The sequence below is a fragment of the Eumetopias jubatus genome, unplaced genomic scaffold, assembly GCF_037043125.1.
Source record: "Eumetopias jubatus isolate StellerSeaLion01/CBP00866 unplaced genomic scaffold, mEumJub1_p1.0 scaffold_1, whole genome shotgun sequence".
NCBI lineage: Eukaryota > Metazoa > Chordata > Mammalia > Carnivora > Otariidae > Eumetopias > Eumetopias jubatus.
In genome coordinates, this window is record NW_028274807.1 from 130,356,335 (window position 1) to 130,423,996 (window position 67,662).

The 67,662-nt window shown below is 47.0% G+C and overlaps 1 protein-coding gene across 1 annotated transcript; it reads left to right on the forward strand.

The window, feature by feature from the left end:
- Positions 1 to 12,899: 12,899 nt before the first annotated feature.
- On the forward strand, positions 12,900 to 57,605 carry GALNT15 (polypeptide N-acetylgalactosaminyltransferase 15). The gene is made up of 10 exons (XM_028099253.1): positions 12,900 to 13,426; positions 32,237 to 32,403; positions 35,962 to 36,166; positions 42,934 to 43,101; positions 45,429 to 45,546; positions 47,285 to 47,479; positions 50,015 to 50,146; positions 50,524 to 50,628; positions 55,232 to 55,375; positions 57,462 to 57,605. Exons 1-10 carry the CDS (start codon positions 12,900 to 12,902, stop codon positions 57,603 to 57,605), a joined length of 1,905 nt encoding a protein of 634 aa, XP_027955054.1.
- Positions 57,606 to 67,662: the final 10,057 nt, after the last annotated feature.

The following is a 67,662-nucleotide window of genomic DNA, read 5'->3' on the forward strand; positions in this document are numbered from 1 at the left end:
AGGCAAAGACTAAAAGGGCTACTAATACTCTATACTGGTAATATTAAGGGGAAACAGGCATTTTTATATTTTATTATTGCAAGTGTAAGTTAATTCAGCCTCTTTGGAGTACAATTTGTGATTGCTTTAAAGTTTTTAATGCATATTTTATTTGACCCAGAAATGCCACTTCTAAGAATTCACGAATATATGCACATACGCATGAGATTTTGTGTGTCTAAGGATATTTAAGGCAGGATGATCATAAGAGCAAAAAATTGATTAACAGCCTCTATGTGTATTGTTACAAGATTGGTTAAATTAACCACTGAATAGTTCATCCAGTCAATGAAATACTATATGGCCATTAGATAAAATGAGGCAGCTTTATAAATACTTACACGAGAAAATGCCCAAGTTTTTTATTTTTTTTCTTCTTCCTGCTTGCCTTAGGATTAGTTCACTCTTTGTTTTGCAGTACCTTAAAGTAGGATAGGTTTGATTTGAAATTTTTCTCCTCTTTCAATAAAGGCATATACAGCTATAAATTCCTCTCTAAGTCTGCTTTAACTACATGCCATAAGTTTGGGTATGTTGTATCTTCATTTTCATCTATTTCAAAGTATTTTCTAAGTTCTCCTATGATTTTCTCCCTGACCCATTGGTTATTAAGGAGTGTATTGTTCAATTTCCACAAATTTGTAAGTTTCTCAAATTTCCTTCTGGTACTGATTGTACTTGGTTGGAGAACATACTTTTTATGACTTTAATCCTTAAATTTACCGAGGCTTGTTTTAGGGTTTACCATATGGTCTATCATGGAGAATGTTCCATGGTTCTGAATACACTTCAGAAGAATGTGTATTCTGCTATTGATAAGTGAAGAACAGAGCTACCTCTTAAAATTCCTTTCCTCCCTTCTCCTCCTCTGTTCCCTGCAGTTAGTTCAGTGAATCTCTTCCTCTAAACTTGACATCTATCACTCTCTATGCCCATTCCATAGGGTTTTCTTCATTTTTTTTCCTTTCTCCTGTCTTACCTCTTTATTATATGGATCAACTTAACCTCTTTCATGGTTTTTCATTAATACTCTCTCTTAAACCTCTCTCACTCTCATTTTTTTTTTAGAATGATTCAGATTCTTTATTAGTCAATAAGAAAGTTCTGATTAAGAACAGGTTACTATTTAAACAACATTCCTTTGTTTTCATTGACTGGTTATTTTTTTTCCCCCAAGAGATTTACAGTGGTTTCTGGTATTCTATAACAACACATTGTACCAGGAACTTACTACTCAGGTTTGAAAAAGCAGAGTTTTTTATCTTGCACATCCATCCTTTTATCTACAATCCATCAGGAGTGACTGTTTGCAGCTCTGCAATGAGAAGGAGCCTGAGCGCATATCCAGGAAGGCTCAGTGGAGAAAGAAGGTTACAAATGATTAGCCATGTCTGCCACAGGAGCAGGAAAGTATATATGGTAGGGTGACCCAGGACTAGTTTAAAATAAGCCTAAAGTGAATCACTACTGTTTTCTGCTCTGAATCATATTTGAGTAAAATCAAAGGGTAACAAAATGGGAAATATTAGTCTTTAAAATGTTCTTTCAAACTATGTCAGGCTAAAAACATTAAACAAGAGCATTTTTATAATTAAATCAATGACTTTTTCACTCATAGGTTATATGCACACACATTAAAAATAAAAGACTAATGATTTAATTTACGTTACCATTATATAAATCCTATTTAAGTATGAGATAATTACAGTAATAATGACCCATATGTTATTGGTGCAGGAGCTTTAGAATTCCAGATGTAATAGTCAGAAGAAATGAGTTTCCGGTGTGTACTTATTTTTGGTTTTCCTGATGCAAAAACTTGAACTGAATGCTGATCCGCATAACAACCAGTGAGTGTATAATCTAAGACCTTAAAATGAAGCTTTAAATATGCTGTACCTCCAGTGCAAATCTCATCAAATGGCTGCCTCTCATGACTCTTGGCTCCAAAAGTGACAGTTCCAGAAAGACTAATTTCCATTGATTTGGGGAACTTCTGTCCAATAATCCAGATCAATAAGCTTTTCTCTTGAAATACTTCAAGCCGGCCAAAACTAACTTTGTATTCCACATGTGTGATTGGACCTCTATTATAAAAAGGTATACGAACTTCACAGAATTCAAATGGTGGCTCTCCCTCTTCTGCCTCTTTCTTCTCTTCCTTCTCCACTTTTCGCATCGTTTAGTTTCTCCCAGACCAAAACAGAACCTGAGAACTGACCGACACAAGAATTCATTCCGTTTACCAAGGCCTCTCTAGTTCAGTGTCTCTCTATCCATTTTCCTAAAGCTGTAGAAAAAGTCCAGGAACAGGGTTGATAAGGAAAAAGTTCTCCATAGGATCAGAATTCTCCATATGGTTAAAATGAGCTGGTGAAGACAAAAATGTTCCCTCTAGACCTACCTTCCATGGATCAAGACCCAATGGGAAATTATGTAAACAAAGCCTAAATCATCCATGGTAGGATTATCCTCCTCCCGCAAGGTCATCTGCTGTAAACTCCTTCTTAGCTCTATGTCTCAAAGAACCAAAGGCCAGGCTTTGAGAGGGGCAGCCTCGAAACTGGAATCAATCTGGCTTTAATTCATTATTAACACACTACTAAAAAGGCCTTTTGAAATCACAGCACCAGCAGGAGCCAAGCACCCGAGATCCCACGAGCTTTCTAAGATCTTACAGCCTATGGGCAAGTGGAGAGGTAATTGCACTTTTTTATTCATCAGCAGCCTTGGAGAAATGTCAGGCCTTTACATTTTATTTTGTTTGCTTCACATGTACCCAAATATTACTTTGTACGTATCTCTAGGAGTACTCCCAGCACAGTGTGGTTATAATAACTTGTGGACCTGTCTTACTGGCCACGTCTTATTCATCTTTTTATTCACCATGCCATGCACCTTGCCTGGCACCTGGTGGATATTCAGTAATGTCTTTAGAATGAATGGAAACAACTCAATAATAAATATACCTGGTAGGGCTTCACAGTGCTTTTCCAAAAGAATCATTATAGGTACTTCAAACCTCATGTATCGGTCACATAACTCATCTCTATCTCCAAAATCCACACCACGCCCTGTGCAATTAGTCTTCCAGGTCCTCCCAAAAGTTTGGCAGCATCTTTAATCCCTTCAACCCCTGTTCAAGTCAGCGTAATTATCTGCAAGGTCTATTTCAAATGTATAGTATAACTGCATGTGCACGCACGCGCAGGCGCACGCACCCACAAGCTACACGTTTTCAAGTATAGAGCATGGTGCATTCTCCCTGCTTTTTGCACCAGGACAGAAAGTAAACCTTTGTTCTCAGAACTAGAAGAATAATGAAAGACAGAGGCACGTGGTTCTCCCAGACCCCTTCGACCTTCAAAGACACCTGGAACTCAGGTGGCAGGATGACTAAGAAGTTTGCTCTCCGTAATTTCCTCTGTGCCCCAGCCCCTCCCCATTCTGACAACTGGCACCCATCCTCATTGCCTTGGGTAAAGGAAGGCACTGAAGAATGCTGCTTACAAAGAATTCAAATGCTTAGCTTTTCAGGTTCAATAGACTAAAAAGGGACATAAACCAAAAATAAATAAATGAATAAATAAATAATTTTTTAAAAAAGAACACCTGAAGACTATCAGCAGAGCCTCCCTGTTGTGTACAGGAGCCAAAGGTCCCCTGAGCAGAGTCTGTTGAGAGTAGATCATAGCATCCACAGTGACTGATGTCACCCAGGGAGGGCTCACGTGGCTAGTCTGAGGGTGGTTATGAGAATCTTGGTCCTAGTTCAGAGAGACAAGAGAGTCAGTGGTAGCTGAAAAGAAAGAAGAAATAAGTAGAGACTCTCCTGGAGTGTTCTCACAACATGAGGCTGAAATGCACACCGTCTGAATTTGTATGGAGTCATTTTTCTGGTACATCTGCCGCTGGGAGCTGGCAGGAGCTGTCTGAAGTCTTGTTTCTGGGCTCAGCAAGACGTTGATTTGGGTCATGGCCATTGCCCGAGTCTAGGCCTCCCCAGGCAGGTGGAATCAGGAGAGCTGTCGCCTCCCCACCACCCTACCTGGATGGGTCCATAGGGGATAAGCTTAGTGTCCATGATCCTCCTCCCCATCTGACATCCACCTGGTATTACCGAGCAGCCTACTGAGCAACAGGGGTAATTTTCTGAGTACTTGTTTTTAGGAGAAAAGTCATTGCCCTTAAAAAAAATACATAATCCTGGGGCTCCTGGGTGGCTCAGTCCATTAAACGTCTGTCTTCGGCTCAGGTCATGGTCTCTGGGTCCTGAGATCGAGCCCTACATCGGGCTCCCTGCTCAGAGTGGAGTCTGCTTCTCCCTCCCCCTCTGCTCCTCCCCCCGCTTGTGCTCTCTGTCTCTCTCAAATAAATAAATAAAATCTTAAAAAAAAAACATAACCGTGACTTGAAAACAAAATAACAGGATCTTTAAAAAAAAATTTTTTAGTGGAATTGGGTGATTAGAATGAATTCTAAAATAACTGTTAGGGTTGCTGGGATTAACTGTGTTTTTTAAGACAAGCCGTCTTTACAGTGTCAGTATGGCCTTTACCCAGCAACATATTATTCTAGGCATCATATAGAATATGCTCAAGAATGTTTCACTCTTTTGAGGACTTTAGATCTAAAAGAGTACTGATTACATAGTTATCCGTTCCATTGCACAGACCACAGATCAGAAATCATGTCACAGTCAGACTTACACAAAAAGAACAGAAATAATCTTGCAGAAGACTAGAGGAAGGTATTTCTTTCAGCAATTACTTTCCTCCACAACCAGAAAATAAAAGGGATAGATCAAGTATTTATGCTGGTTGGCATCTCTGTCTTACTTTGGATTCCCTTGAAAGCAAACCCTGAGGTAAGAAGTTGGATGTAAGTGGTTTATTTGGGAAGAGAACCAAGAAGTACAAGGGAGGGGGTGGCGAAAACGAGACAAAGAAGGGAGAACGGGGATAAAGGATATATTGATGAGCAGACTGCTACTGTGGACTCCTGGGACCTCAACCCTGCTAGGAATTCCCTAATGAATTATGTAGATCATAGCTCAGAATAGTTGGACTGAGCTTATTCAGTATTTTTCACTGAGGCATTTATCCACCAAGTTCCTTTCCTTAATGCCTAAAGTTGCTGCTGTAGGTAAGTCCCTAGCTCTCCTGGCTTGCGCTGCACGAAGGGGGAGCGAGTTCCCGGATGGCGGAGAGACCCGCAGGCGGGCAGGGAGAGGCGCGCGCTGTGGTGCGCTGTCTGCGGTCACAGCCTCTGTCTGTCCATCCGCAGCTGCAGGTGAACTCAGAGGGAGGCCAAGGGAGCCAGGGCAGTGGGTCAACCATGGCTGCTACAGTGTCTTCGGGAACTAAAAAAGAAATATTAAATGTATCTATCTTTAAACCCACTAGTCCAGAAGAGGAAAGGATGAAGGGAGAGCAAAGAGACCTTGGATCCCAGGGGATCCCTGGAAAGTGCCCTATGTCCCTCCTCCAAGCCAATCCCCTAACCGAAAGGGGATGTGGAGGTACCGACAGAAGCCCCAGAGAGAGACAGGACCAGTGTCCCCATGCTCGGGTACGGTCCAGGGCAGTGACAAGCCCCCAGAGGCTTCTACAACCAGCACACCGTGCGAGCAGGAGAAAAGTCTTCCGCGGGTTTGGGCTGGTGGGTGTGAGGCGGTCTCACAGAGCTCCCCGTACCCCCCGAGAGGTGTGGCGCCGCTGGGCCTCAGGGAGCCTGTGGCCCAACGAAGCCTTGTGTTTGGAGAGCAGGTAGTTCCAGCAGAACCTCTGTAAGGGTTTTCAGAGGCCAGATGCGACCAGGGCCCTTTGAGGGGACCCCGATATGGGTAAATCACCAGAATGAAGACAGGCGTGCTCCCTCTCGATGCCTGGGTCCTGGGTAGCACCCACAACCTAGATCCTCCCTCGGGGAAAGGGAGGGCATGGCAAAACCTTGAACGGCCTAACACCAGAGTGTTTTTATTTTTGCCCCAAATGAACTCATGAACCCACACTGAGGAGAATGTGAGGAGAATGTGGCCTTGCACATCTGAGGTTTATACACACAAAACTGAGCTCCCTTGCTTTCCTCTCATGCCCAGGAAGACTATGTCCCAGATTAGAGAGAAAGACAGAAAGAAGCAAATTGAGTTTGGATTTCTTCTTTGTCATGTTAGGGGAGATATATTTTTTATATATATATTTTTTAAATTTTTTATTTGAATTGAAATAGAGCTGACATTTGATATTATATTAGCTTTAGGTGTACAGCATAGTGATTAGACAATTATATACATTGAGGGAGATGCATTCCTTTTAAAAAATTTTTATTTTATTTTATTGTGTTGTGTTAGATACCATACAGTACATCATTAGTTTTTGATGTGGTGATCCACGATCCATTGTTTGCGTATAACACCCAGTGCTCCATGCAGTACGTGCCCTCCTTAATACCCATCACCGGGCTAATCCATCCCCCCACCCCCCTCCCCTCTAGAACCCTGTTTGTCTCTCAGAGTCCACAGTCTCTCATGGTTCATCTCCCCCTCTGATTTCCCCCCCCTTCATTTTCCCCTTCCTTCTAATGTCCTCCTTGCTCTTCCTTATGTTCCACAGATAAGTGAAACCCTATGATAATTGACTTTCTCTGCTTGATCCTTATGAGGGGGCTCTCCATCCTTAGCAGACATCAGAAGGATCTGGAGGGCTTGTTAAAACACAGATGGCTGGGCCCACCCCCCCATCAACTCTAGCTCAGGAAGTCCGAGAAGGGCTAAGAAGGGCTTCTATTCTTGGTCACTCTTGCATTCGGAGATGACCCTACAAGGATCATAGATGCCACTCCTCCCTTGAGGTAGCCCTGTGTAAAAACTGCTCTCTGTCAATGCTTATCATTGTGGTATCGACACACATGGTTACGCCCTAATCAGTGGTAATGTTCCTTCCCCGTACAATCCAGGCACAAGGAAAGCCGGGCAGAATGGGTTACATCAGAGAAGCAGGAGTGGGGTTGGCCACCTCAGTCCTGGTCCTGTCAGGTGGTCTGAGGGAAGGGAGGAGGTGGGGCTGGCATGCAGGACCTCTCATTGCCTTCTCCCCTTTCTAAGGCCGAACATTGGTACCCAACCCAGGCTGTTACCTTATTGTCAACAATTCATTCAGTGCACAATGTGTAGTGTACAACAGGTCTCATCTTCAAGAGCCAAGCATTTGACATGTGTTGCTGAGCCAGGCACTGTGCTATGTGTGAGAGAGACAAAGATGGAGCCACCATTAATAGGGGAAGCCAGAAAGCTCACGGCCATCACCATATAGCATAACAAAATCACACAGAGGACACGCCTGTGGTCAAGCACTTGGGGGAACTGTTTTCTCTTCTCATCTTGCTTCTGGCTCTTCTTTCCACCTCAAGTTCAGACGGGAACTGAATGATTCACCGGTTGATGATGTCTTGAACCGCCTGGGCTAGGTCTCCTGTTGCATGGCAGAGATTTTATTTACTAGCTGATGTCCACTGTTCCTTCAGTGAAGGCTCTTGGTCTCTGACTTGTTCAGGCACTTTGACCTGCTACCAGACTGAATCAAAGACTTAACTTTTTTTCTAGGCAAACAGCAGACTCTTCCACAGTAAAGGTGCTGTGGCCTACTAGAAAACAGGCGGATAAAAAGCTAAAGGAAGTAACATGCAGACATCCCAATGGGCACCTAGCTGGAGTGTCCATTGTCCCAGCTCCCAATATTGCTCTTGTTTTTCTGCAGTTGTGTGATTTAAAATACCCCTGTTCTATTGAGGTATAAGCTGCAAATTTTGGTAAAGTTAGAAAAATTAACAAATCATTCCAAAAAAACCCACAAAAACAAGAAAAAAACTCCACAATCTAACCCTAAGTTATAGCTTTCTTGATACACATATGTACCATTACAAAACTACAAAAAAATTCATTTAGAGAAATTCATTTAGAGCTTGTGATTCTCAACTGCAGCATTGAAAATTCAGTTTAAGGATCAACAAAATTCAAACCATCCCCCAACACTTACCCAGTATCGGGAAGAACTGGTTGACCATAGTTTTAGAATATGGTTGGCATTTTCAACAATTCAGCGATCAGAAAAAACCCCATGGTCGGGGATGGGGGTGCGGGGGAGAGAGAGAGAGGAAGGAGGGAAGGAAGGAAGGGAGGGAGGGAGGAAAGAAGGAAGGAAGGAAGGAAGGAAGGAAGGAAGGAAGGAAGGGAGGGAGGGAGGGAGGGAGGGAGGGAGGGAGGGAGGGAGGGAAGGAGGGAGGGAGGGAGGGGTGGGGAGAGGGAGGGAAGGAGGAAGGATCTCAGGCACTGGAGCTTTGAGGTGAGGAGAACCAGGCCATAGCCTCAGGAGGGACCCACACCTGGCTTGTCTTAAACCAGAACCAAGAGCCCCAGGCCGGAGCCAAGCCAGGTCCAGTCCTTAGAGGAGGCTTTCTTCAGGCTGCCTGCACCACAGGAAGACCAGCACACTGACTGCAGAGGTGGTGTGATATAAGAAGAGAGGTGGAAAGAGAGAAAAGAAAGGAAAGACAGGGAGAGGGAGAGTTGAGGGAAGGCAAAGGTGGGTGGGCAAAAGGAATTGTAATAATTTCCGGAGCTGCTGTAACAAAGCACCACAGACTGGGGGGCTTAAACAACAGACATTCATTTTCTCACAGTTCTGGGGGCTGAAGTCTGAACTCAAGGTGTCAGCAGGGTTGGTTCATTCTGAGGCTGTGAGGCGAAATCTGTTCCGTGCTGTCCCCTAGCCTCTGGTGGTTTGCTGGCAACCTTTGGCATCCCTTGGCTTGTTGGTGCATCGCCCTGATATCTGGCTTCATCTTCACATGCATTCCCCTGTGTGTGTCTGTGGCCAAGTCTCTCCTTGCATAAGGACAGCAGTAATGCTGAAGTAAGGTTCACCTTAATGATCTCATCTTACTTGGTCATCTGCAAAGACCCTATTTCCAAATAAGGTCGCATTCCCAGGTACCATAGGACTTCAACATCTTTTGAGGTTCAACCCTCAGTTCAATCCATAACAGTTCAACCCACAACAGGAACACAGGTGAGAAAGAGAGGAGAGAGATGACAGGGGCCAGGGGCCATGGGACTGTGTCCAGCCCTTCCTTCCCTAAAGAGCCCTGGGCAGGGACAGGGTAGCCCCCAAGGCTTTGGGCAGTGACAGAAGGGATGTCTCTAGGGGAAGCCCCATTTCTTTCTTTTTTTTTAAAGTTTATTTATTTTTTAGTAATCACTATACCCAACGGGGGCTTGAACCCACAACCCCGAGATCAAGAGTCTCACGCTTTTTTGACTGAGCCAGCCAGGCTGAGAGGAATACGTGGAGACTAAAAAGACTTTGTGTTGTGTTTGGGGACCCATGGCTTGCTTGGTTCTGTTTCTGAGCAGAAGACATCATGAGGAAAATTCCAGCTGCACAAAGACAGAAGCTAAGAGCCAGGGTTGTAGACTGAGGATTCACTGCTGACATCCGGGTGCTGAAGGGAGGCTCCAGCTGAGAGAAGATGTACAAGCAGCGAAGTAACACCCCCATGAGCCAGGAGCTGGGACGGGGCAGAGCAGCATGTGTAGATGGTCCCAGTGGCCTGGGGCCAGGAGGGCCCACCGCTCCCTCCGCTCGGGGTGACTCTGTCCCTGGGTGAAGTACGTGGGAATTTTATTTCATTCTTAGCAGACTTCAAGTATCATCCCATGATTATGGGCTATGGGGAATCCTTTTAGGGCTGATCTAAATCCCGGAGTCTCAGAGGACATGCTGACCTCCCTTGACTTGAATCAGAATAGCTATATTGTTGTCTCTATGTTCACTCGAGAAATATTTATTGAGCGCCCACTCTGTGTCAGACACAGTTCTCTGGGGAAACAGCAGCGAACTGATGGACCAGTTCTCCTTGTAGGGCTTACCTTTTATGGGGGTGGGATGGGGGCAGAGACAGCAAAGAACTGAGTTATCTTGTTTATCAAGTGTTGGACAAATCTACAGAGATTCTCAAAGAAAGCAAGGCAAGAGGACGGAAAGCCATGCATAGATGGAGGGGCTTCTGGTGTGAAAGGGTGGGTCAGGTGAGGCCTCGCTGAATAGGCAATATTGGAAGAAGCATGAAAGCAAGTAAATGAGCCTTATGGCTGGCTTTTTGGGGAAGGAGAGGTCAAGCAAAGGATCAGCCAGGTAAAGGCCCTGGCAGTGGTGGTGGTGGGGTGGGGGAGGCAGGGAGTTGGCTGATGAGTTTGAAACCAGTGTTGCTGGAGAGGGTCGGGGAGGGCGTGCTGCCCTGGGGCTGGAGACTGCACATTCCTTTTTCTCTGAAAGTCTTCTGGAATCATTCTTATTAACCTCAAAATGTCCCAGAAATTCAAAATGACATCTCCCAGAGTGCCTGCCTCTTGAACCTGAAAGCCATATAACTCCCACCCCACTACACCCTGATGTGGGATTTGGAAAATATAGTCCAATCCAGCAATCCTAACTGCTGTCCAACAGGACACTATGCTAGGCTATTAAGAACAATCACATATAACCCACTATGTCACCTCTGACTCTGAATGTCTTCAGGGAAAACACACACACACACACACACACACACACACACACACACACACACGCTGAGCTGGAGCTCTGGAAGAAGCAACTGAATCAAAAGGAAAAACATTTTTTTCCATGAGATGTTTAAGCTCACATTCTAAGATCAAAATCAAAATAGAAAAATGAGCAATTCATTTCAGGAATTCCCCAATGGCAGCACCCCCCCCCCCCCGGCTCCTGGTTACTGGGCAGACTGGCAGTTCTGCAGTCAGCAGAAGAAATGCACCTCACAGTCATGGTTAGTCACCCTTAATCAGCTATTCCAGCCAGGAGCCCAGGAACTCTGAGCATGCCACATTCCCTCCTCGCTCCCATCTACATCACTCCCTTGGATCTCGTGGCTTCAGGCACCATCCCTGCACTGCTTTACCATCTGCAGGCCAGACCTCTCCCCCGACCTCCAGCTATTACGTATCCCGCTGCCCACCCTTCATCTCCCCTTGACATCGCCAACTTCACATGGCCCAACCAGCCGCTGTCATATATCTCCTTCTACCAACTCCTGCCCTTCTCCATCTTGGCTGACGGCTACTCTGTTCTTCCAATTACCAGACCAAAAACTTGAAATCATCCTGGACTCTTTTCTTTCTCTTTACACTGGATATCAATTCACCAGCCAGTTCTATAGGCTCTTCCTTAAAATATGCCCAGAAGCTGACTGCTCCTTGGCACCTCCACTTTGGTCCACACCTTCATCATTTCTCGCTGCAACAGCACCTGAGCTGGTCTCCCTGCTTCTGCCCTTTGCTCCCCCAGTCTGATCCCGACATAGCAGCCAGAGTGATCCCGTTCAAATCCAAGTCAGTGGTGTCTGTCCTCTGCTCACAACCCTCCGAGGGTGCCCATCTCACTCAGAACAAAGAGGAAAAGCCCTACAATGCCCTCCGAGGTCCTCCGTGACCCCCCCCCTCACCTCTTACCCGCTTTGTCCCTTTCGTCCTGTTTTTCATCATACTCTGCCCTCCTCACTCTGTCCCTACCACGCTGGATTCTCTGCTGCTCCTGGAAAGGCCTGGCACATGCTCGCCGTAGAACCTTTGCATTTGCTATCTCCTCTGCCCCAGATGCTCATCCCCGCATCGTTTTATTCGTTGCTGGACTCCCAGTCCCGGAATAGTTTTGGCACATAGTAGGTGCTCATTAATATTTGTTGGTTGAATGAAGGAGGTTTTACAACTGAAGAACATGCCACTCTTCTCCTGATTTCCCCCCTTAGTGGCCGTGTATACGAGGCATTCAGATGCTCTTGTGGGCAGGAGGGACTTCGGGGTGCATCTTTGGAGCGCATCTTCGGAGCCCCAGCTTTCCTCATTCTCAGCAGGATGAGGACAGTGGTCCTGAAGAAGGAGGGAGAGTCCAGCCTAACTTTCCAGATCACTCGTGGGAGGCTCAGGGTGCAATAGATAGCTAGCTGTTTACATCTATGCCACAGGTACAGCCTTTCTGAAATCAGGAGGGAATACTCTTTCCTGCCCCCGTGGGTGGGGAAAGAAGTCTTCTATGAATGAGATTCAAATCTGAACTTCTGGGATGTTCCTGTTTGGGTTTGGTCCTGGCAATGCCGGTGTTTATTTTGCCCTGGAGTTGTGTTCTGTGGGATTGTGCAAAGCCTTGGAACAGTGAGGGCATTAGGACCAGGAGCGAGGCTCATGCTTGGCTCCCGATGTGTCTGGCAGAGGGCTCTCAGCTGAGCACGGAGCTATGTGTGAAAGGAAATCAGGCGCTGCCTGCCAGCTTCACATCTGTTGATCTGACCTGACTTGAAGCATCCAAAGGAGGACGACTGTCAGCTCCGCTGGACTGAGGACCCATCAGCTCCCTCCAAGACATCGCATAGCAACCTGACCATTCATGCAAGGGGCGGGGGAGGGGGGAGACGAAACACGTGAGACCAAACACCTGAGCAGAATGGAATAATTTTTTTCCCCAAGGAGATAAAGGGGGTAACGGGGGCAAAACGATTCCATTTGAAGACCCCGCGAAGGGGCTTTCAGAAGGCAATTACAGAAATCCACTCAGAGAGGAGCCAGGGTGGGACCTGGGTCCCGTGGCTTTCTGATTGTAAGTGCAAGTCAGTCTCACACATGCTGTTGGCTAATGTCAGAAGGGAAAAAAGGAGCAGGTTAAGTGACCAGCAAAAAACTTCCAGGTGGAACTAGGAAGCCAGGTTCTCCTGCACGCCCGAAGGAACCTGGAGCTGGAGGAGGGAGCGGACTTGAATATGACCTGTTGCGTTTGGCAAGTTCCGGCAACATGCTGCTAAGGAAGCGATGCCGGCATGGACCGTGCGGACTGCAACTCCTGCTGCTCTTGCTGATGCTGGCATGCGCGCTGCTGATGGTGGCCATGCTGCGCCCTCCCCCGCGCGCCCCACGCCCTGCCCGCACAGCCCAGGCCGCCCCGCGCAGCCCTGATGCTGGGTACCGCCTGCACTTCGGGGAATCCCAGGAATGGGTGCTGGAGGCCGAGGATGAGGGCCAAGAGTACGGCCCCCTGGAGGGCCTGCCCCCCTTTATCTCGCTGCGGGAGGATCAGCTCCTGGTGGCCGTGGCCTCACCCAGGGCCAGAAGGAACAAGACCCAGGGCAGGAGAGGTGGCAGCTACCGGCTCATCAAACAGCCAAGCAGAAGGCAGGATGAAGAGGCCCCAGAGAGGGACTGGGCGGCCGAGGAGGAAGATGGGGCGGTATCCGAAGATGAGCCTACCGCACTCAACCTGGAGGAGGCGTTCAGTGCCCGCATCCCCCTGCAGAGGGCGCTGCCCGAGGTACGGCATCCACTGTAAGTAAGGCCCTGGCTTCCCCTGTTTCTGAGACGTTGGCTGCAGCCTCAGGGATGATAACTTTCTCCACTCTGCCTTCACTGTCCTAAGGGCAGCAATTCCACTGAGTGAGAAACTCTGGGTGGGTCGGGTGATTTAACCAGCGCTCCAGGTGCGAAAAGGAGGAGCTCTTGCTCTTCTCTTCCCCACCCCGGTTCTAGTCCTTCTGTCTCGGGATTATCAGGTCAAACAGCTTTTTCCATTCAACACATAGTGAGCTTGGGGCAGATGTTCTCCAACCCACGCTCCAGCTCTAACACTCGGCCTTGATACATTTTGATATTATGATTGTTCCTATTGTTTGATTTCCTTTTGGGTCAAAATAACAATTGAAACTAACATTCATATGACTCCTGCCATCATGCCTGATTTTAATCTAAAAGCTGTTCATATATTATTGGTTCATATATTATTCTTATTGGCAAAATGAAGACACTCCTTCTTGTTCTAGGCCAAAGAAAAACTGTATCCAGAGAATTTGAAAACAATATATTCATTCATTCAGCCCTCATTTCTTGAAGGCTTACAAGAAATCTTACAACTCTGTCAGATGAGTGAGAGGATTTACCATCAGGCTGATTTTAGAGGTATGGAAACAGGGCACAGAGAAGTCAAGTAACTTGTCCACGGTCACACAGCTGGCAGGTATCAAAGCAGGGATTGGAATCCAAGAAGTTCCAGTCTCCCTGGATAGCCACCCCATGCTGCCCTCCTTAGTCTACTAGACTCAGGGCACAGTCCCAGTGCCCGGGGGCCAGAATGCTGTGCTGATGCAGCCGAGCCTGGCAGGGTGGCCCCACCGCCAGGAGGCAAGCTGGGAAGTGTAATGATATGCAGGCTGCACTCGCACCCAGGGAGAGGCTGAGCTCGCCTTGTACATCCCCTGTCCTCTCCCACCATGACCATGGCCGGCTGCAGAGGAGGGCTCTGGTCCAGCAGCCAGGGCCAAAGTGGCTGGTTAGTTCGGGGAAGTCCCTTCCTGTAAGCCACTGTTGTTCCTAGAGCCCAGAGAGTTTCCCAACAAGCAAACACATGTTCTGACCCTGTGGGTGAGCGGGTCCATGTAGAGCTGCAATCAGGAGCGAGACAATGTACTTCTCTGAGCCCTGGGTGGGGGACGGGGAGGGGGAGGGATGTTCCTGTCAGCCTGACTGCCTGGCGCTCACCCTCGGGGCCGTGCGAATGCAGGTCAGCGTGGGAGAGTGACTCCTTACATTGCGCGTGTGGGTGCCTCACTCATCTCACCCATCCCAAACCTGCCCTTCCAGCTTCAGGTCTTGGCTTAAGAAGCTCTTTTCAGGAAACTTCCAGGCCCAGCCAGGCCCACCCCGATGCAATTTTGTGCTCTCAGAAGTTTGAATTCATAACACTCACTACAACCAAAGCTAAATGGTCACTGATGTTTGTTCAATGCTCAGGTCACTGCCATGCAGACAGTAAAGAAATGAGGGCTGAATGAATGAATATATTGTTTTCAAATTCTCTGGATACAGTTTTTCTTTGGCCTAGAACAAGAGGGAGTGTCTTCATTTTGCCAATAAGAAACATTGCCTCAAACAAGAGGGTCTCTGGCTACCCATAGGTGTGCTTTTGTGCGTGGGTTTCATGTGTTGCACACGTGTGGTACACACCTATTATCTGAGTTGTACATGTGTATGTGGGCTGTGTGTACTATTCATGCGGTGTGAAGTGCATGAGTGTTTTGGGTGCGTGTGGTGCAAGTATGGGTGAATTTTGAGGCACGTGTGTTGTGCACCTGTAGGTGGTATATATGCGTATTGTATATGCGGTGCATGTGGTGTGGTGTACATGTGTGTATTGTGAGGTACCGCTTATTTTGCATGTTTGTGGGTACATGTATGCACGTGTATTTGGTGTGTATTGTCTGTGTGCATTGAGTGTGTTGCATGTATGTTGTAAGTGTGTGGGGCGAGTTGTACGTGTGTGTGCGAGTGTGTGGCATGTTATGCTTGGGGTGTGAAGTGCATGGGTGTGTGTTGTGCATGTGTGGTGTGAGTGCAGGTACCGTTTGTGTCACGTGTGCGATGTTCACTGACGCATGTGTGTGTGTGCGCCGCTTCAGTGGGTGCCTCTTCAAGCCAGCATAACCAACTCATCTTAGTTTGTCTGGGACTTTCCGGACTGGGAAACTCCGCAGTCCCAGGCAAACCTGCCCCCAGCCTGCCCCAGTTCTCCCAGGCCCGCCATCAGCTCCGTGTGGCGGTGTGTGGCGCCCTCTGCTGGCCCAGCCCCCCCTTGCAGCCTGTGCGGCCGGGGCCTCGGCCCCCAGTGTCTGCTTTCCCCTCTGCAGCTCAGGTGCTGCCCTTCCGGCCCCTCTCAGGACACACAAGGGATTCTCTGCAAAGTGAGGCAACAAGCCCCCGCACTCCCTCCAGGGTGACGGGCCTCTCCTCCTCTCTCCACTACAAAACCAGGCCCAAATACAGCTCATAAAAGAACAGCCGTGTAATAAGCGCCTACTCACACTAAGCAGTGCGAGTCCTGCACTGCTTTCCCACCGGGGCTAGGAGAACTCTGGAAATTCCAGTGCCTCTGCCTTTGGCTATGGTGTGCCGAGCACCACCCATCCTAGGGCTTCTTGCAAGCCTGTCCTAACCCAGACAAGTCCTGCGGGCCCCAATTCATGCACCAAAATCTCCAAACCAGTCCTGGCCTTTGCTCATTCCCCCCAGAAAGCCTCAGGCTTTTTCTGAGGACCTCTAGGGTCACTGCTGAAGGTCATGTTGAAAAGGGGCATGCAAGGAAGTCAGTAATAATGCAAGACTGAGACAGGAAAAAAAATCAGTGTAAAAAGTCAAAAGGCAGGCTCTGGAAAGAAAGGCAAAATTGCAGTGAACACTTCCTATGTGCTAGGAACCCTACTAAGTGGTTTTCATTCACTTAATCTTCATAACGAACCCATAAGCTGGATACTAGTATCATTCCATTTTACGGATGTGAAAACTGAGGCACAGAAAAGCGAAGGGACTGAAGCCAGGTTATCTGACCAGGTGTGTCTGGCACCAAAGTCATGTTTGTAACCGCCATGTTGTACTTTCTGGGCAAATCACTTGGGTTGGAAGCCTTTCAAGTTTCTCCACCTATAAATTAGGGAGAACTTACACGGGTCCACAGGGAGACACGGAGGAGGGAGGAGGACATCTCACAGCGTCCTTGGTGGCACTGAGGAGTTGGAAGCCACCTGAGCACGTGATCAGGGGGCGCTGGGGGAGCTGGGTGCAGCCCAGAGGCACTCTGAGGGAGGTAGAAGTCACAGACTCAGGGCACAATACTGATGGGGGGAGGCCTTCAAGCACCATGCGGAGCGAAACAAGTAAGATGCAAAAAAGAGGTCCGTAGCATGACATCACTGGGGAAATGTGAGCCCCGTGCACACTGACCAGTGTGTTCTTTATAAGAACAGATGAAGCTCCATGGACTGGCTGTGCTGTGGGGAGGGCAGGGTCCTGGGGCCAGGGGCAGGACTAGAACTGAATGATTACATAGATGAAATAAAGAGAAATAAAGAGCCCCAGACTGAAGATGAAGGTTGACTCAGTCCTTCAAAGCTGCTATCAAAGAGGGGTTTGGGAGGAAAAGGCCTTGCCCATTTGGCCTCGTGCGGCATGACAGCTTTCGAGGCTCTGCCAGGCCCAGCTCTCCTTTGATCATCCTGGCATCCAGCGTGGGGCAACCGATTGCCAGGATCAAAGAGGCTCCCAACTGAGAAAGTGCTTTGTAAACTCCTGGTCCAGGCAGTGGCCCTCAAACTTGAGTTCACATGGAATCACCCAGAGGCCTTGCTAAAATGCGGATTCCTGGCCTCCCCTCCTACATTGTCTGATTCACTAGGTCAAGGGTAGGGCCCAAGAATTTGTTTTCTACAAGTTTCCTGGGTGATGCTCAAGCTGCTGATCCTAGGACACTCTTTATACCCAACAGGTTAGACAGAGCTGCACTTCTCCAACTTTAAAGTGTACGTAAGCCCTCCCCCCAGGCATCTTGTTAAAATGCATAGTCTAATGTAGTAGGCCAGGGGTTCGGCCCCAGATTCGACACTTCCATCAAGCTCCTAGCTGGTACTGGCTCTTCTGGTCCACAGACCACATTTTTGAGCAGCAAGGGGCTACATCACTGGTTCACCAAAGTATATACTTGTCAGATTCCCCCATCTTGCTTGTTAAAACTGTAGATTTTCAGACCCCTTTGCTGGAGACTCTCCATATAGTTCTGAGTTGGAGTGCAGCGATCTGAATTTTTAAAAGCTGATCTTAGTTCGGGGAATCACTGATTTGGACAGTGAGTGGAGAGGAAGTAGAGCTCTGGAAGCTTCCATGGAGGAGGTAATACTGGGATTGGAAAATAGAAAAGAGAGGCAGAGAAGAACACAGTCCCCTTCATGACCCAGAGTTTTGTACTTAAATGCAAATGTCAGCTCAGCCGTACCTGGCTGTGTGCTACCTACTTGCATCAATTTAGAACTTGCGTTCTCCCTGGTTTATATCCAGGGCATCAGTTTAGAACTTGCGTTCCTATTTTGGCCTGTGTCTCCCTGGTTTATATCCCCACAACTGTGACCAACTCATATGCCCAAAGAACAGTGGACCTGGGGCTGAATCCTGGTCCCGGCTTTTCCTGTGGGACCCCGTGTGATCACTCAACCTCTCCACGCCTCTGTTTCCTCTAAAATGTAGCTAAAATAACACCCTCGCGTGGGGTTGTAGGTTAAATGAGATAAAATGTGTGATGACCTCCCCCCTCAGTAGTCAAGTCCAAACAGAAGGTGTCCTTGTCATATTCTTAAGTGTAGGGCCTAGGAGTGAAATGAGAGGTGGAGAAAAGTCCGAGCAGGCAGCTGGGGACATCACGTCACTGTCTTATCTCTGATCAAAGAGTTATTTTCTACCCCATGGGCTGCTGAATCATCACCGATTTGGTGGCACAGTGGAATTACCTGGTAAGTGGTAAAAACTACTCATGCCAGATCCCGCTCCCAGGGATTCTTACTTAGTTGGTCTGGGGAGAGGCCTGGGCCTCCCCAGGTGGTTCCGATGCGCAGCCAGGGCCGAGGGCCAGGGCTGTGAGGCATCAGGTCCACCGCCAGCGGGGAGGTGCAGGAAGGGGTATCCACTTCTTTGCTCCCTCTGTCCTGCCCAGAGGCTGCTTTGGCGGCAGCTTTGTTGTCCAGGAGAGGGTCGCGGTGCACAGGGCAGGGGCAGTGAGGGGAGAGCAGAAGGAGCAGGCTGGGGCCGTCACCCGGGGCTAGAGCTCAGCTTACCCACCCTCCCGACCTGCAAGGGAGGGAAGACAACCCCGTGTGGGCAGTAGGAGTGCTGGGTACGGGCCCTGGCCAGCCAAGCCACAGACGGAATACACACGCACCAGGCCTTCTGCCCTCAAGCCCGGGGCAGCCATGGCTGGGAATGGGCGCCCCCCCCACCCCCCCGGATCTCCACTCTGGATCCATCACCCTTCAGTGTGCTTGTGGTATAGACAGGCTGAGTCTAACTGTCTGAGATCTAATGTGCTCATGGGAGTCAATGCAGCAGAGTCTTGCTTCGGGTTAGGCTGGGGGATTAGATCAGAGGTGGTTAACTCCCGTCTTACCTTTTTTAATTCTTAGGAAAACTGCTATTTCCCCTGAAAGTGTGGTCCTCAGGATCAAAAATGCAGAATCAAAAATGTAGAATTTCAGGCCCCACTGAGACCTACTAGATGAAAATCTCTCTTGTTAACAAGATCCCTAGCTGATTGATATTCATGTCAGAGTTTCAGAAACTCTGATGAGGCCAGGGGTTCACAGCCTTGCCTGCACATTAGAATCAACTGGAGAGTTTTACAGATCATCACACTCAGGCTCCACCCCAGACCAACCAATTAAATACAGTTTGCTGGGACTCTCCTAAGTGGTTCCAATGGCAGCCACCCTTTGAGGTGAGAAGGAGCAGAGACACTGGTGGGCTTCCTGTAGTCTGCACAGGGAGTGAGGAGTTGCGACTGCCCAAGGAGGAGGCCTGGGGGTGCAGGAGGAGGGCAGGAAAGAGATTCACAAGCCATAGCCCCTCTAGGGCCTTCCTGATGTCCTCCAGCAGCTAGTGTCCCCAGAGCCTGCTCATGTTGCCCTGCTGGCCACTTACCAGCTAATATCTTGCCACTAACAACACTGTCCTCTGCTCAAGCTCTGGTCCAGAGGACAGCAGCATCAGGATCACCTGAAGTGCAGCCTCTGGGATCCAAATCTGCATTTATGGAAAGAGATGGGGGCGGGGATGACAGGTGGGCATTAACATCTGAGAGGCCCTGGGCAACCGCTTGGCTTTTGCTGCCTCGTTTTTGGCTTACTGCCTGTTCTATGACCTGCTACCAACTGCTGATCCTCTCTGTAGGTCCGAATATCAAACTCCTTGAGGTAGAGGAGCTGGAAGGTTTACCTGGCCACGATTTGGGGGAGGCTATGCCTGTTAGGGGGACTCTTGCCCCAGGATGCCTCATAGGCCCTGGTCAGTGTGCAGACCAGTGACTCCTTGTCAGTGCCCATCTTTAGTCCAGGGCCAGGGAGCCAGAATCAGAGCAAAGCCAATGATGCCTGGAGCCCCTGAGAAGGAGCTTCTGAGGACCCCATGAAGAGGCTTCTGAGGACCCCATGAAGAGGAAGGGGACTATGTGACCCTTGTGTGACTACTCTCCACCTCTGGGGAATGATAGGCAGGCAGCAGTAGCCTCAACTCTAGGCTCTAGCCTGTCCCATACTCCTCTCGCATTTGTAGGAAGTTGTCCATCCCTCAAAGGATCATCCCCAGGCTGTGTCCCAGCCCTTCTGGAAATTGGTATTCCCAGGATGAGCTCCACCAATTACAAAACGGACTGAACACTGGGATTTTCACAGAATGTGGGATGCTGACTCTATGGCATTACCCCCCCATTTGCATAGACCACCAGTCTATATGCTTTTTGTGAGCAAGAACAGTGCCTACCTTCATTCATTGAACAAATATTTATTTAGCAACTATGAAAGGTGAAAAGGTAAGCAAGATGCAGCCCTAAACCCAAGGAGCTTGGGGAGCCCTGAGGGATGCAGATAAGCACCCAGTTTGTTGCATCGGTGGGCTCTAGGCAGCGATATGGAAACTCATCTGAGTGGGGGACCTCTGCTGATTTGGTGGAAGCTGGAGGTCAATAACCCCAAAACAGAAAACCCAGCAGACACCTTTCTACTCTGGCCAGGCACAGAAAGGGTGGGGGCAGTGTTTGTGGCCCAGCCAGGCCATCTGGCGCAAAGCGGTGACTCATCCTTCTCAGGATCATCGCCCAAATGCATTTTCTGAGTTCATAGGGGATCCTGGAGCTGCATGCAGAGAGGGCGTGCATCTGTGTGTAAACACAGACCCCGGACTCCTCTGATCTCGGAGTGTGAAGATCTGAAGCTAACATTCATTCAGCAGCCCTCTTGGGCCAGGAGGAGCCCTTTAATCCAAGCAGCACCCCTGGGCTATAGAAATGTATCAGCCTCCCCGTGTTGGCTAATTAGGGGTTGTAAATGGAGCCAAGAGCCAGAGCCAAACTGATTTGATTCCAAAGCCCTTGGTCTTTTCCTTCCCTGCTGCAGCCACTCAGAAAGATGGACAAATGAGGTCAGGGTGAGCTTGTGGACGTATACTAACGCGAGAGAGAAAAATATCCACCAGCTATGTGGTTGAAGGACAAAGAAAGTAACCCCATTAGGAAATAGGAAGAACATGCATTTCTTCATGGATCCTCTTCACAACTGCCTGTCCCAATTGGGGACCACTTTGCAATGTCCGAAAGCGGTTTCTAGGCACCGCCTCACCGATTCCCCCAGCGAAGCCGTGGCACGAATAGAGCAGGAAGAACGTGCACCCCCACTTGACAGAAAGAATCGGAAACGTGGAGAGGGGGAGTGACTTGCCCAGGGCCCTTTTGCTCACTTGTTTGTTTACCTACCTACCTTATTCCCTCAGACGATTGAAAAATAAGTCATAAAATAGAAAATTGCTATTAATATAATGTTAATCAAGATAAGGGGACATAAATTTGGAATACCTTCCCTTTAGTTCCTGGTATGCCCAAGCTCCTTTTTACCTGCAGGCCTTAGCAGAGGCTGTGACATCTGCCGGGAACACTGTTCCCCACCCACACCCCTTTCTTCAACTGCATGCTGCCCACCCTTCAGGTCCTGGCTTTCATATCCCTGCCCCGCTCCCTGTGTGTCTCCTTGGAGCACTTGCTGCAGCTGTTAAATAATTACTTGGTTATCAGCTTCATAGGACATAAACTCCGTGACATCAGAGACTGTCTTAGTTTGGGTTCCTCCAAAGCAGACCCTGAGACAAAAATTCGTTTTGCAGACGATGCCAAGGAGCCCTGGTAAGGGACTGGGAATGTGGAGAAGAAAATAGAAGACTGATGAAAGGTGTGTTTTCAAGGCAGTTACCTCTGTGGGCAGCTAGGGCTCAGCCTGCTGGGGAAACTGGGAGGCGCTATGGAACACACCTCTCCATGTGTTTGACCTCCTTAGGGTCAGGGTTGCTGGGTATGAATACGTCAGCTCCTTTTAGTCACGGGTTGAGGGCAGCTCTCAGGGGAGGGCAGCTCTTCAGGTCAGCTGTGGGAGAGCCTCTCCAGCAGGCAGAGAAAGCCCTCAGGCAGTTGGAAGGCAGGCTGTGGTGTATTGTAGGGTTACGGCCGGAAGGGGATATGGGCGGGGCACCACAGATTCGGCTTCAAGGATCTCACCTATTTAATTCAACTTTCAGTCCTCACAGACTTCAGGTTGTCAGGAAATACCTGTTAAAAGACTGGATGGAAAGAGGGAAAGTCAAGACCAAAGAAAAAATTAGAATGAAGGTAGGCAATCCATAGAACCCTCTCAATGACTAAATATCCTAGTTCCTTACTCTGAGCTTCCTGGCGGCCAAACTGAAAAAGGAAACACCCATAGATATCACGATCCTTATTGCTCATGAGGGGAAAACATACCAAGTCCTCAGAGGAAGAAAAGTGCCTTTTCCTAGCTTTTATATCTGACAGGAATTTCCCTCCGAAGCTGTGTAGAGGTGATAGTCAGTGATAGAGGACAGACACAACACCCTCAACAGGTTCCCTCTGTGATGAAAGCTGAGAGCATGAGGCCAAGTATGACTCCACAGAAGCATATTTCTAAGGTAGCCAAGACAGAGCTTTCTGAGGACCTTAATGAATCAGTGTAGACAGTCCAGAGCAGGTGAAGACATCAATGGATTGTGTAATCTTCAAATAACCCTCCATCACTGTCACTTTGATTTGGATCCCAGGACCCAAGCCTCATGACCCTGAATCCAGAACATTCTGTTAACACTTTAGTCCAAGATGGCAGTATCTATACTGGTTAAGAGCATTAGGTTTAGCGTCAGACTGACCAATCAGCTATCTGCTATGTAACTTAAAGCAAGTCACTTGAGCTCTCTGGGCTCTAGTTTCTTCATCTCTAAAATGGGAATGTGTATCCAGTATTTAGTGCTGCATACACATCACCTCAAAATTTAGTGGCTTAAAAAACAGATAAATTGAACTTCATGAAAGTCAAAACTTTTTGTGCTTCAAGAAAGTGAAAGACAACCCAAGAATGGGAGAAAATATTTGCAAATCTAATAAGGGGTTTGTATCATAATACACAAAGAACCCTTCCAACCCAACCCAACAAAAAGACACCCATTTAAAAATAGGCAAAGATCTGAGTAGACATTTCTCCAAGGAATACATAGAAATGGCCAAAAAGCCAATGAAAAGTGTTCAAACCATTAGTCAGTAGGGAAAAACACAAATTAAAACCACAATGAGAGAGCATTTCACCACCCACTAAAATGGTTAAATAAAAAAGGCAGACCATCACAGGTGCTGACAAGGATGTGAAGAAGTTGAAACCCTCACACTTTGCTGGTAGGATTGTAACATGGTACAGCTGCTTTGGAAACCAGTTTGGCAGCTCCTCAAAATGTTAAACAGTTACCACATAACTCAGGGATGCCAGGCCTAGCTATAGACACATGAGAATTGAAAACATATTTTGTATGTTCCTAAAAACTTGTTTCACAAACTCATAAAAACTTGTACATGAATGTCCATAGCAGCATTACTCAAAACAGCCCAACATGGAAACACTTAACAGTCCATCAACTGATGATTAAACAAACTGGTATATTCAAACAATGGAATACTAGTTAGCAGTAAAAAGGAGTGAAATACTGGGGACCTGGGTGGCTCAGTTGGTTAAGCGACTTGCCTTCGGCTCAGGTCATGATCCTGGAGTCCCTGGATCGAGTCCCACATCGGGCTCCCTGCTCAGCAGGGAGTCTGCTTCTCCCTCTGACCCTCCCCCCTCTCATGCTCTCTCTCTCTCATTCTCTTTCTCAAGTAAATAAAATCTTAAAAAAAAAAAAAGATACTGATGCTCACTACAACATGATGAACCTTGAGAACATTCTGCTAGGTGGAAGAAGCCAGTCGCAAAAGGCCACATATTGTGTGATTCCATTAATATGTATATGTGTCCAGAGTAGTCTCTAGAAACAGCAAGTAGATTAGTGTTCGCTTGGGGCTAGGGTGGTTGCCAGAGGGTGGGGAATAACTGCTAATGGGTAATGGGTTTCTTTTGGGGGTGATGAAAATACTCTGAAATTAGATATTGGTAGTGGATGTACAAGCTTGTGAATATACTAGCAACCACTGAATTGTACACTTTTCTAAGGGTGGTTTTATGATATATGAATTATATCTCAATAAACTTATTTCAAAATATTAGTGGCTTAAAACAATAACCATTTATCCACAATTCTATAATTAGGACTGGACTCAGCTGGGCATTTCTTCTGCCACCCTCACCTGGGGTTCCTCTTGGGGTTGCTGTCATCTGGAGGCTAACCGGGATTGAGTGATCCAAGATGGCCTCACTCACGTATCTGGCGCATATGCTGGTCCTCTGCTGGGGCACCTCAGCTTTTCGCCTCTCACCCTCTGTTAGAGTAAGATAGCTTTCCTTACATTGCATTTGATGGCAGCAAGGGGAAGCTGCAAGGCCCCTTGGAACCTCAACTTGGGAGTCCCAGAATATCACTTCCAGTACATTCTATCCGTCAGAAAAAGTCACAAGACCAGCCAGATTCGGGGGGGCGGGGGAGAGGAGGTGGAGCAATAGGTTGCACCTCTTCATGAGAAAAGTGGCAAAGTCATGTTGCAAAGGAGCGTGCATATGAGGGTGGACAGAATTGTGGTGACCATCTCTGCACACGTGAAGGTACCTACTTCAAAGGGCAGTTGGGAGGGTCAGATGTGATAATGCATATATTTAGCACAGCACATGGTGTGTAGGAACCCTCACTAAGTGGTGGCTACAGTGAATATTAAAAAGACACTACAACATCGCATGGCCCACCCTAATTTCCCCAATCCCCCGTGCTGAGAACAGATTGCAGACAGCGAAGCTGGAAAGGTCTAGACATTATATAGTGAGTGAATCCCCCTTTCATATGGAAACGAGGGCCCAGGGGGGTGACAGACCTGCTCAAAGTCCCTTATTGCCCTTTGCTCACAGGGGATTCAGAGGTCTGAGCGCGGCAGCTGTCTTCTTCCAGCGCACGTGGCGCATGCCCTCTGACCCCTGGTCTCACACTCTTCCCCCGGACCGGTATCCTGGGTCGGCCTGTAATCCTAGTGCTGGCTCCAAGCAGGAAGGTCTCAGAGGGAAAGAAGCACAGAAGGCGAAGTGTTGCCTGGCATGAAGGAGCAGGAGTCCCCGGAGTTAGGGGTAACTCAGATGTCACAAGATGACAGCCCACGGGTCGTATCCTGTCCCAGACATGCTGTTTGGCTGCAGCATGTTTTTTAAAAGATTTTATTTTTAAGTAATCTCTACACCCAACATGGGGCTTGGATCCACAACCCTGAGATGAAGAGTCACATGGTCTACTGACTGAGCCAGCCAGGTGCCCCTGACCACAGGCTTTTTTTTTTTTTTTAATATTGGAAGAATGACCGATATTTAAAAACTGAGAGATTCCTGGGGCGCCTGGGTGGCTCAGTTGGTTAAGCGTCTGCCTTCAGCTCAGGTCATGATCCCGGGGTCCTGGGATCAAGCCCAGAGTCAGGCTCCCTGCTCATGGGAAGCCTGCTTCTCCCTCTCCCACTCCCCCTGCCCGTGTTCCCTCTCTTGCTGTCTCTCTCTCTGTCAAGTAAATAAATAAAACCTTTTTAAAAAAAATTGAGAGATTCCCCATAAACAGTTCAGGTTTATGGCTTTTTCTGAAAATCAGAACGATCTGGCGATGCTGAGTTGAATTTCCTCCTGGTGACACTGGCTACTCTGAGGGGGGCCACGTGGTCTCTAGCTCCCGGCCGTGCCGCGCTCCCCCCTCCACCTCCCGGCCAGGTCTCTGTCCCCTGGCTGTCTGACCGTCTCTGCAGACATTTGAGTGTGTGCTTTCTCGTACCCAACCAAGGAGCACTTGCGAGGAGGAGTTGGCTGCTTTTAAGCAATCTTTGTTGGCTGCATTTTAGAGGGTTTCTTTTGTTTGTTTGCTTGCTTTTTAGAGGCTTCCAGCAGCTTCTCTGAATCACTGCTCAAGCTCTCTCCCTTGTTCGGGCCTACCTACACCCCTCGCCCCCTACCCTCTAGACCTCTGTGAAGTGGGTGGGAGGTGGGCAGGAAGAACAGGTATATTATGAAGCAGATGGTAGGTTTGTAGTACCACCTGCCTTCCTCTTCCCATGCCCCACCTCCCTCCTCGCCCTCTCTCTCCTTGGGGACCTGATGTCCCCATGGTGACATCAGGGGACCAGGGTTCCCAAACACAGGTGATCAGGGCCCCACCATCTGGACCATTTCTCACTGTTCCCTCAGGATCTCCCAAACCTAACCCACTCATCAGTTAAGGGGCGAGTGGATGCTTGCTATCACAAGCCTTACTCTTGGCCTATATTTTAACAAAACAAAAGGGAAGCCACCAACACCACTTGGGTCAACAGGGGACAGGAGGCCTTTGTTCCCAAAGGCTGCCTGGCGACTGAGAACATTACACTGCTTAGCCGTGTTCTGTAGAGGTTGGGTCCAGCAGGGGATCTGTATGAGTTCCAGTCACTCATATGGCTTTCTTTGCCTGCCATCCTCCATCGTGGACCGCACTGCCATGCCACACAACTCCAAGGGGCACCGTCATGTGGCATTCTGTGAGCATGGCACCCCCTGGAGTTGGGCGGTGCAGCAGCCCCCGTGGTGGGAATGAGGATTAAATGACAGAGCACGTGGGAAAATCCTACACATATCAGGGATCAGTATTTTTAGAACACCTGACCAGTCTTCTACTATGATGAAGAGCTTATACCAGAAACTAGCCAGCACACTAACCTGAGAAATAGGAACAGTTTCCATTTATTGAAAGCTTGCTGTGGACAAGGTACATAAGGCATCTCTTTGTTTATATAATCTCTTTTTTTTAAGTTTTTTTTTGTTTTTTTTTTTTGAGAGAGACAGAGTGGGAGAGAGTGAGTGGGGAGAGGCACAGCAGGAGAGAATTTCAAGCAGACTCTCTGCTGAGCACGATGGGGGGCTTGATCCCCAACCCATGAGATCATGACCTGAGCTGAAACCAAGAGTCAGACGCTCAATCGACTGAGCCACCCAAGCACCCCTATATAATCTTTACATAGCCCTCTAAAGTAGCTTTACTTGTTATCCTCACTTTATAGACAAACACATACCTAGAAGGGTATCCTGGCACATGGGAGGCTTGCGAAAACTAACATGTACTGAACTCGTACTATGAGTAAGGCACTGGGATAGGTACTTCATATATCTTAACTCATTTGATCCTTCCAACACCCCCATTTTGCAGATGAGAAACCTGAGGTTAATCATATTACATGCTCAAAAAAGACTTATTGGAATCAAAAGGAGTGCAAAAAATAAGGATTGATTATTATAGACATAACTGGGTCTGTGGATGTGGAAATTGTTGAAGGATGGTTATCAGAGAGTTTATGTCACTTACCCAGGCCACATAAGGACAGATTCAAGGTCAGAACTCAATGCCAAAGCTTGATCTCTGTCCACGTGATGTACAGACTCTTCCCAAGATGCCCTGAATGGACAGAGTTTTTGAGCGAGGTGAGTAGGGTTGCAGTCCGCCTGCCCTCAGGGCGTCGTGTGTCACACCCTCCTCCACTCTGTGCTACTACCTGGGCCGTGGGCATGGAGAGGGCGCACCCATTTGCCCATCCCCACTAGATAGTGCTGCCCACAGGTGGATGGTGCCCATCCCTGGAATGATGACCACAGAACCCTCCAGAAGGGCACGCATATAGCCGGTCCTGCTTCCTGCCACTGGTGTCTGTAGGCAACACAGCCTACACCACCCACAGGCCCCTCCGCCTGGTCACTCCACCAGAAACAAAATAATCCCTGGCTCCTCTAAAAAGCGTCGAATATGCCCTGAGACGCAAGGCCTTGCCAAAGTTCTGTTTCTAATATTTAGTGCTGCACTCCCTCCAGAGCCTTGCCGAGGGCGCCGGGCCTTCTGGCAAACCACAGGATTCGCTCAGAGCCCGCGCTTGTCCTCCCCTGAAACTCCAGATTATTTTCCACGGCTCCCAGCAGTCCTGCGGTTGCCTGAAGAGGTGCCCCAGAGCTTGCTTGGAAACCATGTGAGCTCCCTTCTGTAGAGCAGGTGACGGTCGCGCATGAGCTGTTGCCAGGACTCCCATCTTCACAGCTCGGGGTTGGGGGCATCTCCCTTGGCCTTGTCACAGCTCTCAGAGACCCACTTGGACTTTCAAAGTCCTAGCAGCCTCGTCAAGTTTATCCCAGCCACGCTCCTCGTCCCCGTTCATCTCCTCTTCCATCTTCTCTCACAGATCTATCTACCCACAAAACCTAGAATATGCTGGAGCAAGACAGCTGGAGGGCGAAGAGTCTTAACAGGATTCTCTTTTGAAATCCCTGCTCCCCTGGCTTTTCCTCTTGCTTTCCCCTCTCCTACCTGAAGAGGGCCGTGGAGAGTCCAGAACACAGAAATTTCAAGGCTGGAAGAGCCTCGGGGATCATCTTGTCAGTAATGGTACATCTTCTAACCATGGCAGCCAGTTCTTACCCAGCGCTTCCTCTGTGCCGTCCACTGTCCCTCGTGCTTTACGAAGGCCATTCATCTCCGCAGCAGCTCTGCGAGGCGGGTGCTGTTATGACCATCCGGAGGAAACCAGGGCCCCAAGAAGCTAAGCAACTTGCCCAGGGTCATTTGCACAGCTAGGAAGGGGCGGAGCCCCAGCACCCATGGCCTGAATCATCGGGCTAGACTGCTGCTCTAAGGGTGCCTGAAGCCAAAGAAAGGAAGTCAGTCGCCCTGGAGTCACCCACTATGTAGCAGAGCGGAAAGCTCTCCTGTCTCCTGACATTGAGGAATGTGTGAGGACTGTGGTCCCAAAGAGCTGGAGTTTCAGTGAGAATCCCTTTCACTGGTGGGGTCCCTACTGCGTGCCAGGCACTTGTTCCTTACAAAAGCTTTGAAACGGGCGCCACTGACATTCCCATTGTGCAGATGAGGAAAACCCAACTTCCAAAAGTAGTTCAGGCAGCCTTTCAGGCCACACTGTAGGGTGGTTGTTAAGGATGGTTATGCTTTACAAAGAGAAGCATAAATACAATACATGTGCTAATTACATTTTTTCCAAGATAGCTATAAAAGAGCCGCTGTCTATGGCATGCCTGTAATTATTCTTCGATTCTCACAACAGGCCCTGGGGGTAAATATTATCCAGTGTTCAGATGAGGAAATTAAGGCTTGTAAATATTGAGTATATTATCCAAGGGGTTAGGAAGCAGCAGGGTGAAGATGCAAATCTAAATATGATTCTGAAGCCTAAGCTCTTTAACTACCTTTCTTCAAGGACGTGCGCGCGCGCGCGCGCGCGCGCGCGCTGTTTCCGGTGCTCGAATTCTAGGGACTGGGGGAGGGAAAAGACCCGTCGCTCCGGAAGGCATGGCTGTGTTCTGCCCTCAGGTGACAGACTTCAGTCCCTACAAAACTGCAGCCGCGAGAATGCCATTTGCAGGCCTGCCTGTCCCCAAACGTCTCTCCTATCTGAGTTGGAAAACAGCCAGCCCCCAAGCCATTGCCCTAGTAATATTTTCAGTTTGATTTGTACCCACTGAATTCACTGAGGCATGATTACTTCTCACAGCCTCCAAGATTGGAGGCCCCAATCTTGACCCCTGGATTTTCCTACTCTCCCGACTTAAAAGGAAATAGAGAGGACATGATGGAAATGTTGAACCTGTTTGTGAGCAGGTCTAGAGCAATTCTGAGTGCAGAGTGGAAATTCTCCAAGTCAGGCAGGGTCAGGGAGCAAAGCTTCACCAAGGCTTCGGGAGAGAGGAGGGTGAGTGCGGGGAGGGGCCGCAGGGGTGAAATACCTCAGCAGAGCAGGCAGTGAGCCCTGTGGCCTCCGTCATCTCCTGAAAACTTTACAGGAGGGGGTTTCACTTTGAACGGGTTATGTGAGCAGCCCTGAAAGCAGCCTGTAAAAGTGCACATAAAATTCATGATTTCATTTGTTGTAGGGATGCTTCTAAGGACAGTCACCCATTTAGGGACTCCTTTCTAAAGCCCGTAGGAATTTCTCTTAAAAACTAGTGTGAGATGTGAAAACTGGTGAAGTTCCAGTAAAGTCTGTATTTGAGCTAATAGTATTTGAACTATGAACTATGTCATATTCCTGATTCTGCTCATGGTGGATGGTTATGTAATATATCATCACTAGGCAAAGCTACATGAAGATAACACAGGAACTCTCTGGACTATTTTTGCAACTTCTTGCAAGTCTTAAACTATTTCAAAATAAAAGTTATAAATTGTAAAAAAAGAAAAGTACAAGAAAGAGCATTACTTTCCCTAAAAATTCTAGTATATAACTTCTCTGATGGTGACAATCCTGATGCAGAATAAACCTCTATTTTTCTTTGGCTACTGGGAAGCTTAAAATTCATTCTGGGAACTCCAAGGCCCTTCTGGCCTGTATATTTATGTTCTTTCTCTAGATATTGACTTTCTATTCTTTCTTTTTTAAGATTTATTTATTCATTTGAGAGAGAGAGAGAGAGCGAGAGTGAGCACTTGCATGGGGAGGGGCAGAGGGAGAGGGAGAGAATCTCAAGCAGACTCCTGATTGAGCACAGAGCCTGATGTGGGGCTCCATCTCACCACCCTGAGATCATGACCTGAGCAGAAATCAAGAGTTGGACGCTCAGTTGACTGAGCCGCCCAAGTGCCCCTTGACTTTCTATTACTTATATTTCCCTCCTCCTGACTTTTCATCCTTACTTTTATATTACCATTATTTTATTGTGCATATTCCTTGTGAGTGACTTCAAATCCTTTATGGAAAGAAATAGGGCATTAATATATAAATTAATAAAATAATTGATGGCTAGTTTATGAGATATTCGTATGTTTGGGATTTTTTTTTCAATCTAGGATTTCTGTTTTACTGTTACCTTAAAGCACTTACCTTGTATCACCCCTCCACCTCCTGGCAGAAGATTCTTGCCTGGAGTCACACGCAGGGGTCTTGCACATTGAGAGTCTCAGCCTTGGTTAGGACTGTACTAGGCAGAGAGATGCTCAGCTGAGGAGCAGCGTGGCATTTCCCTCCAGCTGGGCCAGCCTTAGTCTGGTGGTCAGTCTGCAGGCAGTTCTACCTTCACAATTGCCTTTAGGTGTTGGAAGTTTGAGGTCCTTGAGCCAACCCCTACTCAAATGCCAATCCTCCTCCAGGGAGGGACATTTAGAAGCTACCTAGAAAAAAAAAAAGCGTCTTTTGTGAACAATTGTGAGCCACACACTGCTCTGAGCAACCTGTTGTTATTATAATTCTTTCCACTGTGGTCTCACTCACAACTCTCAGCAGATGAAATGCAAAGCAAATGGGGAGCATGCTATTCATCTGCAAAGGAAGGAGGGAACCGGACAAGCTCCTGACAGGGGTGGTACCTCCCACCCCTACCTCTCCAGCCACAAACCAGCAGAGGGGAAAGGGCAGGGTAGCTTGGAAGCTCTGCCACTTACCAGCACTGTGAGCTTTGATAAGTCTTGTCCACTCTCTGAGCCTCAGTTTCCTTATCCACAAAATGGGGGTAAGTGCCCAAACCAAAGACTTATTTTAGTGTAAACAAGCAGTAATATGTGTAGAGGACTTAGCACAGTATCTGGCATATTGTTGGCACTCACAAATGTTCAATCCTTGCCCTTCTTCAAGAACAATAATCATACTTAACCTTTATTATGTGCTAGGTGCTGTAGACACAAAAATAAAGAAAATAGTGTTTCTGCCCTTAAATGAATGACAACGCGTGTTCATAGGATACTCACTATGTACCTCCTCCTATTTAAGCCTTACAACAGCTCTATGAGGTTGGTAATGTCATTCACTCCAATTTTACAGGTTAGAACAGTTGTTTGCTGGGAATAGTGGCAATACCTCTCAACTGCTACGAGAGAGGCATGGATTAAACATTGCTCCTGGGATTTGAGGATTGGGAGACAGTAGACAGCACTACTGTGAGGGTGTGCTGGGTTCTCCTTCCATGGAAATTTCAAGCAAACCCAGGGGGTGGGGGGAGGCTATCTGGTTAAAGCAGCCCTGGCCAGGGCCTAAGGAGTGTGTTAGAGGATGTCCAATGCTCCTTTTGGTCTTCTCTTCCCATGGCTCCCTGGTTCTCTTCCCTGCAGGTGTCTACAGAAGTACCCCGGGGACAGCCTGCCCACAGCCAGCGTCATCCTCTGTTTCCACGATGAGGCCTGGTCCACCCTCCTGAGGACTGTGCACAGCATCCTTGACACAGTGCCCAGGGCCTTTCTGAAGGAGATCATCTTGGTGGATGACCTCAGCCAGCAAGGTGGCTATGGGCTCCTCCCAGCTCGAGTGGGCCTAGACCCTGGGGGGTTCCCATGCAAAGACTAGGGTTTAGAGCCTGTAGAGGCAAGGTTCCCAGAAGCATCCCTCCAGATGAGGATTCAGGTGCAGGTAACTCCTTAGTGAAGAGCCCCAGGGGTACCTGGTAAGGAAGTGGGGGGGGGGAGACATAGAAGGCAAAGCAGCCAAACAAGGCAAGGAGGTCCCAGCGAGGGTCTCAGGAGGTCACTCCAGCCTGATCCCAGCGGGATCTCTCCCAGTCTCAACCTCCACACAGTCCAACATGCTTCTTCCCAAGACACTCAAGAATCACAGCAGGGTGGCCATTCCTTAGCGCTCACTGCCTCCTAGACACTGGGTAAAGCACTTGACATGTATTAGTCACTAAATCATTCCTGTTTAGCCTGATCCATTCATTTCCCAGATGGAGGAAGCTGAGGCCTAGAGAAGAGAATTGACCAGGACTGAGTTAGGCCCAGAGCCCAGACTTGCAGAATCTGCTCAAATGTTTCCACTGACAGGAAACTCACTACTAGGGACCAGCCCCTTGCCTGGCTGAGTTGCTAAAAGAAGATGGAGACAGAAGAAGGTTCTAGGTCAGTGGTTCTCAAGCTTGAATGTACATCAGAATTGTCTGGCAGGCTTATTAGAACACTGATTGCTAGGATCTCTCCCAGAGTTTCTGGATCTAGTACTGGGCCCCCATGAATCTGCATTTCTAACAGGGTCTCAGGTGATACAGATGATGCTGGTCCGTGGACGACACTTTGAGAACCACTGCTCTTCTTCGGCTGGGGCCTCAGGCTTTATTTCTGGCTCAACCAAATGGCCTGTAGAGGTCCCCCCGCCCCCCGGCCCTGTGGGGAGAACAGACTGCTCCAAGGGAAACTGAACACTTGCTGAGGTCTGAAAAACACCCTTCTAAGGGGAATGACAGAAGAAAGTCTCGAGTAGCCACCGGCCTCTGCTAGTTCTTCTGAAGGGCCTCATGTTGGGAATTTGCCCAGCCCGGGCATGGCAGTGAATCAGACTAGCCAGAGGCCCCAGAAGCATGTGAGGTTACTGAGGTACAGATGGCTGCGTATTAGGCCGGACAGGCCAGCAGTTCCTGGACTGGGCTGTGTTGGCTGGTGGAAGTACCCACAGCCTCTCCGAACTCTCGGCTGTGCCAGAGTCCTCCCAAGAGCACATCTGTGGTTCCTCCTCCGTCAGATTATGAACTGTGTTATGTCGGTGTCCCTTGGTAGCCTTCCCTTCTCCTTGTGTGTGTAGAAGCCAAGGAGCTGGGCCCTAGGGCAGCGGGGTCCTCCAATGTCCTCAGCATCTTCTTTTTTTTAATATTCTCACCTTTTTAAAAAAAAGATTTTTTTTATTTACTTGAGAGGAAGAGACAGAAAAAGCAAGAACAGGGAGGAGGGGGAGAGGGAGAGGGAGAAGCAGACTCCCTACTTAGCAGGGATCCTGAAATGGGGCTGACCCTGAGAGCGTGACCTGAGCAGAGCCTTAACCGACTGAGCCACCCTGGTGCCCCGTCCTCAGCATCTTCTGCTTTCCACTTAGCCCTACTTGGAGTGTGGCATTTGGCCTCCTAATCCAACGAGGCTACTCTACCTCTGCACATCAGTCACACTGCAAGCAGGAAAGGGTGAAATGCTGAGGTCAGCCAAGTTTGTCCTTTAGAAAAAAATCCGTAAAACAACAGTTTTTCCAGAATCTTCTTACCTATTGTATTTCCACCAGAGTTAGATTAAAAGACAATTACTAACAGCAAGAGAGTCTTGGTAGGTTAGTGCTTTTAGCTGCCCTGAACAAGATCAAGTTTCTGCTAGTAAGGTAGAAGAGGAGAATGAATGTTGGACAAGACAACTAGCAGTTCTCAGTATAGTGGAGTCACCGAGGGGCTGGTTCTCACACATTCAAGTTCAGAAGTTTTAATTTGCTAACAGAGGTCCTTCTCTAGGGAACGGACTTGGGACTAACAAACTTATCAGAAAAATAATTATAAAGTAATCGGCATAATATTTTACCACCAAGAAATTCAACAGCCAATGACTGGGAATCCTTATGTCCGCTGCTCAGGACAGTTTCCTCTGGAGAAAAGTCTCCCCAAGGAGCCACGTGCTGCTCAGAAGGCAGCTCTCCAGGGAGTCTTGTAGGGCCTTCACCTAAGGCTGCCTGAGCCTTCCCGAACTCCCTGGAGACCCAGCTACCAAAGTAGCAAGACTATGCGTATTCCCATCAAGACTGCCTCTGGGCTGGAGAACCAGGGAAACTCTTGCTCTTCGGCACAGTTCTGTTCAACACACATATACTGAGCACCTACCATGGGCCAGCCCTGTGCTAGGGATCAGAGCAGTGGAAATGCATGAGGTATAATCCCTGCCCTGAAATCTTAGTTCAGTGGACTAGGGGCACCCCATTTCCAAGACTTCATGAAGGACACTACTTCTCCATGAATGCATTATTCCTTCTTTCTCCACTAGCTTGTTCATCTTGATGTATGCATATGTGTGTGTGTGTGTGTGTGCGCGCGTGTGGGTGTTTAAGACAAGAAAGCTCTTAAACACAAAACCTAATAAGCTTCTCCCTTTACCCCCTCTAGAATCATTGTTCCTAAAAGAACGTCTAGACTCTTGGTCTCGGTTTTTCACGTCCCACTTTCTCTTCAACCCACTGCATTGCCTATCCACCCCTACCATTACAATGAAACCCTTTGGCCCGCACCACCTATGATCTACCAGTGGCCACATTTAATGGACCTCTGTCTTTGACATCCTTGACCACTGCCTTAGGTCAGATTTCTTTAGCGGAGCCTGAGATGGGATTCATGTGCTTGTGATTTTTAGGGGGTGTACTCTCAGGGGAAGCCTATAGGAGAGTAGGGGAAGCAGGAGAGGCAGAGGAAGGAACTGAGAGCCAAGATGAGGTTTCGGATGAAGTCCAGCCACAGCCTGATCCCATGGACAGCTCTGCAGTGTCAACTGCATCTCGGAATCTGTCCTGCCTTGAGGCGAGGGAGTGGGCTTTGGTAGCCCTGCACGGGTTGGTCATTGACCCTGTGCACCTGGGGCCAGGGGCAGCATTCTGCAGGACTCTCTGGCACTCACAGGAGAAGCAGTTCTATACCCAAGGGCATGTCCCCAGAGAAGGGTGCAGACTAGTTAGCAACAAACCTACAGCTGCTGGGCACGTACAAACCAAACCAAACCTAAGAAGGGACCCTAGGTCATCTGAGTCGGGCACCAACAGAATCTGCATAACCCACTGCTGCATTTAGAGAAGATTAGCCATTCCTCTCCTCTCTGGGTTTATGGCACCATCTCTCCTGGCTTTTACTGGAGGGAATACTGACCCACCCCAAACTAATGAAGCAACTTACATCTTAGCAACAGCCATAGTGTGATGTATCTGAGTCTCAGGACCCTGGTGCTCACCATAGCTCCCAAGAGAGAATTGCTGACAATGATCCTAGTGATGGTCATCACATTCTCATTGGCTGTGGCATCTGTGACCCCACTGACCACAACTTTGTTGATTCCAGGGCAACTCAAGTCTTCTCTCAGCGAATACGTGGCCAGGCTGGAGGGGGTGAAGTTGCTCAGGAGCAACAAGAGGCTGGGTGCCATCAGGGCCCGGATGCTGGGGGCCACCAGGGCCACCGGGGACGTGCTGGTCTTCATGGATTCCCACTGTGAGTGCCACCCTGGCTGGCTGGAGCCCCTCCTCAGCAGAATAGCTGGTGACAGGTAACTTCACCCTTGGGATCTGGGGAGCAGAGGTGGGGCTGGGAGAAAGAGTCTACAGCCTCCACCACTCACAGGACATCTATCCACCATTGAACAAGTCCCCCGAGGTTCCCCCAAGAGAGAGTAACATGTTTCTTTGGTTTTTTTTTTTCAGACGTTTGAGTTTGAGCCTCTTCAAAAGTATAGGGAGGTACATTGGAAGGGAAGTTAGAGGTCCTCCAGTCCATCTGCTTTGTTTCCTAAATACAAAAACAGGGGCCTGGAGAACAGCTTCTCTTGAGTTGCAAATACTCCTGGATAGGGTAACATCTTACCATGGTGTCACTCCCTTTGTTGAAAAGTCAGGAATTTTAATCAGGATTATAATATAACCTGAGAAAAAGTCTTCATATTTTGTTCATAGGTACTTACCCCTAAACAGAACGTGTTAGACTCTGTGATTGCTAAACTTCCATCGAGAACCAGCATTGGTATTCGGGATGAGGGGTCTCTAACGTTCTAACTAAGGCCTCAGGAATGTGAAGTCAGAGAAAATTGCCTTACACACCCCTTAGCCCAACATTTAACATTTTTTCTTTGACCATTTCTCTGTTCTTTTCCCCCATCTTGCTGTCATTCACCCCCCACTTCCTTGCTCTCCTCATACTGTTCCTAAGTATGCCCTGTCAACCGTTTTCCTCAATCCGAATATCCCACCAAGAAAAGGCAAAACCTGGTGCCTAGCCCACCTTGGACCACCTCAGGCACACCCCTCGGGGTTTGCAGAGGCCTGGTACACAGTAGGAGTTCAATAAATGATTGTTTCTGATGGTGGCCAGCCAGGTAGGGCAGAGGCCAGAACCAAGCCTTACGTCTTCTCTTCTTGCACCCCTCCCCATGCTCTATGTTCAATGTCTCCTTTGAAGTCGGGCAGGACCACGTCTAAGAAAAGACCTTTCTGGATGAGGAGGTAGAGGAATTAGCATATTCCACTAGATGAAGGAGGTTTCAAGCAACATGATGTCAATCGTTAATAGTCCAGCAATTCCTTTTCCATAAAGAACAATCAGTTCAAGTGAAATCGGGAAGGATTAGTTTTGCCCAGTAATACAGATTACTACCCACTCCAGGCTATTACCTCAGAGGAAAAGGAGACGTGTATAAATCCAGGACCAGGACAAGGACAAGTAAACATGCAAACTTAACAAACTCTGCCATCTTGGATCCTGCCCGCAACATCGTGATGACCGTGTCGCATTGCAGTGGGAACTAAAGGTGGTCCAGCCTGTTCCCCATCTGATTCCCATCCCCATGTCACAGACAGATGGCTTTCAGAGGGACCTGTGAGATCATCTAGTCCTATCTCACGATTTCACTGCTGAAAAAACCTGAGTTCCAGGGAGGCCAAGGAGACCCCTCAGGGTCACACAGCCACTCAAGAGCTAGGCCGTTTTCTATGCTTCTTGTATGCAGACATTTAGGAACCCAGGAATTAATATCATTAAGCCTTATGTGTATATAACCCGAATAGACTGTTTTCATATAATTCTTTCCTGACGCCCCCCCCCTTGAGACGCCTCAGGCAAGTACTTCTGCTTCCGTTTCACAGAGAGGGATAGTGGGGCTCCGTGGGGTGAAATGATCTGCGAGGGCACACAGAGACTTTGCCGCTGAGTCAGGTGTTCTAACTCTGGGCCTACTGCTCTTTTTGCTGTCTCTGAATTATTTTCAGAATTGGACAGGCTGATCAGGGAATGAGATTTATTCATCCCCCTCCCCACCCTGGTTGTAAGACATGTGTTACAACATTGATTAGAACGAGCCCCTCATGTCTGCTTCTCACATTGGTGCCATTTTCACAGATCTGGAGATTTCTCACTCTAGGCTGAGAGAGGAAGACTTGGCAATACTTCAGTGTCCTCAGCTATAAATAAAATGGGGCTCCCTGAGAAACTTTCCCAGTTAAGAAGGTGGGTCCATGAAATTTTCATTTCCTGGGCTCTTTCTTTCCTCTCTTTAGCCAACTTTCCCCCTCCCCCCTCCTTCCCTTTCATTCTCCCTCCCTCTCCCCCCTCCCTCTCCCCCTCTCCCACCCCCCTACACCCACACACACAAGTGCACACACACACGGCCTCTGGTCTTAGATCCCATTCTGGCTTGGCTTCTTCTTCATGTCCCCTCTCTTCTACGGTTTAGCCATCTTCTTGTCATCCCACACCTCATTCACAGCTTCCTGTGTACCCCACTTTCTTTGGGACCGGTGTTCAGCTTGCAGGCTTTCGCAGGTGAGGGTCTGAAAGAAAAGCTAGCTCTCGTGGGTCTGAGTTCTCATCTCTCTCCACTGCACACAGAGATGCTCTGAAAGCTGTGGCCTGGAAGAGTGGCCCTTTTAAGGTCTGCTTTGCTCCTATGGCAATTTTGCTCAAGCGTTTTCTCTGGCCTCCCATGGCAGCTCACCTCGTGTGAAGCAAAGCTATAGAAGCCATTGGGCACAGTTTCTAATAGCTGCTGTCTTCAAGAGAGGAAAGGGGTCCCAGCTGCCTCTGAGGCTCATGGCAGGAGACATTCTGTCACCAGGTGAGGATCCATTGTGCAGGAGGCAGGAAAAGGTCCTTAAGACCTTTCATTAAAAAGGTTGAGTGGGATGATGAATAACAGCGTAACAAGCCATAAATCAACTATTTCAAAGAGTCATAACTTCCTCAACACCCCGATCAGAGGGTTCAAGGCCTGGTTCCCAGCCCTGGTCCCCCACCCCTGGCCACAGAACAGGCCTATAGAGAGCCATATGGCAACTTTGTATGAACTGGTAAAAGGAGTCCCTTCTTCATTACCCTTTACTCTCATTTCTCAGAACATGTGTCATAACATGTTCATTTTTTAGAACAAGTTACTTTAATGCCAACTGCCAGAAATTTTAGAATGAAGTATGCAAATTTATAATGCTTATGATATTTGAAGGATTCTCTAAGTTTGGGCAGTGCACAACCCACATAACTGTACATAGCAGCCCCAGACAGAGCTGCTCAAAGAGCAGTTTTTAGAGCAGTGTTAGAGGTGCTGATTGGTAGTTGGTTTCCATGTAAAGTAGCAAAGATGAAGATCAAGGGTAGCTGTTACTCCAGCTGCCAGCTGACAATGGCCTTGTGCTAACTGTCAGCTCTAATACCCAAGCCAAGGAGTGAGAGTTATGGCCCTAGAGAAATGAGGTTTCCAATGGGAAAGGGGCAGCCTTCAGTGAAGTGCTGAAAGACAACACCCACTGAGGGGTGACGCTGGCTCCAGAGGCTGTCCAAGCTGTTTTCCACTTGAATTTGGTCTGGTCCTCTATCTTAGAGGAAAGGGGTCTAACCCCTCTAACCCCTGCAAGGGGTTAAATGATGGAAAGCAGTCTGAGGGATCCCATGTGAAAGTGTGAGAGTGTGTGTGTGTGTGTGTGTGTGTGTGAGTGTGTGTGTGAGAATATGTGTGTGTGTGTGAGAAAGAGTGTATGAAAGAGAGAGAGAGAGAGTGTGTGTGTGTGTGTGTGTGTGTGTGTGTGTGGTGAGGAGCAGCAGGGAGACTAAGATGACCCCAGCCCACAAAGGGAGCAGGCTTCTTTTGGTCTCAAGTCCCAGGGAAACTCTCCAGCCTTCTTCCTACCACATGCCCCTCAGCATGACAGAGTCGTGAAATGGCCTACACAAGTCTTGGGGTCACACTTGAGAAGCAAGAGCTCTGGGATTAGAGAATTCAGAGACTTTTGCTTCTCAACATAAGATACTGTCCACAACACCAAGAATTTGAGTGAACTTCCAAAATGACTTTAGACATCACAGACCCAGAGGAACATGGAGGTACAGGAATAATAAAGAGGGATGAGGTAAGCTAGGGCTTGTAAGTAACCTAAGTTTGGTTGGTAAGCTTGAAGCCACAGTTAGATTTTGACTACTTGGACAATAGTTTATTAGTTGACCTCACGTTTAGTCAACCAGTCTTTGTCGACTGCTCTGTTACCTCTCTTTGTCTTTTGAAACCCAACTGCCTGACCCCCCTGGAGCTTAGAAAGGCTTAAGAGAGAATCAACCTTATATTTGCCTCAGAGTTAAAACTCAATTTGCAAGAGAGAATGATGGTGTAAGCAGACACTTGTAGCTCCTTCCAAGTCAAACAGGGCAGCGTTGCTATTTCACTTTAAATGCATTCCAAGAACACCAGACACATCTGTAGGTACAAAACCCAAAGCTAAATATAAGACTGTTTGGGTTTTTTAAAATCACCATTTTTGAGTCACTAGACTGCAGTTACTCCCTAATTCAGCCGCGGCTAAGCAGCTGCTATCCTCTTCATCTCTACCCAAAAGGCACTCAGAGTGTCTCGTGATTCATCACTCAGGTGTCTGGTTAAAATAGAAGGAAAAGGAGATCTCAGGCAGGAAAGGACAGCGTTGGATATTTGGGGTGATACAGTTGTTAACTGATAGCTTTGCATAGGACTCTGAGCTTCCAGCAAGACAGAGCAAATAGACTTGATAAATTCTAGAGTTCCATTTTCTGGTCAAAAGTAATGTACAGCTTTGTCAGGCAGGACACAGCTCAAAGATCTAGGAGCAGCTAGTTGTATGGATGCTCAGTTGCAATTGCCTTTCTTGTCCTGTTATGATTACTAAGATGGCACGAATTTGATGGGATTCTTCAGGATTCAGCCACATGGCTTCCCTGGCTCTTGACTCTGAAATTCCACAAAATGCTTTGCCAGTAGCCAAATCCAGCCCATCTGCTCAGTTCACTCCGCAGTAAGTGGAGACTTGGGAGGGGGCTGGGTGTCCTCCTTTCTTCCTTGATCTTGCCTCTCAGTTTTCTTAGGTCAGTTCAGGATGCCGGAAGCAGTGGGGACCCAGAGGGATTAAGTTTACTTTACCTTCCAGAGGGAACAATATGGAAAGGGCAGGAAAATCATATTGGGATCCTTGCTCTAAATATAAACCCCATGACTCCTCATGCCAATGTCAGCCACTTAAGGACAGATAATTGAGTCCTAGAACCAGCCTGGTGTGACCTCTCCGAGGTGGAAAGAATAGAGACGGACATCGATAGAAGTGTAAACACACTGTGGCTGGCATCTCTCTGCCAGGAATCTCTCTTCTCTTAGATTGAGACCTTCCAGGACCCCCTGAGTTCAGGCCTGATCCATTTCATGGCATAGATTTTAACTTTTTTTATTTTAGAGAGAGAGAGCATGCGTGTGAGAGAGAGCACGTGCATGAGAGCAAGCAGGGGGGAGGGGGGGGCACAGGGAAAGGGAGAGAGAGAGAATTTTAAGCAGGCTCCAGGGTCAGCATGGAGTCCAATGCAGGGCTTGATCTCACGACTGACTCTGAGATCATGACCTGAGCCAAAGTCAAGAGTCGGAGGCTTAACCGACTAAGCCACTCAGGCACACCATGGCAGAGATTTTAGAAGTAACAGTCATGAGAGGCCAGAAAAAAATGTGACTGAGATATTGGCTAGGGGGAGATCAGCTCCTGGTACTCCTGAATGATGACCTCTTTAGTTAAAAAGTGAGGTTTCTGACCTGTACCCTTTTCTCCCATCACCCTCTCTGAGGTCATATCCCAGGCTGTGCAAACAAAACAAGACAAAAAACAACAACAGCAAAAAAGGGGTAACATCCAATTACCAACAGCATCAGTAAATGAGCAAGCAGATAAGCCTCGACTTAGGACTTTGGTTTGCTTATAGATGCCACGTGCTCGCATACATGTGCATTTACACCAGGGACACTGCTGGAGTTTGGCGGTCCTGATTCCTCAAGCTAATCAAGTTGTCTGATATAGGGAAGAACAAGAACCAGACCCTAGAGCAGGGGCCCATGAACCCTCTGAAATTGTGCATAATATTTTGGATATGTGCATATGATTATTTTTCTGAAGAGGAGTCCATAGTTTTCCCCTGATTCTCAAAGGGATCAAAGGCCCCAAAAGAAGTCAAGAGCCACTTAGAACATTATAGCTGAGAAAGGTGTTTGTGGGAAGTGGTTCAAACTCACATTTTACTGAGGCCCAGAGATGTACAGCTGAGCTGAGACTAGAACCCCACTCTCCTGTCTTTTGGTGCTGTCAACAGAGGTTTTTCAAAAAAGAAAGAGGCAGGCATGCTCTTTACTTAAATAGACCCCCAATTCCTTATGGAAAAACATATTTTCTAGAACAGTGCTATCTCATAGAAATATAACAAGCCATGTATTTAACATTAAATTTAAACATTTCTAATAGTCATATTATAAAACAAAAAGAAACAGACACAATTAATTTTTTTAAGATTTTATTTGTTTATTTGACAGAGAGAGACACAGCAAGAGAGGGAACACAAGCAGGGGGAGTGGGAGAGGGAGAATCAGGCTTCCCGCGGAGCAGGGAGCCCGAAGCGGGGCTCGATCCCAGGACCCCGGGACAATGACCTGAGCCGAAGGCAGACGCTTAATGACTGAGCCACCCAGGTGCCCCTGATGCAATTAATTTTAATAATATTTTATTAAGCCCACTATATCCAAAGTGTTATCATTTCAACATGTAATCAATGTAAAAATTACTGAGATTTCTACAGCTTTTTTTCATACTAAGTCTTCTAAATCCAGTGTGTTTTTTATATTTCTACTACATCTCGATTTAGACAGGCCATATTTTAGGTGCCTGCTAGCCACTTGTGGATACTGGCTGCCATATTCAGCAGCGCGAGTGTAGATTACGCTTCTATCCCCCAGCAAGTGAATGGTTTTTATCCCTTATTTGATTCCACAATTTTTTCCAGGAGCCGAGTGGTGTCTCCAGTCATAGATGTGATTGACTGGAAGAATTTCCAATATTACCCCTCCAAGGACCTGCAGCGTGGGGTGTTGGACTGGAAGCTGGATTTCCACTGGGAGCCTTTGCCAGAGCGAGAAAGGAAGACCCTCCAATCCCCCATCAGCCCCGTCAGGTGAGGCCCTCACACAGCCTACTTCTTCTTTGTTTCCTCAGGAAGGACTCGGCAGCCAAACTGCTTGGGATCAAATCCTGGCCCCACCTGTTTTCTAGCAAGTTACTTAATCTATGCCTCAGTTTCCTCATCAATGAATTGAGGGTAACAGGGCTGTTGGGAAGATTGAAATAGTCCCTACATGAAAAGCAGAGAGAGTGCCAGGCACTCAAACCTCAGTGTTATTATTGTTATATTCTCAAGTGAATGGAGTCCAGCTTAAGCTCTTTCAAGTAGCTTCTTCAGTGAACACCCCTGTGTGGGGCAGTGAGAGAACCCAAGCTGGGATCTTGACCTAACTCTACCTCTCCAGGTAACACTGGAATTTCCCCGACCTCAGGTATTTTCTTGCTAAAAGGGAAGGATTCGGTCAGGTGAATGTTAAGACACCCTAACTCTCAAAATATATCAAATTCTATGAGTTGCTTGCTTGCTCTGGTGTTGGGGCATGTTTGGGTTTTGGAAGCTTATTCTATTTAAGAAGATGTTCTAGATATCTTCTTTTGCATAACAAACCACCCAAACTTAGTGGTGTAGAACAACAACAGTTTTATTAAGCTCACAGATTCCGTGGGTCAGGAATCATGAAAGAGAGCACCAGGGTTGGTGGTCTCTGCTCCATGGTATTCAGGATGGCAGGATGGGGTCAAGATGGCAGCAGGGGTGAGGGGGTGGCCCCGAGGCGCATCGGATGTCTGAGGATTGATGCCGGTCATCAGCTGGGACCTCCACGGGAACTTCACCCTCCATCAGGTCACTGCACCTGGGGCTTGCTACACCGTGACACTGGGTTCTGACGCTAAGTATCCTAAGATGGCCAGGTGAAACAAGCTCTATCCCCCTCCCCCTTTAAAAAAATAATTTGTTGAGGTAAATTTCACATACCACAAATGAGCCATTTAAAAATGAACAATCTCATAACAAGTAGCGCAAGTTGTGCAAACACCACCTCGATCTAGTGCCAAAACATTTCCATCACTCCAAAGTAGAATCCCATACCTGTTAAGTGTTGTTTCCCACCCTCTCCTCCCCCCAGCACCTGACAACCACTGTTTATCTCTATGGATTGATCTATTCTGGATGTGTCATATAAATGGAGTCATATGATGTGTGACCTTTCATGTCTGGCTTCTTTCACTCAGTATAATGTTTTAGATGACGTATCCCCTTCTCTCACCAAGCCTCAGAATTCACCCAGGGTCACTTCCAAAAAAATCGCAGACCCACCTAGGTTCATGGGAAGGAGACACAGACCCCACCCCTCAGGGGAAGCAATGTCAATGTCACATTGTAAGGAGCGCCTGTGGGACAAGGGATCATGTGATGTTCCCCTCTGGGCAGTTGACTTCCATGAGCCATGGTCCATCTCCATCATACAGTGCCCAACGCTCACCAATTATCCAGCTGGTTTCTGAGCTCCTAGTACAGGGACACGGTAGGAAGCCATTAGGCACAAACAGGCCTTCCCAAGGGTCTGCCCAAGGGAGTGTGACTCTAACAGAAGTCTGATAAGCCACAAGCTTAGAAGTGCAAAAAAAAAATTGTCTTTATTTTCTAATACCTGGACTTAGGTCATTTCTATCTTAACCCCTCTTTCCACCTAACAGCAGAAAACGTCCCTGCAAATTAGTCAAATTCCATGACAGCTTAGTGATCGCATATTTAAATCTATCATCCAGGCATGTCCCCTCATCCTGTCTCCCTGAAGTTGATTTTGAGCTCCAGGCTTCTGGGGGGGGGGGGGTCAGCATCAGGGGGGAGGGATTGCCCCACGTTGGGCTCAAGCTGTCCCGCATCGTTGTTCACCACCATGCACTTTCACTGGTCATGGCCTCTGGCCAGAGGTTGGCACACCAGCCCCCAGCTGCCTGCACTCTGCCCTCGGTATCTGCCTAAGTCCCACCTTGGGATGTGGGAAGAAAAAGCTGGACTGTTTCCCTTGTTTCCCTAGCCTGGTGCTACCTGCCTTAAGGTGCATTATGTTAACAAGGCCTTCTTCCCAAAGGTTTCCCTAGAGGTACTCAAGCCGGAGGGTAGGAGAGCTTGGGGTGCAGCCCCGTGTCCCTCCCTTTAGGAGGTAAAAGGACCCAGGCAACCATAACTCTCTTCTCATAAAATACTGGGATTTTTGACATGGTTGCTTGGCTCTGGTCTTGCAATTAAAAGCATCGAGGTCTATCTGGGCCCATAGCCCACTCTCTCTCGGCCACTGGAGCTCCCGCATAGTAAGCCTTCCTGATATGCTCAGGGTTCTGAACTGCCATCTGTTCCATCTTCTCTCTGCCCAGGAGCCCTGTGGTGCCCAGCGGGGTTGTCGCCATCGACAGACATTACTTCCAAAACACTGGAGCGTATGACCCTCTCATGTCCCTGCAGGGTGGTGAAAACCTCGAGCTGTCTCTCAAGGTATGTCCTGGACCAAAGGAGGAGCCAGATGGGTTTTGGGGAGAAGTGGGTATGGTCCCAGCTTGGAGGCAGCCCTTAAATGTCCCTGGTCAGGTCTAAGGCTGCAAGCAAAGTATAAAGTCATGAAATGTGGTGTGTCAAATCTCCTCTTCCCATCTGTCTCGTGCCCTACCTTGACTGTGCCCCCAGCCTCCCTCACGAAGCCAGCTATCAAACCTGCCCATAGGAAAGGGCACAGTATCAGCCACGCATACTGTATGCAGGGGTTCCTGTACATTCTCTGTGCACGGCACCCTCAGCATCTCTGTCACTATTCACAGCACCCATAGGCCAAAACCAATGCCAGACAGTTCTGTGCATTGAGTACAGTGGTCTCCCTTTATCTGCGGTTTCAGTTGCCCGTGGTCAGCCGCAGTCTGGAAGCAGATGGTCCTCCTTCTGAGATATCGTCAAGTCGGTAGTAGCTGAAGTCTAGGTCACAGTGTCTGTGACATTTCTCTCACTCCATCTCATCACAAGAAGGGTGGGTACGTTATAAGAAGATATTTTCAGAGAGAGACACCATAATCATATAACTTTTATTACAGTATATCATTATATTGTTCTATTTTATTATTGGTTATTGTTCATCTACTGTGCCTAATTTATAAATTCAACTTTATCACGGGTACGTATGTATGTATAAGGAAAAAACATAGTATATATAGGGCCCAGAACTATCCGTGATTTCAGGCATCTACTGGGGGTCCTGAACATAACCCCCGTGGATAAGAAGGAACTACCCTAGCTCCAAAAAATAAGTATTTGTCCTAATACTTTAGCGCCTTTTGGGCACCACCCAACTTCTCGAACCTCGGAATCAGATCAGACCTTGTTTCCCGTTCCATGTCGATTTTAACACGATACTTGCTTTTTCATCATAGCAATCACTGAAAGCCCGACCCAATAGAGCTGTCCATTATCAGAAGTGCAGCCATCTAATGTTGAAACCATGAATTACCTCAAGCTTGTAGTTTGCAGAACAACCAACAGATGTCACTATGTTTCTCTCAACCATTTAAAATAGCCTGCATGGCCCTTTGAGGTTGCTGGAGCACCCTGGGGGTACCTTGGCATACAGTTTGGGAACTCCATCTTTGGTGTGTTTCAGTTCATATGCTGCCTATGCTAGGGACGTTTTCGTTTTTCGTCTTTATCCCCAAGGATGAAATGAAAGGCTTCCTAGCAAATGAATTACAGGCATTTGGGAGTAGGCAGGAACATTAGCGGAGAACAGTGAGAATCCTCCTGAAGAAGGAGAGACTATGTCTAGAGAAAGCTTGCTTTCCCCTTGCAGGGGACGTTACCAGCTTTTAGAAATTCTCTGACCACTAGGGACCCCTTTTTCCCTGAGGAAGCAGGTTTGGGGAACAGGGGAACACATGGCCACATCTCCGAAAGTGCTAAAAGTTGCCCCTCTCGGTGTGCTTCAGGGGAAGGGCACGTTCAGGTGGTCGCGTGGATGTGGCCCCCTCACTCCACTGGTTCTGTCCCGGGACAGCTGGGCTCATTCTTCCCACCCTGTCACTCCCCTGCCCAGAACTCCCAGATCTGGGAACTCTGTGGCACCCTGAGGACTAGAAATCTCTTTACAATTTTGTGGTCCTGATTTCTTGTGCATTTTGCCAGACCCTGGATCCCTGACTTCCCATGAACTTGGGGTGGTGTTCAGATGTTTATTTTTCTTCTTTTCTGGCAGGTCTGGCTCTGTGGTGGCTCCGTTGAAATCCTCCCCTGCTCTCGGGTGGGGCACATCTACCGGAATCAGGAAACCCACTCCCCCCTTGATCAGGAGGCTGCTTTGCGGAACAAGGTTCGCATTGCTGAGACTTGGCTGGGCTCATTCAAAGAAACCTTCTACAGGCACAGCCCAGAGGCCTTCTCCTTGAGCAAGGTAAGGGGAGATCCCGGCAGGGCTTTCTTGACCCGCCACTCGGCCACCAGCGGGAGGGTGAGCCAGGGAGTGCCTCTCCCTCTAGCCTGGAGGGGATAATACAAGCTTTCGGCTTGTGCTTCCCTTAAGTTGCCTCTCTCAAGTGCCTCCTCTACTACGCAGGGCTGCCTGTCTCTCCCAAGCATCTCTCTCAAGTGTCAGGGCATCCCAGCTGGTCTTGGCCTGGAGCCTCCTGATGTCAGTGGGATGACATCTATGGGATGTGTCACAGAACAGATTGGGGCAGAGGACAGATTGGGCAGGGAATAAGCAGTAACAGGTCTCAGAGGGCCTTTTCGTCTTGGGCAAAGTGCTCAAGGCTATGAAATTACCCAAGACATGAAACAAATAAAGTATAAAAATAAACATAAAAGATCCAAAACAAGCCCCAGAAAAATTAAAAATTTAAACATTTAATTAAATGCCCATAAGCAGTGCATTTTCAACTGCCATTCAGTTCAATTCTTATGGGGTAACACATAAATATTATTCGACATGAGATGTGGGTTCCCATTAATGTTTGCTATGCTGGGAGCAGGGGCTCCAAAGTTAAGGTTTCTGGAACCCACAAAGGTCTTGGGACAACTCCCACAAGCCCCTCACCAGCCTATTCTGCTGGGTGTGCTCTATTCTCTGATCCACAAACCTTGCCATCTGTTATCTGATGACTTTCACAAGGACAATGGCACCTCCTACTGGTAAATGAGAAGGCCTTCTTTCTTTTCTTTTGAGCATTCCTATTAATTCATGTTTTGGAAATGTCCTATTGCTGACATCAGTGTCAAGATTTTAATAATATCACTGCCTCCCTGAAGGTGGAGGCATTTACTTTATGCATTTACTTTAAATTTAAATAATTAAAAATTAATTTCGTTCTATAATTTCTATCCTCCCATCCCATCTCCCACCCCACCCCCAAAACCCTCACGTGGATTTTGAGATACAGAAATTCTGGGCACCCGAAAGACAAGGCCGGGGTTTCACTGTTGGAATAGTTGACATTCTCTTGTTTTTTCCTCTCAGGCAAGGTTATACAGAAGAGCAAGTTCATTGTCAGCATGCCTCCTCATTTGAGGTCAGACAAGGGCTGGGTAGATTCGCCAGTTTGTTTCATTACCAAGAAAGGTGAAGGTGATGGAATATGCATGAAGGAATATTCCTGCTCTGGGAGCAAAGTCCAGCCCTGTAGAATGGCTGGCGAGGTCTCAGGTGAACGTTCAGAATGCTGAGAAACTATAAAAAACTTATATTAATTTCCTTAGAGGAAAGAGTAATAGATCTCTTTGGTTTAATGGTAGGTACATATGCTGAATCAACAAGACATTCTTGCCCCAGAGAAGCTGTTCTCAAACTTCCTGTGAATAAAACTCACCAGGAAAGATGGTTAAAATGCAGATTCCAAGGGCGCTGCCCCAACCTATTGAACCACAGTCTCTGGTGTAGGGCCTAGGAACCTGCCTTTTTAACAAGTTCCTTGGGCATTTCTGAGCCAGGTGCTTGAGATCACAGTTTGAAAGCATGCCGAGAGCATTTCAGTATGGAGGATTCAGACCTTACTCCCCCCAGCATTTCCATCTGAGGAGTAAAAAAAAGAAGAAGCTGAATCAAACCAAACTCATTGCATATAGCCTGTTAGCCCGGTGTCTAGTTGCCAGCCTAGAGGCCATCAAGCTGGAACAATGAAATGAACTTCTTGTTCCAGCCCTCTCTCCTTTCCTCTCCTCGCCCCAGGAAATACTCTCTTTCTCTCTCTCTTTTATTAAGTACTCAATGTGGGGCTTGAACTCATGACCCTGAGATCAAGACCTGAGCTGAGACCAAGAGTTAGATGCTTAACCAACTGAACCACCCAGGAGCCCCACACTTTTGTTTTTGTTTTTGATCTTCCCAACCACTCCTTAGCACACCTATCTTCCCTAAAAATATCCAGGACTTAGTACCAAATGTTTGGGTAGGTTTCCTTATATCTTATCAGTATAGCCAAATACATAAATTTATACTAAAGTGTTAAGGACTTACCTGATATCCATCCCAGGACAACTGTATCATAAAGGAAAATCTCAAGGTAAGGGGATAGCGTTGCCCAAAGGAATGATTCGTTAATGGAGGAGACTGGGCACTTGGAGGGGAAGAAAAGCAAACTTGCCTTGTCTCCACCCCACCCCACACTTTCCCAGCTTATTTCATCTGAGTGGGCTTTGGGTCAGTTCCTGCCTCCATAAGGCTCATGTGCTTATGTGTTGTGGCACAGTAGCCCAGCTGCAAAGCCTCACACCTACATTGCTGGCTCCACAACTCTCTGTAGAGAGCATCCATCCTATTCTGTCCCTTTTAAACCTCTTCTCCCAACACATGACCTTCCCCACTGTCTGCAGCCCTGGGGAATGGTGGCCTCGGTCCCCTCTCTCTGGGTCCTTCAGCCACCTCTGTCCACACATGCATGGTGGTAAATAGCAGGCTTTCCCTCTCACTGCCCGTGTCTTTCTCCTCCCTCAGGCCGAGAAGCCAGACTGCACAGAACGCCTGCAGCTGCAAAGGAGGCTGGGTTGTCGGATGTTCCACTGGTTTCTGGCCAACATCTACCCTGAGCTGTACCCATCTGAGTGCAGGCCCAGGTTCTCTGGAAAGGCAAGAGAGACTCCAGGGAAGGTGGGGTGGGGAGGGGGTAGGCAGCTTCCCAAGACAGAAACTGGATGTTCAGGAGTTTGACCATGACCCTGGCCACACAGTCCCAAGCTCCATGGGGACTCAGAGGCTCTCACGCCTACCCTGAGGGAGGTGACTGGGTTGCCGTGAAACCTGTTTCAGGGCCTGTTATCATGATAGGTGTGTCCTGCTTCCTGTCCCTTGGGATTAGAGGCTTCAGCTTGACCTTGCTCATTTCTGTGGTCTGAACCTGACCCCTTGAGCTACACTGCAGGGAGAGGGGAGAGGAATGGCGCCTGACACAGGGTGTCTTTACAGTGGACGGCGGGGTTCACTTTTGTACGGGTGTCCACTTTCAGCTCCACAACACCGGACTTGGCTTCTGTGTAGACTGCCAGGCGGAAGGGGACATCCTGGGCTGTGCCATGACGCTAGCTCTTTGCAGCGACAGCCGGCAGCAACAGGTGGGTAGTCGGAGTTCTCAGCGTCACAGACCTGTGAGTGGTCTTTCCTGGGATGCTCCTCACTTCCCTTTGGGGCACCACCTTTCAGGGGTCCCATGTCCCCCACTCCGCTCACCCGGCCAGCTCTGCCCACCCCGCCTCCAGGCACACGCACAAACACGGGCCATCATCAGAGAATACAAGCATCCGAGCCTGAGGGAAATGGATGCTTTAATCGAACGGATGAGGAAACTGAAGCTGAGAGAGTCACTAGGCCAGGGGTTGCAAGCTCAGATATGCCCAGGATCAGGCAGGGAAAGGAGGTGAGCACGGTGAGCTGGGTGGAGGCTGCTGGGCCTGAGGAGCATGTGCCCATCTGAAAGCACAGTGGCACCTGTTCCCCAGCCTCAACAAATGTCTTCTCTTCTGTATGAAAGTGGGCCCAATATTATGACACCACCCCCTGATTTTTTTAAAGATTTATTTACTTAGTTATTTATTTGACAGAGAGAGAGAGAGAGAGAGCACAAGCAGGGGGAGCCAAGGGAGAGGGAGAAGCAGACTCCCCGCTGAGCAGAGAGCCCGATGCAGGGCTCCATCCCAGGACCCCGGGATCATGACCTGAGCCGAAGGCAGACACTTAACTGACTGAGCCACCCAGGTGTCCCACCCCCAAATTTTAAAAGACATTTGAAACCCAGGGTTTATGGAAAATCTCCTCATTTAAATTAAACATCTATAATCAGAGGTCAAAGAGAACCACCGTGTGCACGCACATTTCCACCAGGGCACTGCCTGAAACATCTGGACCAGCCAGAGATCCTCAGCCAGTTAGGACCAGAGACAGGGAAAGTGGGTCACCCAAGTGGGCAGTGTAGACACGGAAGCACTGAGGAGGCCAGGGGAGCCCAGAAAGTGTTCCCTACTTGCAGTGGTCCCTCAAACCCATGACTGTGGTTACAGTCTGGTCTCAGTCCCCTGATTCTGAGGTCTCCCAAGCAGATGTGTTGTGGCTTTCAGGAACTTCATGTGGCTCTGTGGGAGCGAGAGTGCACAAAGGGGGGGATCTTTAGGGCACCACGGGAGTCTGGTGTGTGTGTGTGTCTGTCTGTGTCTGTCTGGGTGGTTGTCTCTGCATGCATGTGTGTGTGTGTGTGCACGCTTGTGTCTGTGTCAGTGTGAAGCAGAGAAGGAGGGCTGGGTTTGGAGTAGACGGGCCTCACGGCCTCAGGTGACCATGCTCCACTTGCCAGAGGAGAGCTTACACACAGATGGAGTCACTGGCTCCTAGCTTCAGAGCATTGGCCTCATTCAGAACATTTCCCATGCACAGAGCAATTTGGTCTGTGAAATGCCTACCACAGGGAGGAAGCCTTTTCCTCCATGGTCAGAAGGAAAACAGAGAGCACAAATGCCCCTTGGGAGCAGAGGGGCATAGCACAGAAGCTCTCCTGGGATGCCAGGGCTGGTGGGGCCTCTCCCCCGAATACAGTGCTCTGATGACTTGCTTGGGGAGGGACCAAGAGGCAGCAAGGAAGACAAACTGCACGGCTTTCCCCTGAGGCCCCACTCTGCAGAATGGTTGGACCTGATAGGACCTGACAAGGATGGGTCTGCCCTGGTGACAGGAAAAGCTTATGGCCCTAGGGCAGCATAGAGAGATGCTGAACATGCCCAGCAGTCACCCTGCCCACAGGGACAGGCCCCTCCCAGAGCCGGAGTTCCTATTCTTGGATATAGATGGCTCACCACAGGGCAGACAATGTGAAATCAACACTGAGAAATCCAGGTAGCGCCTGGTTAAAATCTAGGTCTAATAAGGATGGGTCAGTCCAGTGGCTCGTCCATTCCCTGCCTGTGGTTCTTAACCTTTTTAGGTTATATCTGGTGGTGGCCCCGTGGGGACAGGATCAACCTTGACCCCAAATCTGGTTCAGATCTGGAGACTGATGACTCCACACATGTAACAAGAGAGAATGGAAAGCATGATTCACACAATGAGACTTTCTGGGGGCGAGCAGGGCAGGCTTCCAGGCAGGCCAGCAACGGGCTTTGGCTCTTATGTGGTCGGGGGATGGGCCAGGTGAGTATTCCCAAACTCCGGCTGCTCTTACCTGGTTTGAACTTCCTGCCAGCACCAAAGAGGAAAGCACTTGGCTTCTTACGAGCTTGCCCCAAAGTGCAGCAAGGGGATAAGGTGAAGCAGGTGGAGCTTGAAAGCTCAGAGGTCAGACATCAGACATGGAGTCAGACTCTTTATTACAAGTCACATGGTTCCTTTAAGAAGGTGATGAATTCTAAGGACAATTTCCCAGAAAAAAACACACATAAGCACATCTGGACAAAATTTTAACAATTTCCAGGGTTCATGGATCCCTTGAAGCCCCCTGTGGTCCATGGGGCTCTAAAACCCCTGGTTCATAATTCCCAGAAGCTAAAGGAAAGAGTCAAAGAGTAGAACCACGTCTCCTCCTGCAGCACCCCAGGGGTTGGTAAACTTCATGCCCTCTATTGTCTGAGGAGAGAAGAAGGTAACTGAGTCAGGGAAAGGCTCTAGATGCTGCAGGGTCATTCCAGTACCCATGTAGACCCTTGATTATCAGGAAGGTCTCTTTGTGTCTTAAGGTATAGATTTTCTTCAAAATTTCCATCATGCAATAAGTTCCCAAGGCGGTGGGAAGCCTCAGCGATGCTGGCTGAGGGTTGGTGGGTCCACTCTTTTCACAACTTGGATGAACCTGGAAAGCCTAGCCTGCCCCCAAATCTCTTTCAGCCTGTGACAGGGGCCTTTGCGTTAAGGCCTCTATTAAAAATAAATAACAAAGTGCAAGTTGCTGGAGATATTGATCAAATGAGTCAAGTAAGGCCCCAAGAGCCTGAGAGCAAACTCCAGAACATGTCTTGGAGGGTCTGGAGTCCAGCCCTGCAGGGAGGACCTGTGAGGCCAGGCTTGGCCGTGCGGGCTCTGGGATCCCCGAGGAAGGTCTACACCTGGAGGGCACATGGTTCCCCATGTGCTCAGGATCCATGTGGCCTCTTTCAGTTTTGGCCTTTCCCAGTGTTCCAGAACACACCAAAAGGCATTCACACCTGGCACAGGGGAGGAGGACATAGATACAAAGTGCTAAGTGAGGAAGCCATGTAACGTGGTAGAAACAGCTCACCACTTTCTAGCTATATGACATCAGAAGCCTTCTTAACCCCTCCGAGTCTTGGTTTCCTCCTCTGCAGCTGGGAATCATGCAGTTTCCTGCATGCCAACGGAATGTTAGCTTTTGTGGGTTTTCTGATTCTTGGCGGGGAGGAGGGGACTAGCAAGGACTTGTATATGTAGCAAAATCATGAACGAGATAAGCTGAAAGTACTTCTGCTAAAAGCACCCAGATATGCCATATAAAAATTAAGAAGAAACACGTAACTAACTGAGTTTGTAACAGAGGGAAATCTCCAGGGGCCAAAAATCAAGAAGCAACTTAAAATAGAGCCATAGGGCATTGGCCAAGCTATCCTGCCGGAAATGAGGGAACCTGGGGAATCCAGAGGCATTAGCTACGTGCAGGAGTGGTTAATGAGAGCCTATAGCCTGTAACAGGTGAGAAGTTGGAAGTGAGACATCATATAAAGCCAACTTTGACCTTCAAAGAGTAACCTATCTGCCAAAAGTTTGACTAGAAAAATCCACCCGTGGCACAGGAAGATGACAAGGAAACTTGTCTGCCTCCACAGGGTCTTTGTATAGGAGAAAGTTACTTCAAAAAAAGTTTTTTAACCATAAGCCTGCATCTCATATGGGTTTAGGTTTCAAATTTATGTGTGGTGTGGGAATCCTCAAGGAGGACTGGCTACCTAATTTGTGGGGCCCAGTGCAAAATGAAAATGTGGGGTCCATCATTCATTTATTAAGAACTTCAAGATAGTAACAATAGAGCATTAAACCAAGTATATTAAACCAAAAACATTAAGCCGTTCTAGGCATGAGGCCCCACGTGAATGCACAGATCACATGTCCATGAAGCCAACTTTGTCTCCCAACCACAAAATTAATATAAAAATTCGTTCAGGCTGTACCTGGCAAGAACAGAAAATGGTTTTGTCGGAAAGTGCTCTCCAGCCGGGCCACACAGACTTCCTAAAGTTAAAGCCCCTCTGCAAAGATGCACACATCCAATACTACAAAACATGGGAGGAAAAAATGACCATGAGCGAGAGTCAGCAGTTGCAACAGACAGCAGGAGAATTAGTTACAGGCCAGGTCAGATCTCTCCAGAAAGAGATCACCTTGGGCCTCAAGAGTGTTCCTCATCTGCTCCTCTTCCAGTGCACTCACACAACACACAGCATTCTTTATGGCCTCACCTATGATGCAGTAAATAGAATAATAGAGACACATGCCAGAATGTATAAATATGAATGCAACAGTGGGTGGCATGTGGAGATTTCAGAGGCTAGGTCTAGTCTAGCATTGTATATGTAGATTTGACTATGAGATATGGTATTGCTGACCCTCATAGAATCTAAAGATTGGCCCTAGACCTCAGCCCTATTGTGAGCTCTCCTTCCTTCATCTCCAGCTTCGGAGAAGATCTCCTTCTAGCTATGCTAACAACCATTCCCCCTGTCCCAGCACCTGAAGCACACTAGCAGGAAGGAGATCCACTTTGGCAGCCCACAGCACCTGTGCTTTGATGTCAGGCAAGAGCAGGTGATTCTTCAGAAGTGCATAGAAGAAGGCCCTGCCATCCATCAACAGCACTGGGACTTCCAAGAGGTAAGTAATCTGCTCAGGAAGCGTTCAGCAGTGCCTCCAGCTGGGACAGTGTCCCAGGGTCTTCCAAGAGCTCAAGTATTACCATACAGGCCAGTGCCCCTGCTGTTGAACTTGGTGACTTGGCATCAAAGCCTCAGGAGGAAGTAAAGCCAACCTTGCAGCAAAGTTGGACCGCCAGCATCTTGAAGTGTACTGATTTGCCACATCTCTGTAAAGCTCTGATGGTGATCATGGCAGAGAGAGGAGACAGTCCCTTTTTGAAGTTTATTAGCTCAGGTCACCAGTAAGACCATGGAGCATGTTACAGAAGCAGCCAACTACCTCAGTGATGTGGTTTTAGGAGCAGTAGAAAGGCTCTTCCTTCTCTACTTCGTGACAAGTGAACCTAAGACTTGGGGCTCACACATGCTCAAAGACATCTTGGAAACCAAGTTAAGGACCTTTATGAATGATCATAAAGGATCATTCTAACCAAGTCCTATGGTTACAAGATACATTTTAAAATAATAAGGGAAAGATTAGTAAGATTCACCCAGTATAATTCAAGCATTAAAAACTAAGACTTTAAAGTTTAAGTATTATCGTTCAGCCATAAAAAGCAATGAAGTACTGTTCATAGTAGCACTATTTACAATAGCCAAGAGGTAGAAGCAAACCAAGCATTCAAAGATGGATGAATGGATAAACAAAATGTGGTGTGTGTATGTATGTGTGTGTGTGTGTGTATATATATATATATATGTATATAATGGAATACTATTCAGCCTTAAAAGGAAAGGAAATTCTGTCACGTGCTACAGCATGGATGAACCTGGAGGACATCACACTAAGTGAAATAAATGTGTCACAAAAGAACAAATACTGTACAATTCCAACTATATAAGGTATCTAAAGTAGACAAATTCATAGAAACAGAAAGGAAAATAGTGGTTACCAGGGGCTGGGCAGGAGGGGAGAGTTGTTTAATAAGTACAGAGTTTCAGTTTTGAAAGATGAAAAAGTTCTGAATATCTGTTTCACAACAATGTGAACATACTTAACACTACTAAACTTTACCCTTAAAAATGGTTAAGATGGTAACTTTTATGTTATCTGTTTTTACCACAATGAAAAGAAAAAAAAAGAAATTAGCTACTATTTATGCTACAACATGGATGACCCTTGAAGATATCATGCAAAGTGAAAGAAGCCAGTCACAGAAAGCCATATCTTATATGACTTCATTTATAGGAAATGTCCAGAAGAGACAAATCCATTAATCAGAAAGCAAATTAGTGATTTCCAGGAGCTAGAAAGAGGGAGGCACAGGAAGTGATTGTTAATGGATAGTGGGTTTCTTTTTACCGTGAGGTTTGCATACACCCTGTGAATATATTAAAAGACAAAAGTTGTATACTTTTAAAGAGTGAATATTACGGTATGAATTTTATCTCAAAAAATAAACAAATGGACATTATCAGCCTTGTTGGTGAAAATGTTTAGCTTTTCAAAAATAAATCAATTTTTTTGTTGAAAAAGGGATGGCTAGATTCAATATTAAATCTGGTGGATTTTGAGCAGGAAACAGCTATCATCCTCTAAACATGACTGACTTGGGCCCTCTGTGTATCCTTGAGCTTTTATTCTCTACAGCAACCTGGTGGCAGAAGTCCTAAATTGCAGGATTCACAGGGAGCAGAGATCAAACTAAATCTTTTTGAAAGCAAAAATGTACAAATACAGTGGTAACAGTGAATGTCACCAGTATGGTATAAAGACTGAACATGCTCTATACACTGGCATGCTACTAACCAGAACTCTCTAAGAAATAGCACAATTATACAATCTCAATAAAGATAATTTAATTAATGACCTCAAGTTTCCAAACAATATTTATATTTAGGGCTACCTAAGTTATATTTTATATTACCCAACATACTACAATTCCTTACCAGGCCAGTTCACACCACCTCTATAATTCTCATAATGATTAGCACAAAGCTTAGAAATATCCTTCTTTGCTTACTGATTGCAGGGAACTGACTGGTTTTCATTTCTTTTTCTTTCTTTCTTTTTTTTTCCTTTTCCTTTTTTTTTCTCTTTTCAGAATGGAATGATTGTCCACGTTCTTTCTGGGAAATGCATGGAAGCTGTGGTGCAGGAAAACAGTAAAGATTTGTACTTGCGCCAGTGTGATGGAAAAGCCAGCCAGCTGTGGCGATTTGACAACATCAGCAGTGTGGATAAATGATGAATGCCAGTGTCAGAGGGAAGAGAGAAGTTTAGTCATCGCAAGTCAGCCCCAAGAGAACTAAAAGAGCATGTATATTTCATGAAGCAGATCCTTTTGTGTTTGTATTCCTGGTGATAGTAGAGAAGAAAGCTCTGTGAATGAATATAGAAAGTCTTTCCTTCTTGTACCTTTTTGCATTGACTTCTGGATGTTTTAGAAAAAGGAAAAAAAAGGGAAACATTGTCTCATTGTCTTCATCACTGATAGATGGTCATTACGTAGTACAGAAGATTGTTTTGTTTTGTTTTTTTCCACCGAGCACTTGATAATTGCTTTTATCGCTGATAAAGGAAAGAGGTATGGCCAGTCTCGGGCAACACCTCCAAGGATACATAAATCCAATCAATAAATTTTTTGCAAATGGCCCTACCGTGGATCATCTGTGTAGCCAACCATGAAAATTAAAGTGTGAAGAGGTTGTGAAGGCCTGAAATCTCCAAAACTTTGGATTAAGCTCATTAGGACAAATTCCATGTGAGCCATAGCTCGGAAGAAGGAAGAGAGGTCACTGAGCAAAGAGTTGGGTTGAAGAGAGACGAAGAGCCTGGCTCAACCTGGCAGCTGGCAAGAGCCAGCAGACCTGGAATAGGATGTTTTCATGTAAATGAGAATTTCCTCCATACTTTCTACCTCCATTCACCCTGCCCTAGCCCTTCTCTACCTTGGATAACCCCAACCAGAATCTCATGCAATGTATTTCTCTTTAGTCGTTGCTATTGGAAGGGTCAGCTCAGACTGAGCATTCCCAATAACAAAGTGTATACAGTTGAGAAACTCTGCTGATGCCTTGTTATAAGGTTTGCATTGACTGGATCAGAAAGAGCAACCTCCACAAAGAGGTAAGCCTCCCAGAAGGGAAATGCCTGCATTTGAGCCAAAATTCATATGAAAGGAACCAGAGTTGGGTCTTAATGTCCCATTAGGACTGACGTGGCCGTCTCTGAGCCTGGGACCCCCAAATGTGCCCGCAGGTTGAATGTTCACAACTGGGGGAGGAACATGCTTCCACTAGAGCTGAGCCAGTGCTAGCAAGAGCTAAATGGCTCTCCTTGCTGTGCTGGCCTACCTAGTTCAGTCATAAGGAAGTGTTGAGTGGGGTTGGTTCTGCTGTTAAGAAGACACCATTTATGCCTATTTCTCCTCCAAGTGGAGTTCACTCTCCATATGGTCAGCTTAGAAACCTCCCTTCAAAGATACTGATCTCCTCTGGGCTATCTCAGAATTCAGTGTGTTTCAAATAAGAAAAACTAGGTAGGAAGTGAGGGCTTCTAAACAATGCCTATCATAATTATGTTTTTTTTTCCCCACCAGCTTAAGTCAATGGCCCACTGCATTTCTCCTTCCTCAGAATACACTCCAGACTTGTGCTGTCTATGGTAGCCATTAGCCGCATGTGGCTATTTGAATGTAAATTCATTAAAATTAAAAAAAAAATTAAAACTCAGTTCTTCAGTTGTACTGTTCACATTTCTAGTGCTTAGTAGCTGCCCATGCCTAGTGGCTACTGCATTGGAGAGCACAGATATAGAACATTCTATCATTGCAAATAGTTCTATTGGGCAGAGCTGATCTGGATAGATTCATCATCCCATTGAGAGAAGAGATTTTAGCCACTGTCTTCTTCCTTCTGACATGTCTATATTTAAAACAGATTCCCCTAATATCCTGAGGCTGAGAGGGAGCTAAAAATTCTCAGATGGCAACCTTGTAAATGGTATTAATAGTTGCAAACTAAAATTAAACAAGACTTCTATTTTTTTAAATGAACTTAATTATTGGCATTGTGAGTATTTGAAGTTGCTGGAATAAATTAATATAATTAAATAAAAGGCTGAATTCAATTGTGTAAGTTGTGTTTGACAGTAATTAACAAAAGGACCCAGATGGCTTATTGCTTAATTGGTTGAACAAAGCAAGAATGTGGGGTTCCTTGCTTCCTTAACCATCCCCATGATTTATTACTTTATTATAGAAATGGCTGTCAACTCAGTCCCTAGCTGGTACTTACAGATCCTTAATTTAAACAAAACAGATGTCTCCATTTAGTTCTAAAAGAAATTCAACCTTCTCCTCATAGTGTAACCAAGTGTGCAAATTCTGTTCTCTATGGACTCTGCTTTGATTTTATCCACAATGATCATTTTAAAAGTACAGAAACCTGGCAGTTGAAAGATTTGATTCCCAAGAGTTTGATCTTCACTTTTATGATTGGACTTTACTGTTCAGAAGTAGAGGCAAGAGATAGATGGAACATCTTGATAGTATTCAGGTTGTGGGTTCTAGTTTGTTCTTGAGGTCTTGCTAGATCCCTGTCCTCAGAGTCCATGAGACATCCCATAATATTTTGGTTTAATCCAGTGCTCCTCAAATTTCACTATACTCACAGATCATATGGGGATTGTGTTAAGATGCAGAGTCTAATTTGGTAGGTCTGGGGTGGGACCTGAGATTCTGCATTCCTAATGAGCTCCCAGGGGATGCTTGATGCTGGTCTGTGGACCACTCTTTGAGTAGCAAACATTTAAACTATTCCAGAAGTCTTCTGTTGTTACTTGGAACTAGGAGAGTGCCCACTGGACCAGTTCTTGGACTATTCTTTGCTTCTCACAGACCTCTGTTTGAATCCACATGGCTGGATGGTTTGATCCTGTATGATGTAGGAGAACACACCTTGTTCAGTGTAATTCCTTTTCCTCTCTTCCATCAACTCTTTTCCTCTTTCTCATTCTGTCTTCTAGTTCTACTCTTTTGACCAGGAGCGTTCTTTACCTTTTTTGTTGTTTTTGCTGTTTGGCCTATGGTTATGTTGTGATCTCCTCACTTTTCTTATCTTGTCCTCAGCTTCCCTCTTTTTCTCACTTCTGATCAAAGCTGCTTTTCTAGCATCCATGGTCTTGTGACAGCTTTTCCCTCCCTCTCCCTTTCCTCCCTTGGGCCCTCTATGCCCTTCCATCACCAAGTCCAACTGACCAATTTTGATGGAATTAACACCATCTGTTTCTCCAAAGGATTTTTGGACCACTGAGCACACCAATTAACTGCTGGATTTTTTTAGTTCTTAGCCTTAGCTTCTCTCCTAGAAGAATCCAAAGTAAGAAGGAGTAGAAATGCCATTTCACATGGACATGAGATGGTTGGGCTACTAAAGGTGCTACTGCTGGTCATGGGAATACAGCCCTTTCTTGAAGAGGCAGCTGGGGTCTGGCAGGCAGGTAGCCCTATACAGAGGACCTACAGAGAGGAAGCTGTAGGGGACCCTTGGGAGATGGGCCAGGACCCATGACCTCTGAAAATAGCCACATCTAATAGCTAGGTATAAGATTAGATGATCAGAACACAAATCCTGCCAAAGCCCAAAATTTGATTCTCTCAATCCTTAAGTCACACAATAAGAGTAAAGCACAACGAAGAAGGAGATGCCAAATTCACCCTTTGACATCCGAGTCTCTGCTAGTGAGTATTCTAGCCCCATCCATCTCCCTCTGGTCTTACAGCTTCAGGGAGCTCCTGAAGAACTTCCAACTGTATCTGCATTTCTTTGCCTGATGTTTTTTCCTAAAGCTGAAGAAGGCTACTTTATGATGTGGGGTAGGCCAGAAATTCACCCCCTCAAGGAGCAGCCCTCAGTCAATGACTGCCAAGAGTATAGATACCTCAGTTCCCTCACTGCTCCAGTAGGATCATGCTGAGGTGCAAATTCCACACCATTTTCCAGAGCCTACTGTGGGATTACATTCTAATCATCCACAGTGCTGGCTGGCTTGATAATACATCTTTAATTGGCTACATTCCCTTCCCACCCCCCCTTACTTGGTGCTTCCCAAACTCACCTTCCAGGTAAACCACTTACATTCAGATCCTTATTTCAGTGTCTCCTAATGGGAAACCCACCTTCAGATACATGGCCTGGCCCTCCAAAAGCTTCCACCTATGGGAGTTATTCTGCTTGTCAAATGCCACCCTTGATCAGTAGTCCTACCCCATGGACCAGATGCCCCACTCCCCTGAGCTGAACTTATTCCACTGAACTTCAAGACCATAATATGAACCTCTAGGCAGCTGTGTCTCAAGAAGGAAGAGACTGAGGAAGGAGCAACATGCACAGTCCTTACCCCAAATATATCAATAATATTAGACATCCTTTCTCCCTGGGGAAGAATGAGTGAGGGGTTAGAGAGAGGTCATAAGTATTCCACAAACTGATATCTCTCCTTGTAGAAACCTGAAGCCTAGGGAAGCCTAGGTTCCCCCCGAATCTCTCTCTCTCTCTCTCTCTCTCTCTCTCTCACACACACACACACACACACATACACACATGCACAGAGTGTTTCCCTTTCTAGTTATTGTCCAATAACTGGTACGTACAGGTGTAAGAGAATGTGCAGGTATACCATGTAAGTTGGGAGTGGAGAACATGATTGTTCTCCATGATCAAGTGAGGGGGATTCAGATATAAGGTGGATATTGAGGAAGAGACGGGCCAGACAATATGGCAAAGTCCTAAAGAGCAAGATTATCCAGGAGGTCTTTCCAGTGGGGGCAGGAGGGGTTGCCAGAGGGATTTTCAGAGATAGGTGACTAGTCCTCACTACAAAGGTGTTTCCTTATTTTCACCCAAAACTTTTGGCCACGACTTACATACTGACTTGTGTGCTGTGCTGGAGGGTGGAAATCAAGGAACAGGGCTGAGCTCCCTGTCCAGCACAGAGAGGGAAGAGAAAGCCTTTGCAGTTTGGGTAGATGCCAGTGAGACTAGGCATTCAGGGGAAGAAGGATAACATTGGTGTAGAGAAGAACTGACACTTGGTGCCACATCATGTCAATAAGGATAAATTCACTGAGGCATGATCATATGTTAAAATTATATTAAACTATGGGCTAGAGCAGGGGTCAGCAAACTTTCTATACAGGGCGAGACAGTACATATTTTTGGCTTTGTGGGTCCTATGGTCTCTGTCACAACTATACACATCTGCCACTGCAACACATAAGCAGCCATGGACAATAATAAACAAATGAGGATGGCTGTGTTCCAATCAAACTTTATTTTCAAAAACAGAGTTGGCCCACAGCCCTAGTTTGCCACCCCCAGGAACAGCGTTTTTGACCCAGCTGCAGAAGGAGATAAATTACAGATTTTAAAAAACAGAAAAACATTACCAAAGAAATTGTGAGTAAGAATGCTTGAAAAATATAAAAGTAAAGTATTTCTGTATACTATAAATAACAAAAAAACAAAGAAAAACAAAACAATATATAGCATGTTCTCATGCTACATGGGGAAATAATATATAGCATGTTCCCAGTATAAGTGGACTTCAATCCTTTTTAGGAATAAATAGGAATAAACAAATAAATCTTTTTCTTAATCAAAATATAAAACATTGACACTCAGCCCATAGCCTTCTTTCCTTTGGGGATATACAGATTCCAGAGGCCTTTGTTGTCACTGGAGGTTAGGCAGAACAAGCCTCCTTAGTGAGACCACAGGCTGCAGTAAGAACAGCAACGTGGGAGGGAGGGCTGCTAAGAAGGATTTTAGCCAAGCTGGTGGGATTAAATGGTGCTAACGGATAAAATTTGTCACTGTAGTTTTCGTTATTGTGGTGAAGACACTCACAAAGGGCAACACACACACACTCCCTCCCTTTCCTGCCACAATTCTCTTGTGATTGGGATTTGAAGACAATCAGACACCAGCTCTTATGTGGACAAAAGCAATAACCCCTGTGTATTTATATAAACTCTCATCCCTGACATCCAAGTCCACCAGGCTTCAAAACACAAACAGCAAAAAGTCAAGTTGAGCAAAGGGATTTCCAAAAGCTTGGCTTGAGACCAGGGGTGTACCAGGCCAACAAACCTCACTCCTTGTGCTCCTAAGCCAGGACAGGCCCATAAGACATGCTTAAAGGCCAGACCCAGGGGTGCCTTCTGCCTGTTATAATCGATGTTTGGGGCTGCTGGCCCATCATGCCCCTTCAAGTGTCAGCACTGGCACAGCCAAGCCTGGCTCCAGATTAAAAATAAAAAGCCTGGGGTGCCTTCTCCTCTCCACGGACTTCTTCTCCCCCTGACGGATAGGGTCAGAGCTGTCCAACCCCATCTCTACCTTGCAAACTATTGCTCTACTCTCTGCTCAGTTGATCCCACCTGTCATTGCCCAGTGAGGCTTCACCATGCACAAGGGACAGATAGCTCCATAGCTCGGGTTACCCAGATGGAAGCCACAGTGGAGGCCTGTTGACTTCTATTTTGGAGAGATCCCATTCTTTCCCCCATATTGGTTAGATGCTTAAAGTAATGGGAGGATGAAAAGCCCCTGTTCTTACTATTCATTGGGAACATCATTTTCTTCTTCAGTCAACTCTTTGAGAATATCCTTGACCACTCTCCAAAGGAGGCCTTCACACATAGCTCTAGGAGGTGGGTTGGTTTTCATGGTGGCAGAGCCACCACTGTCTCCCTAAGGTTCCAGCTCTGTGCCCAGCAATGACATCCCTTAACATGTTTGTTTGGGCAGTGGCCCTCCCAGCTGGTCAGGTAGGTCTCCAGCACCTTTCTCCAAGCCATCTGCCACTTCCTTGCATAGCTTCCCTACCCAGCTGGCCCTAACCCTGTAGGTGGAATCCTGATGGAAACCTGATACAAGTTGCCTTAAGATGATTCCTGTCCTATGTTGTTATTCAATATAGCTCATGGTGGAATTATATGCCAAACTAAGCAATAGGCATTTTTTTAAAGCAAAGAACCATGATCCATACTTCTTTGTTTCTCCCCCTTACCATTACCACAGGGCAGGATTCTTGACTCCATGGATTATATTATGGAGAAAGAAAATCCAGGAGTTGGGATACAGAAGAATGAAATTTCAAGAGTTGGGAGAAAAATCAGGTATAAAAAACTCTGGATACCAAATGGGCAATAGACAGACCCATCATCAGAAATAATGGTAATAATAAAAAAGAAGAAGAAGAAGAAGATAGCAGGAGGGGAAGAATGAAGGGGGGGAAATCGGAGGGGGAGACGATCCATGAGAGACTATGGACTCTGAGAAACAAACTGAGGGTTCTAGAGGGGAGGTGGGTAAGGTGTTGGGTTGGCCTGGTGATGGGTATTAAAGAGGGCATGTTCTGCATGGAGCCCTGGGTGTTATGCACAAACAATGAATCATGGAACACTACATCAAAAACTAATGATGTAATGTATGGGGATTAACATAACATAATAAAAAAAGAAATAATGGTAATAACCACAAATGTTAAGCCTGTGCTAAGCACTTTATTTGCATTATTTCTTCTTATATTCAAAATAGGCCAGTGATTTGGGTACCATTATTATCCTATTTTACATTATTCCATTCTATAGTTGAGAAAAGTGAGGCTTACATAGTTAGTTTTCCCAAGGCCATACAACTAGAAAGTGATGCAACTGGACACAAAAGACTTTGCTTTTGACCTACACATTTTACTGCCTCCCAGTATTTGTGAGTAAAGAAAATAAAGAGGTGAAAAATAAGGGCCAAGGTGTTTTGGGACCTGCCAAAATTAGATGTTTCAGTCTGGATGAGTACAGGTGCAAGTAACCCAATAACCAACCCCCCAGAGGCTGAAGAAATAAAGATCTTTAGTCATCTCGCATGACCAATTCAAAGGTAGTTAGTTCCATATTTGGTGCAATGACTCACAGACATCATCTAGGACCCAGGCTCTTCTTAACTTTCCATTTACCATTCCCCATGGCTTTTTTTTTCTTCCCCATGGCTTTTGATTCTGATATTTATCTCTTTGTCATTACAAGATGGCCACCACACACCAAACACCACAATACCAAACATCCTTGCTCCAATATCCCAAATAGGAAGGAAGAGAGGCAGCAGAAGGAACGTCTTTATTTCTATTCTTTATTTCTAACTTTCTAATGTCTTTATTTCTATTCTTCCCCAGAGGTACCCCCGCTTCCCGGTGGACTTCTCCTTCTGTCTCATTGGTCAGAACTTTGACATATGGTCACCTTTGGCAGCACAGGAGGCTGGGAAAATGACAAGGAGGGTATCTCAGCAAAGTGGGAACAGGCCAGGAACAGTGCCACCTGGAACCTAACTGGGGTCTGCAAGCAAAGAAGTTGGGAAGTTGCTTGATGGATAGCCAGTAACAGTGTCTGTATTTGGGGGATGACTCCTCTCTCTCAAGCAAGAGTGGGCTCTGTTTCCTTTCTTTCTTTCTTTCTTTTTTATCATTATGAGATGAAAATGACAGGATGCTGAGACAAAGACCAAAAAGTTCTGTGCTCCCAACCCCAAGGTATTATCTGATCAACTCTTGCCCCCTGCCCAAAGTAGGAATCTTCAATTTCCCCAGACCCAGCTCAGTTTACTCGTGCTGGGATATGAGGAAGGCATAAGGGTGCCTACCATCTGGACATTACCCTCCACCATCACAATTGGTCAGATATTCTACGAAGCAAAAGTGTTTCAATCTCTTTTATGACACACCTTTTTGAAAAAAAAACTGGGGCCCCAAAGTTCCATCCAAAAAAGCCCTTTTCCTTTATTTCTGTCTCCGAGAGTCAGGTTTCTATTTGCTTCATAAAAGAAACATCAAAAGCAAGTAAGCATGGCTTATAAAAATGAGAGGGGGAATCTTCCCATGGGACTTATTGTGGTTTTCTTCCTTATTGCATATCATATGGGAGTATATGATCAGGAAATGCTTGGGAATTTTGCTTAAAACGAGTTACAGCCTGTGAACCCCATCTGTTTCCCACGAGCAGGAAATCTATTATGTGATCATGTCAAGGGGCCTCTGGATTTTCTCAAGGCTTTTCCATAAGGCAGGGGCTTAACACAAAATCCCCCAACCCTTTGGTTCTAATCTTCTCCCTCTTAATCCAGTCAGTAACCACAGAAGGTAAGAGCATCTGGCTGATACCCATGAGTGCTGAGTTGGAAAAGTTCAAATCTTTCTGTGCTCTGAAAGCAAAGCAATGCAGTGAAAAGCCCAGAAATTTCAATGGCTTGGCTTTAGGTTTACAAAGCACAAAGTTAAGCATCTGAGTGATACGTTTACTACTATAAACCCAGATTATAATGCTCTTTCCAGGGTGAATTCTAGACATTTAGGGTCACTTTCCAAACTAAAAAACTAAATATATTCCTTGAATATCTACTATGTACCAAAAACATTTCCAGGTCCTTGTCCCATGTGTTTTCTGAACTGTTAGCTCTGATGATCTTGATGAGTCACCCGTGAATCAGAAAAGTTGCAAAATATCATCTTCACTGCATATTATGTCAGAACAGACTCAGAGTTGGATATGTACTCTTCAGTTTCTGGGAAGGCAGAGATATTTCAAAAACAATTCCAGGAAAGGAAGCAAATGTGCCTTTTGATACATTTGCCAAGTGGGACACAAAATAGACCTAAATTTGTAAATAACAATTATTTTTCCAAATTTGTTATGAAGATATGCCCAGCATTCAGTGATCCTTAAAATATAATCCAGCTATGTTAAGATCATTTCCAGGTATTTTTCCAGCTTTGACTCCTCTGGAGCCTCAGACCCACTCATCCAAGCACCTTCAATTGACACTAGAGCCCAAGTGATGTAGCTTAAGGGCTCTCCTGCCGGAAATCCTTCCATGGCTCACCATCACCTTCAAAACGATGCCCTGCCTTCCCAACACAACCTGCCCACAAGGTCCTTCCTAGCCTGGCCCTGACCTTCTGGACTCACTGCACCATCTCTTAACACATAGTCCCCAATACAACACTTACTTGTCTCTACTTTTCCACACTGTTCCCTGTGCCCAGAGCGTCCTTCTCTCCTTTCACCAGCTTGTTCTTGTCCATCGTGCAAGACTTGTTCATCCATCATTCCTCTAAACTCCCAGGCTGGGCTCAGTGTGCCTCTTCTGGGCTGCTGTGTACTTGGCTCTGCCTAAACACAGACCACTCTGTATTACAATAACCACACACATTTCCTCCACTAGACTCAACACAATTTGCACATCTTT

Excerpts from the sequence above, each read along its gene's own strand:
- GALNT15 (XM_028099253.1), top strand. The coding sequence starts at position 12,900 with ATGCTGCTAAGGAAGCGATGCCGGCATGGACCGTGCGGACTGCAACTC. Across the intron at positions 50,629-55,231 it reads GCGACAGCCGGCAGCAACAG|CACCTGAAGCACACTAGCAG; the intron begins GTGGGTAGTCGG and ends CCCCTGTCCCAG. Across the intron at positions 55,376-57,461 it reads AGCACTGGGACTTCCAAGAG|AATGGAATGATTGTCCACGT; the intron begins GTAAGTAATCTG and ends TTCTCTTTTCAG.